This window comes from Cannabis sativa, chromosome 5, assembly GCF_029168945.1.
Source record: "Cannabis sativa cultivar Pink pepper isolate KNU-18-1 chromosome 5, ASM2916894v1, whole genome shotgun sequence".
Taxonomy (NCBI): Eukaryota; Viridiplantae; Streptophyta; class Magnoliopsida; order Rosales; family Cannabaceae; genus Cannabis; species Cannabis sativa.
Genome location: NC_083605.1, coordinates 73483728 through 73551634, shown reverse-complemented (window position 1 = coordinate 73551634; position 67907 = coordinate 73483728). Strand labels below are relative to the sequence as shown.

Genomic DNA, 67907 nt, shown 5'->3' with positions numbered 1-67907 from the left:
ATATTTTTTAAGTTAATATCTTTTCGAATATTAACTTAAAATGGAATATTTTCAAATTAAGTGGTTACAACTTAATTTTTGATATTTAATTAAATTTAAATTTAAAAAAATATTTAAGTTCTAGATTTTTTCTAATACAACTTAAATTAGATATTTTTTCAAATTTTGTGGAAAAGATACTTAGTCAAATAAGATATTTTCTAGATAGTTATTTCTAGACTACTTATTATTTCTAATATTAAATAGGAAAATATTATAAATTGTGAAATTAATTATTTAATTAATTTTGGTACAATTTATTTTAAGTATATTTTTCCTAGTATTAAACTAGAGATTAATAATTAAGCCTTCTCTAAACTTAATTATTTATTTCTTGAATTTAATACATTTAATTAATTTGAAAATTAAATATCTAAGTTGATTTTTATCATCATACTTAAATATTTCTTTTTCATGACATTTAATTAAATAGAAAATTATTTTTAGTTGAAATTTATTTTTTTCAACTAAATTTAAATAATTTTCAAAATATTTTTTTTATTTTATTAATCAAATTTCGAAATTGCATTTCTTAAATGCTGGAATTTCGAATTTTATTTAAAAAATAGATTAAGTTGTAAATTAATTATTTTAATTAATTCTTGGATCAACTTAAATCAATGATTTTTTCATTTATTGATTAATTTAAAATAAATTGAATTAAAGTATATTATTAGAAATTGAATTAATTAGTCAAAGAAAAATCTAGATAGATGATATTTTTGCTTGAAGTATTTTTCTAGTGTATTTAATTAAATAGAAAATTAATATTTAAGTTGATTTTCATCATCATACTTAAATATTTGAAATTTTTCTTATATATTTAATTAAATAGGAAAATTATATTTTTTGTTGTAAATTAATTTTATTAATTAATTTTGGGCCAACATTAAATTAGAATAATTTTTCCAGGATTTATTTTTTATTTTAATATGCATTTTTCGAAAATTGTATTCTTAAATACTTTAATTTTTCGAAATGCAATATATATTTATAGAAAATTAAATTTGAGTTGTAAATTAATTTAAATTAATTTTGTAACAACTTAAATTGAATATTTTTCTAAATATTTATTGGAAATTATTACTAAGATGGAAATAATTCATATTATTTTCATATCCATCTAAGTAAAATTTATAAATATTAAATTAAAATTTGTATTTAGAATTTTTCATTCTAAATTAGAAATTTTAAATAAATATATATTTAAAATAAATAGATTAAATAAAGAGAATCAAAGAAAATACAACTCACTTTAAATAATGAGCTTGATTATTATTAACATATTCGATCTCCATTGTTGGTCTTACAAAAGTTAAATGTTTTCAATATAACCTCGAGACGCTAGACTTCGTCCCCCTATGGATGGTTATTCGTTGAACGCATTTAACACCGTAAGATTTCATTTGATAAGTGTTTTGTAAGTTTTCGTCTCTATTAGACTCTCCCCTACGGTGACTACTTAGAGATAAACTTATGAAACATGAAACAATGGTGGAAGCTCATAAAATGAGAATAACCTTGACTCTCGCCTACCGGGACAACGTTGGATTCTTATTTTGATCGAATAAAAGGTTGCTAGAATGGTTTCTATTTTAGAAGAGCTGACAACTCTATTCAATAAATGATGCTTTGACTCTCGCCTACTGGGACACTGTATCAGTTTGTTGAAAACCTTGGAAATTATTTAGGATTGTATGTTTTAGTATTTTCACTAGTCATTCCTACTTGCTATATGCTTATAATTTCTGAATTGTGTATGAATTTATATTGAACCTTGTTATTTTCTGTTATTAAGTTGTAGTTTAATTTCGAATCTTCATTGTTGGTCTAACTTGGCTTGTTTATCTAATGAGATAAATCCCTAGTGGATTTTCACCATTAGACATACATAATAGTGTTAGATTTCGAAAGATAAATATTGTACATGCGACATCTAGCTGTTCATCAATTGATGACACCTTAGACTAGTATTTTTACGATATGAAACAAGAAGATTATATAAATAAGATTACTTTGACTTTCGCTAATCGAAGCATCGTTGGATTCTTATTTATAAACGAAATTATCCTAATTCCTCTTAGCTTATTCATTTTGAATTAGCTTCAAAACATATCATTGGATGAATGGTCTATAAATCATTTCATGTCATTCTATATTTTCTCTTAAGAAATTAAATGACGCTTATGATTATAATCCCGAAATTCTATTCCCAATTGATATAAATCCTCAATCTTAGAAATCTCCTACTTGTATGGGCAAATCAGACTTAGAGTTATATTAGTAGTGCTGGTCCAAGATAGAATTACTCATTATATTTGGTATAAATTTAAGTCTTTGACTTTAATTTTAGATTCCAAATAGAAATTTTCTTATATTTCTAATTCCAGAATACAATACAGTTACACTTTCTCAAGTGTTTATATCCATCTTCTATTAATGGATTAAAACTGTATGGAATATGAGTTAGGTATTCTGTGACCAGGATCCACTTGCAGTATTCTAAGAACTCTTTGATGTAACTAAACCTATGTCATCAATAGACACTACCACATTTTTTTTAATCTATGGCATTTGTATCTTGTTCATAATGGATTTGACAAGATCAATCTCTACAAAGAGTTAATATGCCTATATCCACTGAAAGTAGTTCATCTCATTCGCAGATGGATGTACATTCAGGGGTGGATATGAGTTTTTCGTTGTATTCTTCAAACGATAACTCTAGATTATACCTTTTAGCAAGAAATTTGAAATGTTTGAAATTAATTTCTAGCAATGGTTAAAACCATTAAGGTATGTGGTTAAAGATCTTGCGAACTGATAGGGGTGGAGAAATAGTTAGTAGATATGCAGTTCAAAGATCATTAAATTGATTTTTGAATTATATCCAAACTTACCTCCCCAGAAATTTCGAGTTGCATGTTGATGATTAGTTACTAGTCGTTGCCTAATTCCTTCTATGGTAATACAATTTCAGAATGATGTAATGATTGTATACTTAATGTAAATCATTACTAGATTCATGGATGACCTAATCAAAATCTTAAGAAATGCTAGAACTGTTAACCATGGTTTGTTAGCTATTCTAAGTGATTAGGGGTGGACCATCCCATAGTCAATAGATAAGAAAGTGTTTGTTCAAACAAATACTACTTTTCTAAGATAATGACTAAGTCTGAAAACAAGTAGCAAATAAAAGAGATATTTAATTCTTGATTACGTAAGTGTTCTATCATCTTATTTAACATACGATGATCCCACTGCCTCTGTTGTCTTGTCACAACCAAAGAGGTCAATACCATTTAGTTTTCTTCGACATAATTCACGGTACCTCGTCGTAGTGGGAGAGTTTCTAGGAACTCACCTTCTTATGACTTGGGAGACACTAGTGATTAAAATCCATTGTGAGTTTAAACAAGTAATGGATTGTCAAGATAAGAAACTAAGAAGAAAGCCAATAGAACTATGGTTTAATCCATTCACATGGAATAACCTAAAGTTTTCTACTACAAGGACATAAAAGGAAATTTTCGTTTATAAGTCTATTCAATAGACTTAACAAAACTTCCTGTTCCTAGCATTATAGGTTTGAGTTTATCTAAACCTATGGCTTATGGTATACCTAGTAATTACTTACTGTTGCTATAATTTATAAACACTACGCAAGTATACGCAATCAAGTAGTAAATCTCACACAGGTGAGGTCGATCCCACAGGGAATTGGATTAAGTACCACTAAATTATACTTATGATTCTATTCGGTAAATCAAAAGCAATTATGATTTAAAAACAGTAAAATATGAAAGAAATTCAGAAAACTTAATAACACAATTTAAAGTTGAGCAAGATGAGACAATAGGGAGGAGAATCCTGTTGTTGTTTACCCAAATTGTTAATGATTAATTACTATCCTATTCTTGGAGTGAATGACAGATTATGAAACAACCTAGCTCCTTTCAGATCTTCTAGATTCTAAATCACATGTTATCTAATTAATTCCTTAATTAAACTAACATGAAATCAGCATTAAGCAATAATCTACTCGTCACATAAGTCATGTGAATACTTTCGTTTCACATAGAACATCGATTATCTTAATTTTAGCATTCTCAATTCTCACTTTTCAGATTTTGAATTGAGATCATAGAGCATGCACAAGGTGATCAATCTTAAACATGAAATTAAACACAAATTAAGATAATTTCACACACAAGAATTGAGGAATGGTAATTAAACATTAACTAGGAAAACATTAAACAACAATCATCATCCTCCCTAAATGGGAAATTTAGTTCAGAAACAAATCCATAACCATTCCTATGACAATATTCAACATAAATAAATTAAAGAGGAATAAAGAAAAGAACTGTTGGTGGATGAATTCTGGATCTTCACTTGAATCTCTATGCTCTTCCTACCGCTCTCTGCTGTGTTTTAGGGTTCCAAATCGCTTCCCTTGACTTCCAATCGCAGTTTTCTATTTATATCTAACTTTTAGGGTTCGTCGGACAAAATTACCCCTGACCGTACGGACCCTCGCCGCGGCCAAAAATGGTCTCGCCGCGGCCAAAAGTGCATCAAAAAACTACGTTTCTGCCCAGACTTTCTAGCCGCGGCCATGGAATTCTCGCCGCGGCGAGATGGAATTTTCAGCTTCGACATCTTTTAGTAAAATGGGCATAACTTTCTCATACAAACTTCAAATGGGCTGATTCAAGATGCGTTGGAAAGATAAGAAAGAGATCTAAAACTTTTATGTTTTGACTTTTTCCAAAATATGATCAGAACATAGTCGAATTTAGGCTTGAAGTTTCAGCTTTATTCTCTTTCAAAATTTTCTCTATTTTATAGATCACTGTTTTCCGAAATTTGTCCAATTTATACATTCCAAGTGTTGAAACCTGAAACCAAAGAAAACAAGCGTAATTCTATTCCAAAAACAATAATTAAGAAGAAAAATAACTATAAAATGTGACCCAAAACTTAGGCTAAAAATAGCTTAACAAATTCCCCCAAACTGAATCTTTACTCGCCCTCGAGTAAATCTAAAACTCAAACTGAAATTAAACAATGCAATCGATAACTAAACCTTCAATTGATTGAACTCCCACTACCACCTGCACAACTTCAAGCAAATCAATAACCAGAATTTCAACTCAATAACTCTACGAACTAACTTGGATGCATAATTCAGAAGTAAGCAATTCATACAGGCACAAAACATCGCTTTTGACATTCATATCACAACCATTCTACACTTTCCGACATTCCGCTAACCCATGTTCAATAAGTTTGGATGACATACCTCTCTCCACTAATGTTGACAATTTTTGCTCGGAATCAAAAGGTCTTTTTCGGTTATAATAGCATGGCTTAGGCAAAACGGGTAGATGAGAAGTCATTTAGGTTACATTATACCATAAGCACAATTATACCAAACAAGCACCCACACTTATCCATTTTTTTCTTTTTCATATATCCCAAAGAAGATAGTAAGAGATTGCATATTTTTTTCCTATGTGCCTACCTCTTATTTTTTCTCAAGAAGACATTATCACATATTTTCTTTTTTTTTCTTCTTCTATTTTTTTCACTAAAGGCACAACACACAATACTTTCTTTTTTTCTATTTCTTACTAATACACTTTATTTCCCCACTTACAACAATTTATCCCCCCAAACTTGCTTAAAGGCTCGTGGCATAATAAGGTATGTTTAGAGTGAAAAGAGTTTAGGATAATGAGTTTAGCTTAGGTAAGTGGTGAGAATTTTTTTTTTTTTTTTTAGAATAGGTTAAGGCTCAACTTTGGGTATACTATGGTAAAATGTTCGGGTAGGCTCAAAAGGCTCAATCGATCCAAAGAAAACTTGCCTAAATCATTTTCCAAACAAAAATCATCAAGGATTTCGCTTCAAGAAAGTATGTCAAACAAATTCTATTTCATGTACAGTCAATCATTCCACAATCCAAGTAGAACAAAAGTGATATGCGTCAAAAATAAATATTTTACATCTACATGAACAACTTTCTAACACACATCCAATTTAATTCAAAAAGTAATGACTCAAGCACACGGTTAAGATTTCAATCCATTACACAAGTGAATAACAGTAAGTCAACCAATATTCCAGCTCAGTTATCAACACATGACACTAACAAAAACAAAAAATAAACTAAAAAAAACGAAAACATAAACTGAAAAACTGGAAAAAATTAAATCTCTCCCCCCAAACTAAAGATGCACATTGTCCCCAATGTGACATTAAAGAAAAAGGAAATGAAACTTACCTGAGTGTCACATCAATAAGCGGTTGACGCCCGTAATAAGCGTCATGCAAGACAACTTGAAAATTGTTGTTGTACTTGCCTTCAAGCTTGGCAAGTGATGAGTTTGAACCAAAATCAGCACCAACAACATAAGACTTTGAATGATGAGCTTGGGGAGATGCCTTTTGTAGCTTGTAGAGGATATAATATGGTGTTGATGAAATATATGAATTCATTGGTGGTTTATTAGTCAATATCATTGATGAAGTCGAATCAATGATGCCATGTTCTTCTTCATCCTCCAATGTCACAGTTTCTACACTTTCATCTAACAACACTTCTTCTTGTTGCTCACTCTCCACTTGGCTATCCATACCCTTGCTTGTGATTTCATATTCAATGAGTTCCTCTTCACAAGGATCTTGATCTTCAATTGTAGGCTCATTATCTTCTTTGTATTCAAATAATGACCCTTCTTCATTGTACCAACAACTCTCATAACTTTCATCATTGGAGTTATTACATTCTGAATCATGAGTCATTGAATTATCACATAAGGATCTCACCATGTCAGTTAAGCGGTTAATCTCTCCTGGAAGTGATTGTAGAAGTGATAGTAGTTGCTCCTCTTTTTCAGTTTGTTGGGATGAATTTGGGCAATAAGGTGGGTATTGGTGACTCCAACCCTGAAGTGATGGATCCCAATGCCAGTCGTAATCAAAATCTGCCATATCATTCAACAGATTTATTACGTCATAACCTCTCATTAATAGAGGCGCTCCAGTGACCTCTGCTCCATAATCAACCCAGTTTCTTGTTTCATCATTAAGTCCGTTATAAAAGAGCCATGTAAAACATCCACTTGAGAAAGTGGGATATAATCTCTCTCCAAGCTCTTTAAATCTCCTCCAAGCAGAATAGAATGGTTCATTGTGTTGTTGGGCAAAATCCTCAAGATATAACATCTGGATTTATCTTGCAGGTCAAACTCATAAGTAACACATTAGTAAAATTAAAAGAAAAATAAAACTAAATTAGTACTAAAAAGAATAAACATTTAAAACAACAAAATTAATACTAAAATCAAAAAGAAAAACTAAATTAGAACAAAATTCAATTTTTAATAATATTACAAAAATTAATCTAAAAGAAACAAATTAGAAATAAGCAAAAAGAACCAAAGTAGAAGTTAGTATAATTTTATGTAATATCAATCTTTATACAATTCCCCGGCAACGGCGCCAAAAACTTGTTGCTATAATTTATAAACACTACGCAAGTATACGCAATCAAGTAGTAAATCTCACACAGGTGAGGTCGATCCCACAGGGAATTGGATTAAGTACCACTAAATTATACTTATGATTCTATTCGGTAAATCAAAAGCAATTATGATTTAAAAACAGTAAAATATGAAAGAAATTCAGAAAACTTAATAACACAATTTAAAGTTGAGCAAGATGAGACAATAGGGAGGAGAATCCTGTTGTTGTTTACCCAAATTGTTAATGATTAATTACTATCCTATTCTTGGAGTGAATGACAGATTATGAAACAACCTAGCTCCTTTCAGATCTTCTAGATTCTAAATCACATGTTATCTAATTAATTCCTTAATTAAACTAACATGAAATCAGCATTAAGCAATAATCTACTCGTCACATAAGTCATGTGAATACTTTCGTTTCACATAGAACATCGATTATCTTAATTTTAGCATTCTCAATTCTCACTTTTCAGATTTTGAATTGAGATCATAGAGCATGCACAAGGTGATCAATCTTAAACATGAAATTAAACACAAATTAAGATAATTTCACACACAAGAATGGAGGAATGGTAATTAAACATTAACTAGGAAAACATTAAACAACAATCATCATCCTCCCTAAATGGGAAATTTAGTTCAGAAACAAATCCATAACCATTCCTATGACAATATTCAACATAAATAAATTAAAGAGGAATAAAGAAAAGAACTGTTGGTGGATGAATTCTGGATCTTCACTTGAATCTCTATGCTCTTCCTACCGCTCTCTGCTGTGTTTTAGGGTTCCAAATCGCTTCCCTTGACTTCCAATCGCAGTTTTCTATTTATATCTAACTTTTAGGGTTCGTCGGACAAAATTACCCCTGACCGTACGGACCCTCGCCGCGGCCAAAAATGGTCTCGCCGCGGCCAAAAGTGCATCAAAAAACTACGTTTCTGCCCAGACTTTCTAGCCGCGGCCATGGAATTCTCGCCGCGGCGAGATGGAATTTTCAGCTTCGACATCTTTTAGTAAAATGGGCATAACTTTCTCATACAAACTTCAAATGGGCTGATTCAAGATGCGTTGGAAAGATAAGAAAGAGATCTAAAACTTTTATGTTTTGACTTTTTCCAAAATATGATCAGAACATAGTCGAATTTAGGCTTGAAGTTTCAGCTTTATTCTCTTTCAAAATTTTCTCTATTTTATAGATCACTGTTTTCCGAAATTTGTCCAATTTATACATTCCAAGTGTTGAAACCTGAAACCAAAGAAAACAAGCGTAATTCTATTCCAAAAACAATAATTAAGAAGAAAAATAACTATAAAATGTGACCCAAAACTTAGGCTAAAAATAGCTTAACACTTACTCTAATGCAAGCAACTTACTTTAGTAAGATGCTGAAGCATTTTCTTTCTAATGGCAATCTATAGAAGCTTCACAACTTCTTAGGTATAGATTTTATTTATCTAAGGAAAAGTCTTGACTATTCCAGAAAAGATAAAGCCATGAAAGAATTTCTTACATCAACAGTGAGAGGTCTTAGATATGCTTTTGTATGCCTTAGACCAGACACCTGCTGTTGAGTGGGAGTAATGAGTAGGTATCAGATTAATCCAGGAGAAGAACATTGGAAGACAATCAAGTAAATCCTAAGATTAAGAAGAGGAACTATATGTTAGTCTATAAGGGTGTGTTTAAAACTCTTAGACTACACCATATCAGATTTCGAAATTTGCCTTTGTGCTAGTAAATCTTTCTGATAAGATGGTGATTACTCTGGGGGTGGAATAGTGATTTTGGAGAAGTGTAAAAACCTATCTGAAGTCTCTAGGTCTACCAGAGAGGGACTGAATGTTAAGGTTGCAGGAAAGGTACTTATTCAGTCTAAGGAAAGTTCTATACATCTTTGGCACCATTCCAAATTGCCTTAAACTACTAGTGTTAATTTCCTGATTAACCAAAAGTAGTTGCCAAAGATATAGAATCCAGTATCCCAAGAGAGTAAACATATAGAGAGGAATTTCACATTATCAATGATTTTGTGATTAAGGAAGAGTAATAGTGGAGAAAAGGTTGTGGTTAATTCAACCTTTCAGATCCTATTATGAGGAGTTTACTACTACTACACTTGATTTGTATATCAAGGTGTTGAGATTATTTGAAACGCACTTTTTGTTTTATATTAGTGCAAGTGGGAGTTTGTTGGGTTTTATGCCCTAAATAAAACTCATTTCAATATAATCAGATTTACTTATTAATATAGATCAGAAATAACATTTAATGTTGCATGGTTCACATGATTTATTTCATGATTATATGTACATAATGTATAAATTCATCTGAAACCCTTTTCACATACTTGATCTTGTTTATTGTGCCGTCAACACATTGGAAAGTAAACATGACTATGTGAATAAAGTTTCCTAGATTTATCGGACACGGGGGTTTTATCGATATGATAATCTACAACAAGAGTTTACTTGTATTTGGAGAAATACTATGTTCTTTCCAGAACATTGGTTAAAGTAAAGCTCAGGTTGGATGCATGGAGTATGCATCGGAAGGGACCGATATTGAACTTTGACTTAGATTTATTAAACTTACCGTAATATCTATTCAAGTCAATATCGCCTAGTTGATCCTAGATCAAATGATCTTAATCTGTTATGATTAAAGCTCAATCTTGAAAGGCTATTCGTGTTCTTTGATTTGTTAGTTAAGCCTACTTTTAGGTCAGGGTGATACGTACATTTTGGGAACACGGTAGTTCAATTGAGTGGGAGCGCTATCATAAACATGGAATCTATAGCTTCTATCTGGCGAATAGTAAGCAAAGGATGATCTCCTTCGAGCTTGACCAAACGAACATAAATGGTGGAGTACTCATTTCACATAAGCTGAAATATCATTTATACGGGGTCAAGTGTTTTAAGGAATAAATACATTGTAGGGTGTAACGGTAATTTAATCCCTTTACAGTGTAGATCATTCATATAGAGGATCATTGATCAAATTAGGATTATAACAATGGATAACTAATGATGTGTCTATATGGTGGAACATATAGAGCATTCTATATACTGAGAGTGCAATTCTAAGTTCTATGCGTGGATTCAACGAAGAATTAATAAGTTAGTAAATTTTAGTGTTAAATTCTTGATCTACTTATTGGAAGCTCGGTTATATAGACCCATGGTCCCCCCACTAGTTGAGATAATATTGCTTGTAAGACTCATGTAATTGGTTTTGATTAATCAATTATAATTCTCAAATTAGACTATGTCTATTTGTGAATTTTTCACTAAGTAAGGGCGAAATTGTAAAGAAAGAGTTTATAGGGGCATATTTGTTAATTATGATACTTTGTATGGTTCAATTAATAAATATGATAAATGACAATATTATTTAATAATTATTTATAGTTATTAAATAGTTAGAATTGGCATTTAAATGGTTGAATTAGGAAATTGGCATTTTTGAGAAAATCAGATACAAAAGGTGTTAAAATTGCAAAATTGCAAAAAGCAAGGCCCAATCCACTAAGTTTAGGGCCAGCCACTTTTGTAGGAAATTTAAACTGATTTTTTCATTATTTTAATGCCATATAATTCAAATCTAACTCTAGTAGGAATGCTATAAATAGATAGTGAAGGCTTCAGGAAAATTACACTTTTCTTCTGACTTTTTCTATTCAGAAAAATTGAGCCTTCTCTCTCCCTATCTTTAGCTGACCACTCTCTCTCTTCTTCCTTGATAATTTCGAAATCCTTAGTGTATGAGTAGTGCCCACACACATCAAGTGATACCTCAATCATAGTGAGGAAGATCGTGAAGAAAGATCATCAGCAAAGGAGTTTCAGCATCAAAGATTCAGAGAAAGAGATCCAGGTTCAGATATTGATAATGCTCTGCTACAGAAAGGAATCAAGGGCTAGATATCTGAACGGAAGGAGTCATTATATTCCGCTGCACCCAATGTAAGGTTTCTTAAACTTTATATGTGTTTATTTCATCGTTTTAGAAAGTTCATATTTAGGATGTTAATAAACATACTTGTGAGTAGATCTAAGATCCTGGTAAAATAATTTCCAACAGATCTTGCTCATAGAAGAGTTGGTTAAGTTAGTTATTGTCTAACTAGCTTAACAACTTTGATTCTTCCAGCCACCAAATTTAGGATCTCAATCCTAAGCTTATAAATACCACATTGACTTTTCATTTTACGGAAGGCGATTCAGATTGAGCTTAAGAGTAAGAGAGAGAAGAGATTGAGAGGTAGACAGAGAGATACTGAGAAAAGAGAGAAAGATTGGATTTGGGTTTTGTATGAAGAATTTTCTATAGATGAAGAAGATTCTTGAGTAAGAGTGTGAGAGTTAAAATACTTTGGGAGAACTCAATAGAGAATTTGTCTCAACTGTAATGTACATGTTCTTGCTCATTCAATAAAGGAGATTTCAGTGGTGTTCCAGAACTGAAGTAGAGTCATAGATCATATCGATCTATCAGACTTGAACTAGTATATATCTTGGTGTTGATTTCTTTATTTTTTGTATTTATTGTTTTTTTATTTTATTTTTCAATACTCTGTTTGCTCCTATTTTTTATTCGATTATTGTTCTTAATTTTTTTTCGCTAATTGTTTGAATGTTAAAGTTTCATTGATTTAATTCTGCACTGTTAGTCGTAATTTTCTCACAAATCAGAGCTTGATAATCAATTAAGAACACAGATACAAGATTCTTTCTGGTGTAATTCTTGAAGAAACTTTAAATGTCATCAATGGCGAGATTCGATGAAACTGGGGACTTTGCACTATGAAGAGAAAGTCTAAAAGGAAATCCTAATGCACTAGAAAGTCTCTAAGGTTCTTAGAGATGATAAGTTATTGACAGAAAAGAAACTAGAGGAAAAAGTTTAAATGGAGGAGATGGCGTACTACACGATCCTCGTGTGTCTGTCAAATAATGTTCGAAGGAAACTCATCGCAAAAAAGACGGTGAAAGGAGTTTGGAACAAATTGGAAGAATTATACTTAAAACCATCAATAGCTAGCAAGATCAATTTTCTAGAAAGGTTATACGATTTCAGAATAGTTTCTTCCCTTTCTTTAGATGATAATATTGATAAATTTAATGAAATTATTTTAGGTTTGACTAACATAAATCATGAGGTTGATGAAGAAACTCAGACCATCATTCTGTTGAGATCACTTCTTATCGCATATCAAGAAGTCAAGGCAGCCATGAAGTATGGCAGAGATGTGATTGATTTGGAAGATGTTCTTGCTACACTTAAGTCGAAAAGATTTTGAACTACAACTGGAAAAGAAATCCAAGAAGGAAGAAGTGTACTTGGCAAGAGGTAGATCGCCCGAGAAAGTAAGTTCGAAGAGTAAACACCATCAGTCTCAATCAAGATTGAAGTTCAAAGAGAAGAAGTGTTACTTCTGTAGTTAGTCTGGAGACTTGTAAATATTTTGCAAGAAGTATAAAGAGAACAAGACTTCAACAAATCTCACAATGGAGATAGAAAAGATAAGTTGCGTCACCACAGGAAGGATTCAGTTACAGTCGCAGAAGATAGTGATGATTGCTCTATGGATGGAGAGCTGTTCTCCATCTTAAAGTCTTCTATGAACAGGGAGTGGATTCTTGAGTCCAGATGCACTTATCACATGTGTCAGAGTCGAGAATTATTTTTTTATTATAAATCAGCTGATGGAGGTAAAATTCTAATGGGTAATGATCATTCATGTATGGTCATTGGAATCGGAAAGGTTTTTGTCAAATAGTATGATGGCAGAATCAAGGTGCTGACGAATGTAAGGCACATCCCAGAGCTTAGACGAAACCTCATATCCTTGGGTGCACTTGAAGATGAATGATACAGATACAAGTTTATGCACGAAAGCTTGAGGATCACAAAAGATTCTTTGAATTGGTCTTTTCTACATGGTGAGACTAAAATTGTCAATATACATTTTGTTATTTTATTTTATTTTTTTTGCTTATTTTTCTCCAATGTTCATCATGCAGATCCCTCGATTTGCATTTGAAAAGTTTCCTGGTTCACAACCAATACTGACGACACAAATGAAGCTTATTGGTGAATCAATGGCACTAGGCCAAACATTCCAAGAATCCTTCTAGAAAGCAGTGAGGTCTTTGGAATGTGGTCACTCTGGTGAAGTATAGCTTACATGTTCCTAACCCAGATCGAATTCATGATGTATGTTCTAAGGGAATGAAGATAGATGGCATTCATGAACTAAGTTACATTGACATATGGTTCCTCACCCAACTTAAGGAGTTGGTAGATGTAGAGCAGTTCCTTTTGGCTCGAATTAAGCTTGTCAGATGATTTCTATGAAGTGAAAACAAGAGGTTTTAGTGATAAACAAATTGCTTTTACCACCAAGTCGATTGTGACAGAAGTACGATAAACTAGGCTATCTTTGGGTGTTGCTCCAGCATATAAGTGTGTGGATACTTGTGCTGTTGAATTTGAGGTTGATACTCCTTACATGTATTCTTCATATGCTTTTGAGTGTGAATCATCTCCCACCCAAAGCAAGAAGGTTTTGATTCTTGGTGGCGGACCGAATCGAATGGTCAGGGGATTGAAGTTGATGACTAGCTACTACTGTTTTCACATATAGAAAGAGTATGATTAATCCTATATGTTATTAGTAAAATAAAGACAAAGAAATAGAGATGGTTTTCATCAAAAAAAAAAAAAAATAGAGATGGTGATGATACTGAAAAAAAATATAAATTAATATCACTTTTATTAATTTTTAGAGATAGGGAGAACATGACTAAACTTATATATCATTTAACAAAAAATAAATAAGATGAACATAAAAGATAGAAATGAGCAATAATACCATTACTATCATCACGAAATAAAAATATATAGAAAAAGTATGAGGAAGTCTATACATACATTTAGTATAGATTGATGAAGAAAATATAAATAAAAGTGGAGAATGAACTTGCATTACTCAAATAAGTATTCAAACAAAAAATGAATCAAAGATACAAAATAACCTCACTTTGCATATGGAATTATCCCTAACCTTTAAAGGAAGATTATGCCATTATATTAATCATTCTCACAAAAATTATAGAAAGAAATATGAGAAGAAGAGTGAGAAGAAATTTTGCTATATATTCTTTACTTTCCAAAAATTACACACTTAACTACTAAAATAAACTCCTATTTTTTTTGAAAGAAAAATGAACTCCTACTTATAGAGCCATAAAGTGACTAACAATAAATTAAAGAAAGTTTGAGTTTATATAAATATTAATATTAAATTTGACATTTGAAATAAAAAATAAAATTAATATTATTTTTGTTATCATTGTTATTTTGCCTTCTAATATTTGGATGAAGATTGAGTGTGGAAGAGAGAAATATGGTTGATGATGACCTAAACTTATCATTATTGCATCACATGCTTTGTAAGAGAGAAAATTGATGGTGGACTTCATGGGCTAGGCTTGGCATTTTTGGGTTGAATTACTTTGGACTTCAATAAAAATACAATTTTTTTCTTCTTTTCTTTTCAACTTTGCTTCTTTTTCTTTCTTTCAACAAAAATACACTTCAATTCTTACAATAAAATCATAAATTGAATCAAAATTAAATATTTTTTATTTATAAAATATATTACAATAATTTCATAAAAATATCATCTAAAACTCAATTTATTTTATCATTTAAAATAAATAAAAATGTATTTTTAACAACTAATTAATCACTTTTTAAACATCCATGCACCCTCATACCATCTGGAAGAAAGACTGCAAGCCTTTGCAACTCTAAAGTTTCCAAAACTTGGGGGGTAAATATTGTTCATATTTCTAGAGGAGGGACACATGTACTTTTGAGACCCCAAATACAATTAATAAAGGCCTAGTTTACAGGTCCAATTAGAATAATGGACCAATCTTACTAAGTCGGGCCATCAAGGTTTCAGAAAGATATCTCGACCAAACAAAAGAAGAGTTCAGCAAAGAGATCATCCAACTTCCTTCAAGCGTTGCTTCCAAAAAATAATTAATAGGCCTTCAAATGTTAAGATTGATTTGACGCTCATTTAATATCAAATCCCACCACAATACTTGGTTTCCAAAGTTAGGTCCAAAAATCATGCATTCCATAAAAAGAAAGAGAAAGATAGTGATTGTCAATTAGTCACTAAATTGTTAATATTACATGCGGGGATGACACACATTTTCTACCTGGCATCATTAAGAAAATTCTACATGTATAGATAACTATTGCCTCACGGATTTGGCCTCACCAAATCGATCCAATATTAATATATTACTTATATTTACTCTATCAATGGATCATGTTTATATATGCAAACTCTTGCTTATAAATATAACAAAATCTTTTCATGCAAAGGGTTGGAGATTCATTTCTTATAAGCTAAGATTGAAAATAGGGTTCATATAAATTACAAAAATATTTGTGTAATACTCGAATGCTTTTTTAACTAATAGTATTGATTCGTGGACTAAAGTTTGTTAATACTCGAAGCACGTAAAGATCGTCATTTTTATTTCGATATTTGTTTATTTTTCTTTAATTTTATTATATATATTATATTGGTTTCTAAAAAATTCAATAAATGGTGAAAGAATCAAAAGGTCCATGGCATATTAGCATGCATGGTCACCCATTCTCAATTCTTATTCTCTTTTGGCTGGTACATACCAGTGGCACCTTTTCCTTACATGATTAAATTTAATTATTTAAGCAAAGATATTATTATTAGAATTTATACTGTACTGTGTTAACTCACCCCATTAGAAAATCAATATAATGTTAAATAACATTTGTTCAAAAAAAAAAAAAAGTATGAGTAAATAACTATAACAATTTGTACATGCAACACTACAGATTTCATGGATTAAATAAAGGTAATAATAATTCATATACTATAAATTAATTCTCTTAGCACATATAAGAATAATCTGAAAAGATTGTAATCACTTTTTTGGATACGAAATATTAAAAAAAATGCACTTTAAATAATGGTTAATTTGGATATTAATTATCACACACTTGAATTTAATTATAATAAATAAGAGCACATAATAATTTAATCCATGACCATGCTCCATATGGGAATCAAACAATTTAAAACCAAAAGTTTAGAGATCTAGTACTTATTTGATGGCTGAGAAATTAAGGCCCAAAAGAATAATTGCCCCTTATCTGATGATCCATAAAGCCAAAATACAAAAGCAGCATATTCAAATAATGTCATTTCACAATAATGGGAATTGAAAAATGAAAAAAAAAAAAATAAATGAATAAATAATGACCCATTATTGTACAGCACCACCAATGCCCTATAAAAGGATCAAGCAAAACATTTCCATATCACCAAGAAAAGCAAGACCAAAAAAACTATCTCACTAATTATTAAGTCTTTATATCTCTTGCCTTTGAGTTGAAATGGCCTCACTCCAATGCAGCAGGCCCACCCACGAGACCTGCCAGCAGAAATGCCACAATGGAAGTTCCTCTTTGGGCCAAAAAATGTCAGGAATGGCTAGCTGGGTCAAGGGAGGCAATACCAACACACACCACCAATCCCCCAAGCCCATGCCCACCACCTACCAGAACTATCAGGCCCACCATGTTGCAACATGCAAGACCAAGACTCAGTGCCACTGTAGCCAGGCCCAGGCCCATACCCAAACTGACTATGGGTATGGCTCAGCCAAGCCACAAAAGGCCCACTATGGTCATGGTCACGACCATAGTAACCACGGTAGTAGTGGTCATAGCACCACCAAGCACCATGCTACTAATGCTGTTACATCATGTCACTGTGTCACCAAAACTAACTGTCGCCACAGTCAGAGTGTGATGAGCCATAGTCAGGGTCATAACCACAACTACAGCCAGTACGGTACCGGCGGCACCATACATCAAAAGAAGGAGGGAAACTTGTTTAGGAGGATCAAGAACCGAATATCCGGGAATAGTAGCAGCAGTGATAGTAGCAGTGATAGTGACAACGATAACAATGAGTGTTGCCGTCAAAGGAAGGTAAGATCAATTTTATTACTTAGAACTTGTCTATCATATTTTTCAAAATACATCACTAAGATGTTACACTATACTAAATTAATATGAATAAAGATGGTTACACAATTAAATTAAACGTATATATATGTAATTAATCTAAAAATACTTAAAAAAAAATCTAAAATTGAAAACATATCAATGTCTAACATTATTAAATTAATATTTAATTGCATGTGTGCTGTAAATTTGTGGTGTTTGCAGAAGTAAATGAAGAAGGATTTAAGGGAGATTATTAAGAATATATGATGGATATCAGAAAGAAGAAGAATCATTATCTCACATATGGGATGGGATAGTATTAATAAAGTGAATAATAAATATGTAATCGCGTGTTAAATAAAAAAATGCTAATAATATAATAAATTAAATAAGCAAAGCCAATATTTCTGATCATTACTAAATTTGGCTTGCAATTGTAATTTGTAAGAAATGCAATTTTTATGGTTTTTGAGTGTGGTATGCTATATTTTGACACTCTTCGAATTTGATATGATATAAGAAGCATTACTATATATGTCATATGATATGGAATTATGAAGAAATATACATTATATTATTTACTTATATCATCTGTGATTGGTGGTTGGGTTGGTTAATTTGCCTTTTCTTGGTTATTATCTTTTTATAAGATTTGTGCTGCTCAATGTGTGTTGTATTGTCTGCCCTTAGGGTTTTTTTTACATAGCATTGAATTTTGTATTGGGAGTGTAATAAAAATGTGGTGTACTGTTATATTTTAGCAGACTTAAAAATAATATTGCTTCAATTGTATTTTAAAAAGTATCTCAAATTTGTAACTTGTTAAATGTTGTGCTAAATTTAACTGTAAATATAACATTGTGTGAAATTTAGCAGACAATAAATGTCACGTTTTTATTTATTATTATGTCACTAATTATTATAATTTATTGACTTTTACGAAATTTGGCTTACTTTATTTACCATATTATTATTATTTAAACAATTAAAAAATAAAAAAAATTATGTATTTTATTTTTTTTTAAGAAATTTTTATATATTTTTAATAAATATTTAATAATAATTAATATTGTTTTTACTTATTTTACGAATTGAAGCATAATTATAACACAAACTTATTTTTTTATAGTAAATTTAATACAAATTTTAAATCTTCCACTGGAGATAGTGTAATATAACATTAAAAAACTGTAACATTTAGGAAAATGTGTGTTGTATTCAACTTAATTTTTGCGTTTGAAATCACATGTCAGAATATTTTGTTAATAGCCGTATTCGTTATAATTACAATACCATCCTTGTAAATTGTTAAAAAAAAATTTTAAATATAGTTTACAGTACCAAAAATAAAATTTATGATATTCTAATTTACTACACATATTCAAAAAAATTTCAATTCTATTTTCGAAACTATAAATTATTCAAAAATTTATAAAAAAAATTGATAATCCATTTTCCTTTTTTATTTTTATGTTTTCGAAATAAATGAATTGTAAACCATTAAGTGGTGGTGGGGCTAACTATGTGAATGTGTGAATATGTTGGAAGTTATATTATTTGGAGTACATATTCCAAGGTGTAGTGAGCCGCGTAGTGTAAACCACCATATCGCATTTAGTACACTACAGCTAATTAAATATATATTGGCAAAATTGATTTTGGTCCACGAACACAATACGAATTTTACGTCATGACATATGACACTCAGTTTCTATTTCCGTACGTTAAAGATTTATCAGACAGATCAGCTTAATTTGTCCAATCTAACGTTCGCTAAAGATTGTTAGCAAATTCCCATAACTAATCCAAATAACCTCAATCTCTGTTTTATCCCATCCAAGCAGAAAATGCGATAAATAATCCTAAGCTGATATTCAACTTTTTTTTATAAGTTGTACTCTATGATTAGTTAACGATATTTTTAAAAATTATTTTCTTAAGAGTATCTTCACGACAAAAATATTTATAGTTATCAAAATACATATATCATCCTAAAATATTAGTTGAAAACTTTGAAAGTTGTCTACCATGATCTAACATCACATTAAATTAATAATTCTTTAAGTAAAAAATAATTTTTTTTCTAATAAATAAAATTAAAAAAAGAAAAAAAATGTCATGCGACCATTATTAATATTGAGCCACACTTCACGTAAAATTAATTTTGAAAATTGAATCATATTGAATATGTGGCAAGACCACTCCAATAGACAACTCCTATTAGAGATGTTCTAAATTATATAGGATCTGATAGCTAATTACATCAACAATGGTATGGCATCGAAAAGTGTGTTAGACACGAATAATAACTTTTAGTAATTCTCTTAATTTAATAAGAGCATTTTTATTAGGCACCAGTGATATTTAACACTTTCTAAACCTGATACTTAGTTGGATGAATAATGATATTGAATTTTAAGTTAACCTTTCTCATTTAATAACTATTGTAAAAATTACAAATTTGAGAATAATATATAGCATCATTAGTTGAGGAATAGCAACAGATTTGTTTTGAAACAAAACATTAAATTTAAAAGTAAATTAGGGCGCTTTGATCCTTTTGGTGTGATGTATATGTTTACTCTTTTTTTGAAAAGCAGTGCCTTGTACAGGATATGAGGAAGAAAAGAGAAAAGAGAAAAGAGAAAAGAGGAAAGAGGAAAGAGAAGGTAAAAGGAATATATTGTTATGTATGTGACATTATTTAGATGATGAAGAAACACCTCATGTGATTTGATGCAGTAGTAGTCCTATATATAAATATAATTTTAGGGGTAAAGCGTTTTAAGGTTTCGTGTTCGTGTTATAGTTTATGAAATTTATTTTTATTTTTTGTCAGATGTATTGACCTATTATTTCACTCGTGTTTAATTTTTTCAATCTTAACTGACCCATAATAAATTATATTGTGTTCATATTAATCTACTTTGATCTATTTTGCTATTAATAAAAAAGTTAAAAGTATTAAAGAAAAATAATAAATTTAATAAATTCTATTAAAAACCTTATATACAAGTATATATATAGTTTCTTTATAAATATAATAAAATTATTAATTTTAAAATATTCTCAATTATATTTAAAAAAAATAAATTTAAAATATTTTCACTTAAAATTAAATCACTAAATATATAATTTCTTACATAATTATATTATTAATAATAATTTTTTATTTTATTTTATTTAAAAAAAATCGTGCCAAATGTGTTAATTCATGTTAAAACGGTCATGTCGTGTTTGATCTGTTTTCATTTTGTGTCAATCCATTTTCGACCTGTATTTAATTTTTCTGATCCTAACCTGTAAAATGAGAAATGCTAATACTCATATTACTATTGGTATAATTAAATTGTTTTTAAAAAATATCACTAACTAATTATAAAAATCCACTTATACTGGTACTCAGTGACGGACCCAGAAATTTTACTTTGTGGGGGTTTATTTATCATTCAAAAATATTTATACCTATATTATAATTGTTCTTACTAAATTTATTTAATTTTGTGGGAACTTTTTTTACGATTTTGATCTATAATTATCAAATTTAAAAAATTACATTTAATTTTTTAAAATGCTACATTTTTGCTAGTGGGGCTATAGCCCCCAAACTAATACACTTGGGTCCGTCCCTGCTCGTACTAAATAACAATGCTAATATTACTAATACCTATTACCTAATATCAATGCTCAAGAATCTTTACTAGTGTTAGCTTTCATGGATCCAAGGGTAAGGTAAGGAACAAAAAAAGGCTGGTTTTCACAACACAAAAGAGCTATATAACTACTTCCAACCGCATACCCCATCTTTTCTTTTCTTTTCTTTTCTTTTCTTTTCTCACACTTGTCTCTTACTCTATTATATAAAGTATAAACTCAAACACTTCTCCATGTAATTAAAACCACCAAAACATCTCAAAAACAACAACAAAAAAACACTATCAATAATGGCATTGAGCAACAACGTGATAGGAGCCATAAACTTCGTGGCGGTGCTCCTATCGATCCCGGTCATAGGAGCCGGGATCTGGCTGGCCTCAGAGCCGGACAACTCTTGTATCAAGATCCTCCAATGGCCCGTGATTATACTCGGAATCTTGATATTAGTGGTCGCTTTAGCCGGGTTTGTGGGAGCATTTTGGAGAATTCCATGGTTGCTTATTGGGTACCTTGTGGCCATGCTTGGACTCATAATATTGTTGGCTTGTTTGGTTGTGTTTGTTTACATGGTTACTGCGCGTGGCTCGGGCCACATTGAGCCGAGCCGAGCTTACTTGGAGTATCGGCTTGACGATTTTTCGGGTTGGCTTCGGCGTAGGGTTCATAGCTCTTACAAGTGGGATCGTATTAGGAATTGTCTTAGCTCAACTAATATGTGTGCTGAGTTGAACCAGAGTTATCGTATGGCTCAGGATTTCTTTAATGCAAGGCTTAATCCTATACAGGTAAATATTAATTATATTATAATGTTTTTCTTATTCTTTTTCTGGCTAATTATATTCTTGCAATTTAGTGTTGTAATTAAGTAATTTTCTAGGATAATAATCATTTTTATTTAGTTATATATATTTTTTTCTTTTTAGGGTTTTTAGTAAATATATTTATTAAGTATTTGATATGTTGAGATAATACTGAAGTAGTAGATAAATATTATTATTATTATATACATTTATTGAAAAAGAAGATATAGTAAAGGTAGGTCTATGTGACATGCATCATTAATTAGTACATATAAATAGCCAACATCAATCAAGGTTTTTCAAAAAGAAGAAAAAAAAAGATTTTTTTTTCTTCGTTTTTTATTTATTTTATATATAAAAAATTATTAAAGTATTAACCCAAATTTCACATATTCAAAAATAAGTAAGAGTTATCTTAAATATATTTTCTATGCTTACAAGACATTTTGAAAAAGATGTTCAAAAATAAAATCGTGTGGGTTTAAGTTTAAATCGATCGAACAATATCATACTAATGTAATGTGGGAGTTAAAAGTGAAATTGGGAAGAACGAGCTTGCTAAGCTATCTTATTATACATAACTTTAGTATTTTACTATTTTTCAAAGAATAAGTAAGTCATTAGCTAATCAATAACCTACATCTAAAGCCATGCATGATTATATATTATAATTAATGTAAAAGCAACGAATAACAACAACATATAAGATTCTTATAGCTAGATTATTTTCTTCTTTAATTTCTCTAATTATTATATTTTTTAATTAATTATGATTATTATTATTATAGTCGGGATGTTGTAAGCCACCAACCCAATGTGGATACACATTTGTGAACCCAACATATTGGATAAGCCCAATAAACAACGCAGCAGATATGGATTGCCTTGCTTGGAACAATGACCAAACACAGCTTTGTTACAATTGTGATTCTTGCAAAGCTGGCTTACTTGCCAATATTAGGAAAGAGTGGAGAAGAGCTGATATTATTCTTCTCATTACTTTGATTGCTTTGATTTCTGTTTATCTTATTGGCTGTTGTGCTTTTAGGAATGCCAAGACTGAAGATCTCTTTAGAAAATACAAGCAAGGTTATACCTAGCTAATTACTTATTTGTATTTGCTGTAAATTAAATTTGGGAACTACTATTCTTAATTAATTAGTTATCCTAGCTAGTTTTTAACTATGTTTATTTGGTGACAATGGGGATTATTTATGTTTTGATGTTATTACTCCACTACTCTTGAATCTTGATTGTTATTGGGTATATGGAAAAGGAAAAATTTGTTTGTTTCTAATTTTCCTTGTTATTAACATCTATAATCTTTGACCAAGGAAAAGTAAAAGTTTGCTATTTGAATATTGTTGTGTTTTTTATCTTAAATACACTACAAAAAAACAGCTACTTTTAGTGACAAATTTTTAGTCACAATATAAATTTTTTGTGATTAAATGTGACTTTTGGTCACAACAAAAGACTACTTATGACTAAAACATAGTATTTAGACACAAGTCGTCACTAATTTACTTTTAGTCACAACAAGTATTGTGACTAAATCATATTTTAGTCACAACAAATTATAATTTTTGTGACTAATACATTTAGCCACAAACAGTCACAGCAAATTGTAATTTTTGTGACTAATACATTTAGCCACAAACCTTTTAGTCACAATATAGGAATAATAATTAATAATTAGTCACAATTTTTTTACTTTTAGTCACAAGTTTTGTTGTGACTAAAAGTAAGATTTTTTGTAATAATATACAGTAGGGGTCTTTACTATAATATATAGGGCACTATTAGTAGAAGTATTTTCTGTTTTCGGTAACTACAGTACAAAATGTTAAAAGTACTATTTATTAGTGTAATTAAATATTGAAGTTTATTACTAATTATTTATAAGACGACACTTGTAAACTTATGATAATGCTTTTATTTTACCATTAGTATAATTAAGTATCAAATTTTATCACTAATTATATATAACGGGAAACCATATTGAATCTAGATCTTATGAGAATAGTTTCAAGATATAGTGTATTGGTATTGAAAATTATTTGAATATTTTAAAAACTTAGTTTAGTATGAAAGGACTAGAAATAGTGTTGAAAAAAGGGGTAGTGTAGTAGTGTAAGAGAGGAGTGTGAGCGTGGGTTGATGATAGCGTTGAAATGTGAGGAGTGAGTGAGTGAGTCCAAAAGTGTACGTGATTTGCGGAGAGCACCGAAAGCTGCACCCTTTACCTTTTGTTTTCCAATTAATTAATTTTTTGGACCCACAAATTACATGTCCACTCCACACTACTCTCCTACACTCTCATCACTTACTACTCACTGTACATTTTTGTTTTCATACAAATTTTGGTCTCAAAACACAGCCAACCAATGTACACTCTCACAAAACAGGTCACAAAATACAAAAATAATATTAGATGTTGAACTTACCACGTGCTGTCTAGTGTAGCATTAGTTTTTGGTTTGGGTTAAGGGTTCGAATTTCACTCATAATTTCTTATGGGAAAGATGATGTTTGGCCTTTTGGGAGATTAGCTTGTTGTGAGTGTATCATTCTTAATAGAATAAGAACTCTGAGGTGTATACTGATGACCTAAATAAGAGAGAATGAGATTAATGCCTTATAACTTACACGTGGTTCTTGAAATTGTTTGCAAAAAAGTAAAGAAAGAATCCGCATGTTGGATTTAGAAGAAATATAACCAAAATATGAACAACAGTTCTAGTCTTTTATAACAATAGATAAAATAAAATATGTCAATAGAGTCATGATTACACGACAATGACATCCCTAATAATATGTAATATCCAGTTTAAAATAGTATTTAATTTTGTGTTTGGGTATTAATTGTGCGAGGATAATTATCTCATTTATTTGTGTTGTTAGTGAGTTGATATTATTGCTTAGAGTAGTTGTACCAATTTTTTTTAAAGAACGTTAAAGTTGTATTAACTACGAAAGTAAAATATTATGATATTTTCATAAGTATGTAATCGTTTAATTAAAGCCCGATATGAAAGTCCATTAGGTTTTTATAATATATTTATTAGATTTAATTAATTGTATAAGTAGTATTAAATAATAATATTATTATTTGATTAATGTTAGAAAAATCGTAAGTTTAGAGAAATTCGCAGGTTTAGAAACTGTTTTACTAAAATGACCATATCTGGAGTTTTATAACTTCGATTGAGATGATTCCAGTGGCGTTGGAAAGATAATTCAAAGATCTATAAATTTTGTAGAAATAGCTATATCATAATTTGTAATTTTTCTAGGTCAAAACTAATCCCTAAAGTTACGAGATTGAGAGCTTACAATTTAAATTTAAAAGTAAGATATTTGTTTATTTAATAATTTATCATATTATTATTGCTATTATGTTAATATTATTATTATTCATAAAACTAAACCAAATTAGAGTCAGAATAGTATAGGTTTCATTAACCCTAAAATTATATCGTTCTATTCTTCCCTAAAAGTTTTCAAGTCATCGCCAAATCTATAGCACTCTTCACTCTCATCTTTGATCACCATCATCTCATGTCTATTAATCCAAGCAGCTTGAAGTATTTGAGGTAAGAAACTCTACATTTACTCATTTATTGATCACAATAGGAGAATATTCGTAGGTCTCATTTTCTTATTTTTTCAAAATGAAATATGTCTCAGTAAAACTGTCATATCTCTTAAAATACTCATCCGATTCTCACAATCTTGGTGCCCATAGAAAGCTTATTGAATTTTCCATAATTCTTATGAAGAAAGGTTTTACTGAATCGAAATTTATCTATGTCAAAAATTAGTATTTCTACGCTGTTTATTGTAAATCGTTTTTTCATGTTTCCTATATAAGTTGTCTCAGTAAAATCTAAATATCTCTCTGAATAATGATCCGATTCTAGCGATCTTAGTACCGTTGAAAAGATAATTCGATTTTCCAAATGTTTTATGAAGAAACTATTCACCAATTATTGATTATTCTAAGTCGAAATTATTATTTTATTTCTATAGTCCGAAATCCATTTGTTTCAGGATTTCTAAAAAACTGTTTCGGTAAAATATTTATATCTCTTACATTATAACTCCGATTTTAAAGATTTTAGTGTCATTAGAAAGGGAATTCGATTTTCTAAAACTTTTATGAAGAGAGTATTCTCTGATTTGGAATATTTCAGTATCAAAACTTTTGTATTTCCGATGTCTACTGTGATTCATTACTCCATATTCCTTCTCATAAATAGTTTCAGTAAAATTATCATAACTCCCTCAGTTTTAATCTATTTTTAGTGATCTTTATAACATTGGAAAGATAATTTAATTTCCTATAATTTTTATGAAGGAAACTTTCACTGAATTTGCGTAGTTATTAGTCAAAAATAGTATTCTTTCTGCTGTACTGTAAGAGTGCGAATTTTAATGTTAGGGCCTTGACCCATGTGTTATTATAGGTAGTAGTGACGAGATAACAAGTTTAAGCAGCGAGATTTGAGGTAAGGAAATTAGATAGTTTTGTATGTGTTTATCTGCATAAATTTGGATTCTTTGTGTACTGAAATATGAGTTATGATTTGTTATTATAAGTCTGTATATGGTACTGAGAATGTGTGGTATGGACAGAATATTCGTAAATTGATATATAAATTATGGTTGTTATGACTTGTATATGTTGTACGTTGTATGTTGTGTATTGTATGTTGTATGGTGTATGGTGTATGGTGTATGGTGTATGTTATATGTTGTATGCTAACGTCTCAGGTGAAGTGAGGGACCATGGTGGGGTATGATACGGGATAAGGCCGTTGAATGTAGAGATACCCTACTCTGCATTTTACTGAGTCGTGTATGGGATTGTTATGGTGGGGTATGATACGGGATAAGGCCGTTGAATGTAGAGATACCCTACCCTGCATTTTACTGAGTCGTGTATGAGATTGTTATGGTGGGTATGATACAGTGATGTTACTGTTGAATATAGAGATACCCTATCCTATAACAATGGTAGGGTTGTATAGGCCCATGTTATTATATGGGCAGATTAGGCCCAGGATATTGTAGGGCCAGGCTAGGCCTGGGTTATGTATGTAATGGCTATGATATGCTAATGTTATGGTAATGACATTATTATTTATACTATTGATATGATTATGTTATGAGTATGATATTGGAGTTATAATCTCTGGATATGTGTATGGTGTGAACAATTAGTTTGGACCTATATGATAAAGGTTTTCATGTGTACAGTTATTTGGCTATAGTTATAAAATAAGGTGTATGATATTGCTAAAACTTAATAAATATATTAATGATATGTGTGATATTATATGGTATTGTATGATAAGCATTTCCTTACTGGGCTTTTAGCTCACCCCCTTACTTTCCCCCTACAGGCAATAGACAGGGAACATTGAATGTAAGTTTGATGAGTTGGGTCAGTTCTGGTATGTATACTGCGAGGGGCTATGGACGAGCAAACGGTCTAGAACGCTGGTGGAGCCTTGGTTTTGTTTTTTTATAGTAAAGTAATCTGAGCTCAGTGGGATGTTACAATTTTTTTTTTTTTTTTGCACTCAACTACTTATTTTGTTTTTAATATGAATGATCATTCACATTTTTGCATATTTATTGTAAAACCTACTGTGTATTTCCAAACAGCTTTGAATCTTTTTAATTCATGCATCAAAATTAGTATTTTGTAAAATAAGGCAAAATATTGGGGCGTTACATAATAATTTCAAATAATAAGAATCAAAAGAAACCTTTCCAATAAGACACTTATATGAGAGAATCTAAGACCAATTAAGTTAGAGAAACTAAGAGCCTTGTATTGCCTCATCCGCACAATTCAAGAGATAGATTGAAAGAACAAGAAAGTCTAGGCTTGGCTTGAGCAAGGGGAGTAGTATGTACAATACGGCCAACGGTGTAACCAATTCTTGGACCAGCCAAAGTAGCAACGTTAGTGACTCTGGCACGCGACTCTTCCTTTGGAGGTGAGCCTTCAAAGGTCATGAAAATGACTCCATCCTGAGGAGGATGGGTTCGAGAGTGCGGGAATCTTCATGTTCCTCGGTGTTCTTCTTGCCCTTGGTCAAAGGAAGTTTTTCGACATATTGTAAATTATTTAGAATTTTTTAAATATTTTGATATATTTAACATATATTTTGATCTTGAATAGTGACATATATGATTATGAAAAAAAATAAATTACTGAAATAAATGAAATAAATTTAGGGATGTAATATATATATATATATATATATATTTTTTTATGTAGTATAGATCTAAATGAAAAATCCAAATTTATTAATGGTACTGAGGCCATGTGTTGGCCAATCACATAGGCTTTTAAAATTTTTGAATTTGGGCTTTCCTTCCTTATTTTTGAAACAATATCAAAATGAAAAATTTAGTAATATTTTTTAATCAATATTTTGTTTTTTAAATTAAAAAGATGAAAATATTTTCCAAACTTATGTTCTCTAAAGCGGTTTTTACTTTTTCAATTTTTTTAATTGAGAATTAAAATTTTAAAATAAAAAAAAAATAACTTTTAAAATTTTTTTAAATAATTTTTTTTTAATTAATATTTTAGACTCCAAACTCCAACCTAGACTTTGGAATTTGGACCTCGACCCCAATCCAGACAAACCCAAACCCAGATCGAAACCCGAACCAGACCCCGGCCTTGGACCAAGACCTGAACTCGAACCCAGACCCGAGATGTTGGTGCCAGTATCAGACCTGGACTAGGCGTCGGTCTCAGATTGGACCCTGAACCTATATTAAATAAAATCAACAAATAAAAATGAAATTTACACAACACACTTTTATTTTTAAAATTGAAAAATAAAAGTGATTGTAGTACACATTTTTTCAAAAATAAAATTTTAAAAACAAAAAATTTTATTTTTATTTTTATGATTAAAAAATTTAAAAATAAAAATATTACCATATGTCACATTTATAAATATATATGGACAAAAAAAAACAAAATATGATTTTTTTTTCTCTCTCTCTTATGTTTTTTAATATTTTAATGGACTTTTCTTTTTCATATTGCAAATCATTTTTCTTTACAATAACTACTTACTAGTTACAAATTAATTATTTTAAAAATTGATGTAGTAATTATAAATGATACGATAGTAACTAATTACTACTAAATCATATTTTTTTAAATATTATTATAATATTTTGGTAACTAGTTATATTATAACAAGGGAGTATGAGAACAAAAAATCTCATAAAAATGTAAAAAAAACAAAAAAAAAAAATTGTAATATTGCTCCTTCAAAATTCAGTGGGAAATTTTGTAGATTTCCCAAACTGGTTGAAATTGGTTTTTTCTCTTTAATTTTTCATAAAAGAACAATAAGATATCCAGTGGGATTTTTTGTTGTCATTTGGCGAAAATTGAGATGTAAAATGGTATTTAGGCCTAAAATGTATAAAACACTTCATCCAAACCCAAAGGAAAGAATTGGGAAGAATGGACAAAATGACACCGTACACTAATATGGCCAAAACCATGGATTGGAATGGGCCATAAATTGATTTGGAGTTTTTATACCACATATTAAAATTTCTTATTTTTTTTGTTGTATTGGGGCAGAATTTTTTCCAAAAATACTGTACACTATGTTAAGTTTCTACTGTTATTTTTAATTATTCTGTTTTGTTGTTTTATGGTTGTTTTATAAAAAATAGTATTTTTTGTAAAAATTTCTGTATGATAGTAAAATTATAATCTTTTACCAAAAATTCAATATTTTTGTATAATATGCAAAGGGGGATTTCATTAGGATCTGAGAAAAAATTGACACACCAATTTTTTAAAATAAAGTGAGGCGAGCAAGGCGTGCTCTTTGAGTCTCCAAACGCTCAAGGTCCCAAACTTGTGAAAAAATATTATTAGTATATACATTAAATATTAAATAATAAGATAGTTAATTAAATGGGCCCAAGAAAACATTTAATAGTTGAAAAGAATGGGCCTTTGCATCACATAGAGCTATTTATATGGGAGAAGTTGAAGAGTATAACTTTTTTTATATATATATATATATTAACTAAATTTAACTTCAAATAAAATTTAATTCAAATATACTTATTTTTACAAGTATTATATCTATATTATTCTCACACTGTCACGTAACTAAGACATAATTTCAAACATAATAAATTTGTGTTCTTTAGAGATGGATGTGTAGATTTGTAGGATAATTGGGACAAAATTTTAATTACAGAAGAATGGAGACTATCATGAAGTGATAGGAGTAAAATTAGTAGAATGATTGAAAAAAAAAAGGTAAGCATAATAAATTTTGAAAGAGGGGGTAAAAGTTAAAGGCATCAATTTAAAAGAATTATGTAGTGTAATTTTTTTTTTATAGGGGCTTATATATGTATCCATAAATATTTTGGACCGTGAGTTTAGGTGGGTTCTAAATTCGGGCCTATTCTGCCTTAGTTCAAGGCTATATGGTGGTGGTGTAATTTTTTCTTAGAAATATATAATGTGACTATGTAGTATTTTTTTTAGTACAACCAATGGAGTATTGAAGTTTGGAATTTTTAAGAACTTAAGAAGATTATACCACTACACTAGAGTGTTAAAATTATAATTTTGATAATGGTTAAACTAGGACTTCTAAAATTTAATTTGTTTTACGTTTCATATACTTTAGGATCGTAAATATATAATGAAAATTCAGGGGGAAATTAGTGTATAAATAATAACTTCTCTTACTTAAATTCAGATTGATGAAGTAATTATTATAAGAGAGATAATACTATATGATTCTTCACTCAAGAAAAATACTATATGATTCTATTTTTTTAATGAAAAATGTTAATTTTACCAACCAACAAATTCAGTCACCAAACACGGTAACAAATCAGTAAGAATAGACTTCAAATTGAAGGTACGATCTAGATACAAATTAGAGACTCTAGTAAAGTTATGAGTCACTACATTAGCAGATCGGTTAATAAAAATAACTTTAACGTTACATAATTCAGCAAGCAAAGTTTTACAGCTTTGAATGACTTGACCAAACAAAGATATCATGGGAATTTGCACAACCCCAAGACAGTTACTCTCCACAGTTACATGTTGCCACTGGTTGCACTTGATCCAAGTTAAAACTTCCTTGACACTTATTGCTTCAGCCAAAACTGGTTCAACCGTACTCGAAGTATAAGTGATTCGACCCTCAATGAGCCAACCCTTCTCATCTCGTGCAACCACACCCGTACGAAAAGAACGTCCTCCATCGAACAAAGCAACGTCTACATTAACTTTAATGTTGTTATCAAGTGGTGGGGACTAATGCTCTGCACCATCATTTGTCTCAGAACATGATGAGCCAAGGACAGTTTTTTGAGCATTATTCCATTGACTAAGGTAGTTTTTAGCAAACACAACAATGTTATCTGCTTGGGCCGTCTTACCTTTCCAAACAACTTTATTTCTTGCACTCCAAATGGCCCAATACACGACTGCAATAAGATATTTTTTATCTGCAATAACCTGACTAAAAGTCGAAGTGCACCAGTCCATGAAGGAGGAAACCGGTGCACTAATAGTCAATGAAGAAGGAGGTATGTAATACTTTTTCTGATTAAAAAAAATGTTTATTTCTTATGATATGAGAGGAAGAACATCATTCGGCTTGATGAGTTAGCTATATATACTATTTTATACTAAACAAAATTATTTTTAGTGACAATATAATTTTTTTGTGGCTAAATATATAGTTTTTAGTCACAACAAAAATTTATTTATGACTAAAATGTAACATTTAGATACAAGTTGTCATTAATTTAGTTTTAGTCACAATATTTGTGACTAAAAACACATTTAGTCACAACAAATTGTAATTTTTGTGACTAATACTTTTAGCCACAAATTTTTTAGTCACAACGTAGGAATGATAATTTATGATTAGTCACAACTTTTTTGCTTTTAGTCACAAATTTTGTTGTGACTAAAAGTAAAATTTTCTCTACTGTTAATTATACTAAAAATTGTTTAGGATTAAAAATATCAATTTTAATCACATAACATATATATGAATTTGATCACCTTTGTTCATAAGTAATGTTCTTGATCTCCTATTTAATTTTAGTAGTTTTACAAAAACAATTGCATTCACTATGCATATTTGAGGGAATATATAATTAATATCAATATGTAATAATAAGTATATATATAGACAATCACAAGTTGGGATTAATGTTCTATGACAATCACTAGCTATACTATACATAGTAGTAGTCTAGGGAGGTCCCCATTAAAAGAGACTTCAAATAATGCACTTCTTTCTTTCATTTCTTATTTAACAAGAAAACAAAACAATATACATACTAATTATTAGTATATTGATTTCAGAATGGAAGATGATAAATTACCACAGTGGCAAACTTTGTGGTAAAAAAATTGTATATCTTTTCAACAATTAGACATGTTTTTGTACAATTTTGGCTCTGAATTATTATTATTGCTCCAAAAATATCTCCCTACATATGATACAAATATCAAGTTTATTATGTAGCACTAAATATAATAGAAATATCACCTTCATGAATCCATAATGTCCACAAAATTTATCCTTATGCTAATTTGCGTTAGTTACTAAACACTACAATAGAAAAAAAAATTAATTAGTTTTGTACGTGGAAATTATAAATTTTATGGGATTTTATATTATTCGTACAAAAATATGGTTTTTTTTTTCAGAAAAAATTATTGTATGAAAAAAATTATAAAAATATGAAGAAAAAAAAACCCGTAATTTTATTTTTTTTTTCTAAAATTTTATCATAAAATAACTTTTTTGAAAAAGTTATGTTTTTTCAAACTTATACCATTCTACATTTTACATTGATATTAGGAATAATTACAAGACATTATTTTTTGTAAAATATTTACATTTTTAAGTTCAAAGAATTTTTTTTACATTTTTATAGTTTTCCAAAAAATAACACGAAAATAACATAATATCAACAAGAAAACAACATTAAAGTAACATGAAAATAACATCAAAATAACAACAAAAAATAACATACATATAACAAAAAATTAACAAAATTTCAACATAAAAAGACCGTATTTTATGTAAATAAAATCAAAAAAATTGTAAAAATGTTTAAAATTATGTGAAACCGTATTTTTGTTATTTTTTTGTTATTTTTGTGCATTTGTGAAATTATATTAATGAGCTTATTTAAGAAAAAGCCCAAAACATATAGCCCACTTAAAGAAAGGGCCTAATCTTCATTCTCACACATTAAAAGTCATTTCACTCTCTTTCCCTCTTGGGGAGCAAAAGGCTATCTTGATGAATATATATTATGATAAAACTAAGCTAGATTTACAATTTCAATATATACATTATCTAATTTCCCAATATCTAATCCAAACATATCATTCTTATTATGTGCAATTAATGAATTGAGAGAGTCCATTTTTATTTTTCCCTTCTAAAAATTCATGACAAAACACTTCAATCTTCCCTTTTCAAATTCATGACAAGAAACTTCACTTGACAAATTATTATATTTGACAATTAGTCCCAATTCGACAATATATTTTGTCGATTAAGAAATTAATTAACATGTGCATATATATGCATGATATACAAAAGAAGCATCCTCTTTTAATGTAATAAAAAAGTATTAAACACTACTGATAACTAATAATAACACTGTATACAAATGGCTCTGCTTACACTCACTAATAATATTGTGAAAGGTGCAAAGTCTCCATACTTAGTCAACAATGAAAGTATTGGAGGAAGAAAAAGATAAGAAAAAAAGAATGAATAAAGAAGGAAAAGCAATAAAAGTTTCGTACTAAAATGAATGGTTTTTAGAAGACTTGAAGTCATAATGTCCAATATCTTTATTATACTTAGTACAGTACTGTTGGACCAAAGGCTTCTTTTGAAATATTAACCACATATTATACAAACTCATAATGAAAATGTTGAACTTATTTGTACTGTGTTGTTTGTTTGTATTGCAAATGTGGGTATGTATGTATGTATGTATTACACATTGATACAATTAATGGAATAATGGAATTTGGCCCAAAATAATTGATTTTGGTTTATTGTATTGTCGATACATTTATCATTATTATTATTATGACATTTGAAAGAGGTTATGTTTTGGAGTTACTTTAATGAACCTTTTTGCCGAGGCCATGACTTCTGTTGGCTTCAATTTTTGAAGACATTACATCGAAATGTGTCTTTTGCGTCGGTAAATACTGAATAGTGTTAACCAACACAATTGACTTTGGTTCGAGTTAGGTAGTTAACAACCGTGTTACTTATAATTTAAGAACACAATAGTGTTGTTGAAATAATGTGTTTCATTACTCTCATATATGTCACTTATAAACCGATCCTATATATAATGTCAAATGTGTTGGTTAAGCAATGTTGATCGATTAGTGGCCATTTCTCCAAACTTAATCCCTAGAGAAGGCTCTTTTAAAATGAATGTGGATGCTGCTTCGATTCCAATCAATGTAAAATGGGATTTAGAACAGTAGTTTGAAATTATCAGCATGGTAAATTTTTAGAAACTTCGACTAATTTGTATACGTATAAGAAGATTCAAAATTTATAGTTCATAGACTTAAGAATTGCAAAACATTACTCAATTCTGTGTGATTTAATTAAGAATTACAAAACTCTTTATTTCATTTCCATAGGTTTATTCTTTCCTTTTTTACCGAGACATGCGGAAAAACATGGCAATAATTTAACAAAGAGGAGCCTAGGGCAAGATAAAGAGTTAATTAGTGTGCTTGTAATCTCACTTGTTCTATTAATGAAATTATAAATTTGAAAAATTAAATATATATACATACAAGTTTTTATAAATATTTAATAAATTTCAAGATAAATTTTTCTTTGAAATTTTTTAATATGACTTATGTTTGGTATGGAAGAAATGTGGAAGGAGGGAAAATGTAGAAGAGAAAAGTGGAATGAAAGAAAGAAAATAAAAATGAAGAAAAAAAAGAGAGTTAACAAATATTTTGAATGTTTCTTTCAAAAAAAAAAAAAATATATTTTGAATGGGTCCACCAATTTCGTTCCCATCCTAATTGGGAAGAAAAGTAAAGAAAAAAAGTCTTCTATAATTAAAAGAGAAGTTTTATAATTTGCACCAAACAATTAATAAAAGCACTTCAATTTTAATAATTTTTATTTTATATAAAATATACATATTTTTTATTAATTATAAACTTTATTTTAATTATTAAGACAAAAGATTTAAAATAAAAAATATATATATACAACTTTACTCGAAAGAAAAATTGAAAATAATGTAAAAAAAATTTAAAATATATATATTAAAAGTAATTTTTAAAATTAATTTAAGTTTATTTTTTCTTTTATTGGGATGTATATGTGCAAATAAAACTCTCCTAATTATAATGAGTATAAAATTACTAAATTATTTTTTCCTACAAAAAAATTATATTAATTATATAAAAAGAAAATATAATAATTTCATATTAATTCATTTTTTCACTCTTCTTACACCTACCAAACAATTATGAAGAAAATATATTTTCCTTTCTATCTTTATGCAAATGACAATAATAATAATAATAATAATAATAATAATAATAATAATAATAATAATAATAATAATAATAATAATAATAATAATAATAATAATAATAATAATAATAATAATAATAATAATAATAATAAATTCAGATATACCAAAGTTGTCCCATAAACATTTATGATCAGTATCCATGCATGCCCATCTAATCAGAATTGGAGAAGTGAAGTTATTACTTAATAGTAGTATAGTACTGTTGAGGCATACATGTTATTTAGGGATAATCATCAAATAATATATATTAAAAAATGCTATTTAATAATATATATTTATATAATTTGTAACTATATGAAAATCTATATATACACAATAAATAACGGTACCAACTAATCTAACACCCAAAGTAGGGTCCCCTCATTACCCATCTCAATTAATAATACCAATATTGGAAGCTTAATTTATGAACTAACTTTTGGACCCTTCTACCTCTTTCAATTTTATTTTTCTTTTATTATATTTTGTTTATAATTAAATGTCCAAAAGATTCAATACATATGAATAGAAGACCTGTCCAATGAGTTTTTTTTTTTTTTAAATAATAATAATAATAATAATAATAATAATGGAAAATATCTCTAAAACTAAAATCAAAATAGGAAGGTAATAAATGAGTGTAGTGTGGGAGCCCCCAGTTCCTGCTTATCCTCTTTTGTCAAAGATAACAAGTATTTATGTTTTTATTTGGCTCATTGTGTGTGTCAATGGTCACTTATTAATATAGAGTTTCTAGTTTCTAGTAACTATACCTATATATTAATATATATTTATTTATCCATATTTCTGTAGTTTCCTATATCAAATAATTTGTAATTATATAATTTTATTTTATTTTTTTTTAATGAAAATACCAGTTATTTATTAAATTGAAAAATCTGTTATAAGTGTGGCAACTAATTCAGGAGAAAGACAGTGCTCTTGAAAAAGTATGACCTGGGGAATAATAAGAAGCACACACAAGAATATAAGCGGTTTTGTTAGCAGATCACTTAATAAAACATAAAGAAACATGGTTAGAAAATTTTAAAAAAGACTTTTACAATCTCATGAAACAACCAAGTCAAATTGAGACATCATAGAAATAAAACTAGAAATAATTTGAAAACAAACTAAACTATCTGTCTCCAAGATCACATCAAACCACGTATGACGAACACTCCAAGAAATTGCTAGCACTATCATGGGCAACACAACTCATACCGAACCAACTTTCATGCTCAAAGAGTGCACCATCAACATTAACCTTGATCTAATTATTCGCTGGTGGAATCCAATGCTCACTTCTTTTATTAGTAGTCGAAACTAATGAACAAAGAATCATTTTGCTTTGACTGAGCATTCAAATACTGATCAAGAACACCTTTTGCTGACTGAACAACTGCTCAAGAAGAAGTCGACTTCTTATCCCAAACTACCTTGTTCTGAGCTGCCCAAATTCTCCATGTTACCATTGCAGCCTCCTAGAGCATGTTCACTCCAACCTTGCCTGATAAATCTCTCCACCATGACTTAAAATCAGTCTCACCCCAGCTTCCTATATCCACTGATGATCGAAACCAGCGAGACCGAGCAAAAGAGCAACCCACCAATACATGGAAAGTAGTTTCAACACTATTATTACACATAGGGCAGGTAGTACTTACGACAACATGTTTAATCGCAAGTTGATCACAAGACGGCAACACGTTGGTCTCCCAAAGGAATACAGCACCTTCTGGGGAACTTTCAAACTCCATAGCTGCTTCCAAAAACTAGAAACATCATCCGTTGCAGGACCATTATTCAACTCATCTAAGTACCTATAGGCACTTTTTACCGTGTATATAGCCGACCCCTCAAAGGACCAAAACCAAGGATCATCTCAAATAGAAGAACTCAATTGATTAGAAAAAATAAGCTCCTGATCACAACAAGTTGCGAGCCACCTCTATATCCCATGCCCGAGAGTCCATCCTGAAAAGAGAAGCCAATTTTTTATCACCTAATAGGGCTGAGTATCGGTCGGTTTTTTTCTATATAAAAATCCAAAATTCAGTTTTCGGTCTGGATTGGTGCAATCTGAAAACCGACAGACCAATCTAGAACTTATCTTAAAACCGACCGTTTTGAACCTTGGTTTGGTCGGTTTAAACTTTAAACCGCCCAAACCGAACTTTTTTTTTTAAAAAAAAAATTCAATTTATTCTATAAATATATTATTCTACATTTTACAACTACAAACATACAAATTAATTGTTCAAAAACTAATTATCTTATTATTTTAATTTTAATATTAATAAAAAATAATATATTATTTTTATATATTATTAGTAACTATAATACATGCAAAAAAAAAAAAAACTTAATAAATTAATATATATATGTATAACGGTCGGTTTCGATTTTTTCGGTTAGTTTATTACCAAAAAAAAAACCGACCGTTCAATGGCGATTTTAACCGTTAGTGGTTTTTTCGGTTTTCAATTTTGTCGGTTTTGATTCTTACGGTGTTCGATAGGTCGGTTTGAACGATTTTTTCAATTTTTTGGATTTTATGCTCACCTCTATCACCCAACCCCAGATGAGAAGAAATAACATAAGGATTAACTATATTCGGAAGCCAAGGATCATGAAGCACATCAATTTGCAAACCAGCCCCCACACTTCGTCTTGCTCCCGCAATCACAAGCGCTTCAGCTTCCATAATACTTCTCCCACAAAGTTTGGATTTTCACCCAACACAGCATTAAGAGAAGTGGCATTAGGATAATAACGGCCTTAAACACTGATCATAATTTACACATCTAACACATTTGTGTCGAAATTTTATATATATATGTATGTGACAGGAATTCATAACTTACCAACGATAGTTTTACAAGAATAAAATTAAGAAAATATATAACTGAATAAATTGAAAAAATTAATTATTTTAAATATTAATTATACTTGGCGTGCTAATTTTATTAATGTTATTAATTATATGCTCTTCTACACGGAGCCAAATCGTCTGTCTCTTTACTCTGTCCCAATTCCTGTCCCTCCACTCAAATTTTGACACCTCATCTAAAATGACAGCAATGCATTTAACAGTGTTAGTTTCTCTTTCTAAATTACACTACCTCCTTTTGTTCACAATTTTGTCCATTCTTTATTTTTGTTTTTTTCTCTTTAAAAAAATTCTTTTCAAATTCTATAACATCTTTTCGATAAGTTCTAGCAGAAAAGTTCTGGGAAAAATAAATCTATACAAATACATGTACAGCCTATTTTGTTTTTGTTAAATTAGATCTCACTGTAATTTTTATTATTACAGTTTTACAAGATGAAGAGAAAATACAAATAAATCACAACAGAATACAAAGACAAAAACAGATCCTATGTGGCTTCGCCTCTAGTGGATCAAGATCTGGTTGTTAGTTACAACCGAAATTGTAACTAACTTCCAGATCTATGATCAACCCTAAATCTACATGTATTTAAAGGGTACTAGAGCCATACCAGATCTCTCAGTTGAGAGATACCAGAAAACTCGAACCCAGATTTCCAGATCTGGAAGCTTCAGCTCCAAACCTCAGTGTTCCAAGTTCATGCAAAGAAAGAAAAAGTGTTAGTGAGTGAGAAATAAGAAAATACAGAGAGATAAACACATAGAAAGAAAAAGAGAGACAATCTGAAATACCAGTCAAAGTTCTGTGACTTGGATTTCTCACCTTTTGTATCAATCTTCATCAAATAGTGCAGATCTGTAGATCGTCTTCAAGGCGAGCTCAAAGAGGACGTACCCCTGATTTAGGGCGAACCTCTATAATCTCTGGTGTTAATTTTCTAACCCTAACCTAATGATCTATGTTCGATATTTGTATGTATGTGTGTGTGTGTTGTTTCTGGGGTGATTTTCTGGGTTAGATCGATCAAGAGATCGAGGGAGATCTCTGGTTCTAGGGTTTGAGAACCAGAGAGAAGGCAGAGAGAGAGAGAGAGTTTGAAACTCTCGAAGGTTCGAAGATAGAAATGAGCTAGGGTTTGCTCTGAACTCTCTTGGTTTTATTCGAGTAAGAACGACAGATCGTTTTTGATCAAACGATCTGTCGTGCGGGTAAGGAACGACAAGTTCCTTTGTCGTGCAAGTGGAAACGACCAAATCTTGGTTGTCGTGTGAATTGATATATTAATTGATTTAAAGGACAATTCTGTCCTTGTCGGTTTTTTAACTGTGAGCTTGAGTTGGTGTAGGTTAAACTTGGGATTTCACCAAGCAATTTTTCCTACAGTGGTATCAGAGCTTTGGTTCAAGCTTAAATCAACTCAAGAAAGGTTCAAGAAAGTGATCAAGACTGGGAGAAGAAGAATAAACACAACAAGAAGTTGTGGACATTGGAAAATCTGTGGAAATTCCACAAACTGATAATAAACAAATCTTTCTAAACTCAACTCAATTTAATTTTGATTTTTTTTTTTTTTCTAACATGAGCAATATCAAAGTTGACATTGATCGTTTTGATGGATCTGGTGACTACAGGATCTGGAGGAGAAAGATCAGATCCCTGCTGGCTCAACAGAAACTACTTAGGGTTCTTGAAGACCCTATTGAATGGCCAGAAAACACTACAAAGATTCAACAAGAAGAACTGTTGGAAACAGCCACTGGAATCATAATTTTCAACCTTTCTGATGCCATTATCAGATTGGTTGATAAAGAAGAAACACCAGCTAAAATTTGGAAGAAACTTGAAGAGCAGTTTCAACAAAAATCCCTAACTAACAAGATCTACCTAAAAGAAAGGATCTTTGGGTTTAAGATGAGTCACACTAAAACCCTAGATCAGAATCTTGATGAGTTTCTCAGAATGCACATTGAATTGGCAAATTCAGGAGAGAATGAAGCTCTAAGTGATGAAAATCAGGCAATAATCATTTTGAATTCATTGCCTGATTCATACAGAGAGGTAAAGACAGCAATCAAGTATGGAAGGACTTCAATCACACTTGATGAAGTCATCTCTGCCCTAAAATCTAAAGACTTAGAGATGAAGAGTGAAAAATCCAATTCTGGACATGGTGAAATGAACCTAAGTAGGGGAAGGCCATCTCACAAGAAACCCTACCATAACAGGGGTAGAAGTAATAGTGCACATCATCATAGAAACTCAAACAAAGGGAAGAATAGATCACCATCAAGAGATTCTGGTGATTCTACAGGGTGTTTCTATTGTGGAAAACCTGGACACTACAAGAAAGACTGCTATTTCTACAACAACAAATACAAGAACAAGAAAGGTGGAAGGTTTCCAGAGAGATCAGATCAAAACAGGCAACAAAATGACAAGCAACAAGAAGCAAACTACTCAGATGGCTATGATAGTGGTGAAGTCTATGTTGCATCTACATCTTTCAAAGATGACTGGATTTTGGATTCTGGGTGTACCTTTCACATGACAAATTCTAGGGAAATCCTAACTGATTACAGAAATTCTAATGGTGGCAAAGTAATTCTGGGAAATAACAATACATGCAATATAGAAGGTTCAGGTAATGTCAGTTTTAAAATGTTTGATGGAATTGTCAGAACTCTAACTGGTGTAAGGTATGTTCCTAATCTTGCTAGAAATTTGATTTCTATAAGTGTTCTAGATGACATGGGTATTGTTAGCAAAATTGAAGCAGGTTCAATGAAGCTAAGTAAGGGTGCTATGACAATAATCAAAGGCCACAAACATGAAGGATTATACTACTTAGATGGAGAACCAGTGACTCACTGCAACAATGCAGTCACTAGCAATCCAGAGGACCTAAACAAAATTTGTTCTATGGCACAGAAGGCTGGGGCATATCAGTGAGAAAGGCCTACAGATCATGAGTGATCAAAGGCTACTGGGTAAGGACAGAGTAAGTAAAGTGGATTTCTGTGAATCCTGTGTCCTAGGTAAACACCATAGGTTAAAATTTAAAACTGGTATTCACAAAACTAAGCACATATTGGAGTATGTTCACTCTGATCTTTGGGGACCAGAGAAAACTCCAACACATGGTGGAAATGTGTATTTTATGTCTATTGTTGATGACCATTCTAGAAAAGTTTGGGTATTTTTACTTAAACATAAAAATGAGGCTTTATCTAAATTCATACAATGGAAAACCCTAATGGAAAATTTAACTAATCAAAGGGTTAAAACCCTAAGAACTGACAATGGCTTAGAGTTTTGCAGTGATGAATTTAACAGGTATTGTGGCTCTGTTGGAATTCAAAGGCACAGAACTGTGAGAATTACTCCTCAACAGAATGGGGTAGCTGAGAGAATGAATAGGACCTTGATGAACAAGGTCAGATGCCTATTATTGCAATCTGGACTCACTAAAGGATTTTGGGGAGAAGCTGTGTTAACAGCAGCCTACCTGGTGAACAGAAGTCCATCCAGTGCCATTGAATTCAAGACACCAGAGGAGATCTGGTCAGGTAAGCCTCCTGATCTCTCAAACTTAAGAGTATTTGGATGTGCAGCCTATGCACATCAGAGTGTAGGTAAGTTAGAGCCTAGAGCTCTGAAATGTGTGTTCTTAGGCGATCCTGAAGGCACTAAAGGCTACAGACTATGGGTAAGAGAGAAACAAGGGTTTAAAGCTATAAACAGTAGGGATGTTGTTTTTAAGGAAGATTTATTTCCTTGTATTACTAATAATAATGCAATATCTAGTCCTATTCTAGACACTAACCCTGCAGGCACATCTGTGGACATGCAAACAAGGAACACTCAACCTAATACTGTTCAGGTGGAACCAGAACAGGTGGAAAATACTCAGGGAGATGAAAACTTGGTAGGAAATGACCAAGTTCAGGATGACAACATTCAGGTGGAACCTATTACTGAAGAAGGACAAGAAAATGAGGAAATCCAAGACTACCAACTGACCAGAGATAGAACTAGAAGGGTTCCTAGACCTACACAGAGATTCAGCTTCACAGCTTGGGAAGAAGTGCTAGCCTATGCATTTTTCTGTGCTATGGGAGTGGAAATGACAGAACCTAAGACCTATGAAGAAGCTATGACTGATAAAGATGCCAAGAAATGGTCCAAGGCAATGGATACAGAGATGGAATCTCTGAGAAAGAACAGAACCTGGATACTAGTAAAGAAACCTAAAGGAAAGAGCATAGTATCATGCAAATGGCTTTTCAAACACAAAGAAGGACTCACTGAGACAGATCCTAAGAAGTTTAAGGCAAGACTAGTGGCTAAGGGATTTACACAGAAAGAAGGGATAGATTTTAATGAGATATTCTCACCTGTGGCTAAGTATAAAACCATCAGAATTATACTTACCATAGCTACTCAATTTGACCTAGAAGTTGATCAAATGGATGTAACTACTGCATTTCTACATGGGGAACTTGAGGAAGAAATCTACATGCAACAACCTAAAGGATATGAGGAAAAAGGCAAGGAAGACTTGGTTTGCAAACTGATTAAGTCCCTGTATGGACTTAAACAGTCACCAAGACAATGGAATAAAAGGTTTGATGAGTTTATGATCAAGAAAGGGTTCTCTAGAAGCTATTATGATACATGTCTATACTACAAGGGCACTAAGATTGATGAAGTCATCTACTTACTGCTGTATGTAGATGACATGCTCATTGTGAGCAAGGAAAGGACCAGGATTGACCTAATGAAAGGTTGGCTAAGGGAAGAATTTGAGATGAAGGACTTAGGCAAGGCTGCTAAGATCCTAGGCATTAACATCTCTAGAGACAGGGAGCATGGAACACTAAGGCTACATCAGAAAAACTACATTAAGAAAGTCTTAGAGAATTTCTCTATGACTAATGCAAAGCAAACTAAGCAACCTATGACCAATCAGTACTATCTAAGCAAAGACCAATGCCCTAAAACTACAGCTGAGAAAGAATCTATGAGTGAAGTGCCTTATTCTAGTGCAGTGGGATCAGTGATGTACCTAATGGTTAGCACCAGACCTGATTTAGCCTATGCCATTAGTGTACTAAGTAAGTACATGGCTAACCCAGGTAAACAACACTGGGAGGCTATGAAATGGTTACTAAGATACTTATTGGGATCTACTGAAGTAGGATTAAACTACAAAAGGAGGGACAACAGCAGAATGATCACTGGGTACAGTGATGCAGACTATGCAGGTGACAGAGATAGTAGAAAATCTACCTCTGCCTATTTCTTTACTCTATGGGGGAATTGTATCAGCTGGAAAGTACAACTACAGCCTGTTGTAGCATTATCTACAACAGAATCTGAGTATGTAGCTGTTACAGAGGCTATTAAAGAAGCTATTTGGCTTAAAGGACTACTAGAAGAACTTAAACTACTAGATGAAGAACCTATAATCTACTCAGACAGCCAGAGTTGTATCCACTTGTGTAAGAATCCTGTCTTTCACGACAGAACCAAACATGTGGAAATTAAGTATCACTTTATACGAGATAAAGTGACACAGAAGGTTGTACAGATAGAGAAAGTTCCCACTGAAGAGAATCCTTCTGATATCGGTACTAAGGTGCTACCCTTAACCAAGTTCAAGCACTGCTTGGACTTGTTAGGGGTTGGTAGTGGTGGATGACCACTACCACTATGAGCTAAGACCCTTGAGGACGAAGAACTATGATAATAAACATTACAGAAGAGATCTAAGGTGGAAATTGTTAAATTAGATCTCACTGTAATTTTTATTATTACAGTTTTACAAGATGAAGAGAAAATACAAATAAATCACAACAGAATACAAAGACAAAAACAGATCCTATGTGGCTTCGCCTCTAGTGGATCAAGATCTGGTTGTTAGTTACAACCGAAATTGTAACTAACTTCCAGATCTATGATCAACCCTAAATCTACATGTATTTAAAGGGTACTAGAGCCATACCAGATCTCTCAGTTGAGAGATACCAGAAAACTCGAACCCAGATTTCCAGATCTGGAAGCTTCAGCTCCAAACCTCAGTGTTCCAAGTTCATGCAAAGAAAGAAAAAGTGTTAGTGAGTGAGAAATAAGAAAATACAGAGAGATAAACACATAGAAAGAAAAAGAGAGACAATCTGAAATACCAGTCAAAGTTCTGTGACTTGGATTTCTCACCTTTTGTATCAATCTTCATCAAATAGTGCAGATCTGTAGATCGTCTTCAAGGCGAGCTCAAAGAGGACGTACCCCTGATTTAGGGCGAACCTCTATAATCTCTGGTGTTAATTTTCTAACCCTAACCTAATGATCTATGTTCGATATTTGTATGTATGTGTGTGTGTGTTGTTTCTGGGGTGATTTTCTGGGTTAGATCGATCAAGAGATCGAGGGAGATCTCTGGTTCTAGGGTTTGAGAACCAGAGAGAAGGCAGAGAGAGAGAGAGAGAGTTTGAAACTCTCGAAGGTTCGAAGATAGAAATGAGCTAGGGTTTGCTCTGAACTCTCTTGGTTTTATTCGAGTAAGAACGACAGATCGTTTTTGATCAAACGATCTGTCGTGCGGGTAAGGAACGACAAGTTCCTTTGTCGTGCAAGTGGAAACGACCAAATCTTGGTTGTCGTGTGAATTGATATATTAATTGATTTAAAGGACAATTCTGTCCTTGTCGGTTTTTTAACTGTGAGCTTGAGTTGGTGTAGGTTAAACTTGGGATTTCACCAAGCAATTTTTCCTACAGTTTTCATTTTCCTATCGTTGTTGTATTTTAGTTTTTCCTTCTCTTTGCAAATGGTGTTGGACAAAAAATATTGCAAGAATATTCTCGTAGTTAATGAATTAATTTGTACTAAATTTGTGGATTTATTAATTTTCAGGTTTCCTAATTCCCTAAAATCCATTTCTAGTTCATAGAAAGACAAATCTCAAAATTAACACTAATCCCAATCTGACCAACAATTACTGTACAACTTATGATAACAGTCAATAACAGCCACCATTGCATTAATTGTTAAATCAAACTATATATATCATTTTCCTTTTGATTATAGATATAAAAATTGAAGGCATATATTTCAACTAAATCTGGTCTATTGGAAATGTGAACTAATTTTCGATTGAAGCTAGTTTCCTTTCTTAAAAAATATTGACAGAAAGAGTTGTAGAGAGAGTACCCAGTTAATGACAGAAATGTTAATTGTTACTGTTAAGGGAGATTTTTTTTTTAAAAAAAAAAAATAAATACATAAACGAAGTGAAGTAAGTGTAAAGTCCGTTAATTATATATATAACAATGTAAATGATGTGCTAAAAGATGATTGGCTGGGACAGAGTAAGGGACAGAAAAAAGGAACAGAAGATTTGGCTCCCTTCTACACATGTCATTTGCTCATTCAAAATTAATATATAAATATGTATATGTTCCATAGATAGGATCTACAAAGTTATAATTATTTATATTAATTACATTTATTTGCTCATTGATAAACCACTACTACAAAATTCACTATTCACGTCTGTTTTTAAGTGTCACTTAAAGAATTTACGTCGGTTTATAAAACCGACGTATATACCGTAGTCGCAAATAGTTTTTATTAGCGTCATTTTTAAAACGACGAAATTTTTTTTTCGACATTTATAAAGCGACGCTAAATACTTACTTTACTATTTTATTTTAAGCGTCGGTTAAAAAATGACGCTAAATGTTTCATGGCATTTTAAAACTGTCACAAAAAACTTATTCCGTCAGTTTAAAAATGTCCTATCTTTTACGAAAATACTTTTTTTTTTACCTATTGTGTCACTTATAAAATGAAGCGCAAATATAAGTAAGGGAAAATTGCAAATTTTTCATGCAATTTTCCCCACCTGCATTATCAAATTTTAGAATAACTCTATATAATAGTAAATACATAATACAAAAAAAATTAAAATAATATTTTTAAAACTTATATAAAATTAGTAATCGATTCTATTAATAAAATACCAAAATTGTTAATAAAATCGATTCTAAAACTTAAATTCCATGTATATCGTAAACTAAATATAAACTAATAACATATGCAAAAGATAACAATAATCCTAAAACTTGTTACTCATGTATTATAACAAAAGTGTAGTAACCTTAAGTACTTAATCTATAATCAAAGGCTTCACAAATTCGGCCCACTCATCTCGTACGGCATTGATCTCCTCGTTACTATAGGAAGCCTCTAGCGTCTAACTCGTTACTATATAGCAACCTCAATAAAGCCATTATACACCACTGACCTGTAAGAGTTTCACTAGGGTGGACCTAGCTTGACTAATCCGTCCACTTTGCCGACATAGTGAAGCAAACTTAAGCCAGTTATCCGTATATTCAGTAGGTGGAAGCACAAGTGCTCTAACAGCTAAAAGTACTTGCCAAACCTGAAGTAAATAATGAGAAAGAATAAGTACTAGAAAGAGGAGATCAAGAATTTAATGCATAAAAGAGATTTCAGATCAAATTCACTAAGCCCACCATGAAAATACAAATTTGAATAAATATATTCTTGTATCAGTTTAACAAAAAGAAGCCACCTACTAAACAATGAAACAAAGAACTCTCCAATCACTTAATAGCTTCTGCTAACAAGAAGAAAATTGCCAAGAATAAAGGGCTGCTTACATACCCAATTTCAGGTCTAGCTACATATATTATATGTAGTACTCTTGACTTATTTGTTTATTTGTGGGGAGTGGAATATAATAAAGATAGCTGAATTTACCTCAACATTGCATTTTTCTCCTTGTATTCGCTCAGTCCACATGTTGCGAATAAGGGCTCGACGACCTTCAGCAACAGAATTTCCCAAAGGAAGCGTGCAGTATTCAATGACCTATAACTTTATATGTTATACTTACAATAAATAAAACTGAAAAAGAATGAAAACATAAATATATTTAGCATTTAAAGAAGAACACATATATGGCAGTGTTCATTTTTCCCTAAGCTGGTTGTGAAGAAAAAAACGAGAGAGAACAGAAAAGAACTCCTACAGAAACGAACAGAAGAAGAACTCTGCTATAGTATCGATGATGGTTGTGAAGTGAGAAACACTAAATCAAGTCTCTCTTCCAATAAAATCAATAATTCAAACAAAAATGAGAGAGAGAGAGAGAGAGAGAGAGAGAGAGAGAGAGAGAGAGAGAGAGAGAGAGAACGCAAGAGAGAAAGAGAGGGAAAGAGAGAGACTTACGGAGGTGGGAGACCTACGCCGGTTCGAAATCGCAGTTGGGAGACCTTCAGACCTTTAGAGAAAGAGAGGGAAAGAGAGGCGCTGTTCGAAAATGAAAATGAAAGAGAGGGAAAAGTTGGAGACCTGTTCGTCGATTTGGGGGTAAGTACTGAACAATGGAGGATTCGCGTCGTTTTCTCACACTCGCAAAATCTTTATCGTCAATTTTAAAACGCCACACAAAGCATTCGTGAGGCTTTTAAAACGACGTTAATAATGAACGAATTTTTTAAATTTTTTGACTTTTACCGTCGGTTAGGTAATTAGTGAGGGATATATAACCGACGCAATTTATTTATTTTTTGTGACATTTTACAAATGACGAATATATTGAATATGGTACTATTCACGTCAGTCAACGCGATGAATAGTCGCGTTGACCGACGTGAATAGTGAATTTTGTAGTAGTGAACATTCATAATAATTAATGGTGCCTTTACTAAATTATAACTGGAATTAAAATAATTAGTGAGAGAAATGAATCGGTTTAAAATAGAAAATAATCAGAAATAATATTTTATTATGGTGTTTACTAAACTGTTTGAAAAGAAAATCATAATCATATTATTTTATTTACATAAACTAGAAAAGGTAATCGAAATACTTTAATTTAACAAAATTACCATTATAAGAAAATGTAATTATTTTTAATTAATAAAATTAAATTAAATAAACTAAGTAAGAATTGAGAAAAGTATTTCCTATAAAAATAAAACATTTTCCTTTATTTTTTTTTTTCTAATTTGTGTGCCCCCATTATTTTTCCTTTTGCAAAATTTAGTAAGAAATTGTATGAGAATCAACACCATACCATTAATTCTCATATTCTCTTTAAGTAAACATGCCAAATAGAATAACATCTAATGATGTCTATTACTATAGCTCAAAATATAAATAATTATACATGTATATATCTATAGTAATTGAATAATGAATTAATTTGTGTGATGTTATGTTATTATATTACAGAGTAATTTACGGTATAAATAAATAAGTTTAACTTTGTTGTAAATAAATACATAAGTTTAATTTTTTGCGGTAATAATATCTAAATTATAATTCTAAAACTTCTATAGGTACCTAACTGTTAATTGTTAAGTAAATTACCACGTGGCAATCCTGAATGGTACAGATCATTATTTATTTATTTTTTAAAAGAATAATTTAAATATACTAATAAAAAAATAACACATGAATAATGACTTGATATTTAATGGCAAGATACTTACAAAAATTTCAAAAATAAAATTTAAGTATTATTACTGCTAAAAATTAAATTTAAATATTTATTTATAATCAAAAATTAAATTTAAATATTTATACCTTAAATTAATCCTATATTACGTGTGAGTTTTGGTAATGTTTATGAATTGATTTGACACTAAAAATAGCCTTATCAAAAAGGAGAAGATATAGAAAGGGCCCACAATTGAAGGGCAAACAAAAGAATCATGATCAGCATGGTGTACTGGGCATGATGATAAAAGGACTTATTATTTAATTAATTTGCTTCATACCTATATATATCACTAAAAAGAAGAAAAAGAAGTTTAATCATTTATAATAACAACAAAAAAACAGTTAATAATAAACCATGTGACATCATGGTTTAGGCAACTTGATTAAGGTTGGACCTACATTATTTCACTTGGACAACTACAATTATCTATATAAATATAATAATATTCTTATATATAGTCTTCTTTTTTATATATATATATATTGTATATAGATTGATATAAAGAAAGCAATAAGAGAAGGATCAAGCATGACCATTGATGATGAAACTCATTTCTTATAATAATAATAATTATTAATTATTAACAATAATAATACAAAAGTTGAAAGAAAAAGTTATATTATATGGAGAGAAAAAGAAGGCTTTGATTTTTATTTTATTTTTTCTTTAAAGAATTAAAAGGTATCTCTAATGAAGTGATCAAGCTAACCAAAGTAGTAGATGGTGGAGTAGTAAGATATCCACACACCTAAGCCACTCTTTTCTTTCTTTTTTTCATACTAATCTTATTAATTTATATATGTTTGTGTGTGTTTTCCTACATGGCTACCACCAACCCCAAAAAAGTTCTATCTTTATATATACATATTTCATGCTCAATATTCTATAAATATGTAATATTCCAAAGCCTACTTTTTATAATAACAAATTGATTTATATTCCAAGTTTCCATCATTTAATTAAATTATGGAATTAGATTATTGATTGGATCATATGTTCTCTTCTATAAAAAGTAGTGGCAATGCTTATGCCCTTCTTAATTAAAAATATTTTCCACTCAAGTTGTTATTGCAAATAATATACATGACTATATCGTGATGGTTAAAATATTTTTGAAATGGGTAAGATAGTAACGAACAAATCAAAGAACTCGTGTAATATAATTAAGTTAGAGTTTAACCATCTAAAAGTTAAAGAAAATTTGCTAAGAAAATGACTCGATTTGTTTCTCTTGGTGTTACTGATGAACATGCTGCTGCATCTGCCTCTACTTTTGTTCTTAGAAATGACTGAATTCAACTTGCGTTCGGAAAGAATGGAGACAAGTCAAGCCCTACTTCTCAGGAGGATGGACAACATCATAAAATTCTTCTGATCAAATGATCATGCTTAAGTAGTCCATTTTTTATCTTTACTTTTTTTCTATGTTTTTTGTTGAACTATGATGACTTTGTCTATTTTGTTTAGTTTCTTTGGCTCCTTCATAGACAAAAGGGAGAGTAGTATTTATTTTTTGGATTGTTAATTACAACTCTGGACCCTTGTTTTAGGGGGAGTTGTTTTGTTTGTGGTTTGTGAACTTTTCAGTTTAAAAAGTTATTTATTTTATGTGTTCGTATACTTTCATGCAGGGGGAGTATTTTCTATACTCTATTATTTTTGTTTCTAACACTTGATGTAGGTTTTCTTCTTATAAAATATTTTTTCAATCAAAGTGCCAAAATTAATTCTATTTTGGCATCTTTAATTTGACAAAAATATTTTAAAATTTATTACTTAATTTCGACTATAGTATTTATTTGGTTTTCATATTTTGTGTATTTGACTTTTATATTTTGTATTAATTAATTTATATATATTTGGAAATAAAGACGTTGTCTAGCTTTTCTATTTATAGAAAATAAGGTATAAAGAGTAGGTTTGGTGACTTATTCTTTCTCTATCTATCCAGCTGTGTTAATATGATATTGTGTGAGTTTTCTAAAATATTTGATCAGATTTCTTGTGGACTGATTAAAGATCTATTTTAGGGAATTGTCTAGTGAGTTGTGGTCTTGTTCAAGCCATGTGTGAGCTGTCAATAAGATATATATTGGTTATAAATACACCTTACAGCAGTGAGGTCTTGTATATCTTTCATACGCCTTAAATTGTATTCATATCTTAAGAAAATAGTGTCTTTGTTTTGTAGAGAAGAGAGTGTTCGTCTCTTACTTTGTTTATATGTATTTTGTATTGTCTTGAGTCTGTATTGAAGTCTGCAAAAGAAGAAGAACAACAATGCTACCTTCGGGAGAAGGTTTTACAAGCTTTCGGGAGATTTCCTTTTAAGTCTTGCCTCAAGAGGAAGCAAGCACTCTTCAAGGAGATCGAAAGGAGTTTGAGCACATGAAGTTTCAGTAAGATTTGATTAGAAAGTGAAATACATCAAGGTTGCGGCATACAATCAGAGGGAGTCTATTTATGCATAAGTCAATTACTTTGTATTTTTGAGATCTATCTAATGAATCTTATCTCTGGGTGTGACCCCGTGGACTAGTAACAATCTGAAAGGATTGTTGAAACCACGTAGAAAAACCTTGTGTGTTTTATTACTTTTCTGCACTATTTATTTTTTTAGTTTATTCTGGAGTTACAGAGTTGTCTTCTGCAGCTACAGAAAAATTATTTCAGTACCAGTTTCATTATTTCACATTTAATTAAGAATTTAATTAAACAATAAACTGGTAATATTAAAATACAAAATTTCAAATTTAAATGTGTTATATATATATTAGCCTTCGAAACTCAAATAATTGTTATATATAATAAAAACCTTCACAAAGTCATTACCTACAATTTGCTTATCTTGTAGGTAATGAACAAGTCTAGATTTTTCTCTTAATTTGCTTATCTTGTAGGTAATGACTTTGTGAAGGTTTTTATTATATATAACAATTATTTGACTTTGTCAACCCAAGCTTTATTTGGCGAAGTATTTGGGCGGCTCAAGATCTTGTAAAGCAAGGAGCTCGACGAGCTATTGCTAATGGAAATACGGTTAGCATTTTACATGATCCTTGGTTACCCAATGATTCTAATCCCTTTATTTTGTCCTCTAATCCGGGCCTAGTGGATCAATCTGTGTCTAGTTTGATGATAACTGGGGAGCGATCTTGGGATGTTGAGCTTCTTAACGATATGTTTGAAGAGCGTGATGTCAACTTAATAAGAAGTATTCAACTTAGTCAATCTCGGGCTGTTGATGGTTGGTATTGGAGTATGGAATCTTCGGGTTTCTATTCAGTTAAAATTGCTTACAAGTTTCTCCAAGCATTGAGAGGAAATTGGTTGTTCATGCAAGACGACAATTTTTGGAAGAAACTTTGGAAGCTGCCCGTGCCCTCAAAAGTTCACCACTTCCTTTGGAAGGCTTGCTCTGGTTGCCTCCCAACAAAGGTACAACTTCATTCAAAACATGTTAATGTTGATCTTTTATGTCCTTTGTGTAATATGCATGTGGAGACAATTGTTCATGTCTTGGTGGACTGCTCTTTCTCACGATCCTGCTGGGCTTTATCCTCTATAAACCAGTCGGCTGCTGGTACAAATGCTGAATTTTGTGACTGGTTTTTTGACATTCTTGCTGCCGGCAGTGAGGCTGTAGCATGTGAAGCTGCCATGTTGTGTTGGAGTATTTGGAATATTCGGAACGAAGTGCAATGGCAAAGCAAAAACCGAACTGTTTTGGAAGTGGTTAGATCGGCTAAACATGTCCTTGGCCAATGGAAAATTACAAAATTTGAGTCCCCTATTGCTATGTTTGCTACGGGGGTACTACAGATAGTAATTGTTGGCGTAAACCTGATGTTTTTACGGTCAAGGTGAATGTCGATGGTGCGACTTTTGAAGCTCATCATAAGTTTGGTTTTGGTTGTGTTGCTTGTGATAGTCATGGTAAGCTTATTGAAGCTATTTCTAGGAGTAGATGGGGCTGTGTGTCTGCAGAGATAGCCGAGGTGATTGGTATTAAGGAGGCGCTTAGTTGGATAAAGCACAAAGGGTGGGATGAGGTGGTTCTTGACTCTGATGCTTTGGTTGTGGTTCAAGCGATTAATAGCTCAGTTCATATGCCATCCCAATTTGGTTTGTTAGTTGAGGACTGTCGTACTATTTTATCTAGTTTAAATAATGTCCTTGTCTCTTTTGTCAATCGATTTGCAAATAAGGCTGCCCATTGTGTTGCTAGGGCCTCTTATTTATCGTCAGATTGTATGTTTAATGAGCTGAATGCTCCTTCTTTCTTGTGTGACATTGTTCAGGCTGAGGTCTGATTTTAATGAAACCTTTGATTCAAAAAAAAAAAGAAAGAAAGAGAAAAATCTAGACTCGTATTAGTTATTAGCTACATTTTAATGTTGTTGTTAAAACTTATGCAAAGAGTATTACTAATACTATTGGATATTATGGTATCCAATGCTACTACTCCTCCTAAATTACATCAATAATAATATAACACCACTATACTAATCTCCTTTAACTTTTCTTTATGTATTCCTAAATTTAGACACTAGTGACTCCCTTCTTAATATTCAAGAAACTCTTTTTGAAATTTATTATTATAGAGACCTAAACAAATCATTGCTATATTATATATCTATGTTATATTACATAAAATTATATAAGAGAAAGTGTTATTCCTTTTTAAAATATTACAATTCAAATATAAATTTATTACACATATATCGCTTATCTTTTACACTGTATTTCAAATTTAAACTCATCGCACATATTTAAAATATATCTTTATAATATAATTTTTTTTACCCAATCTACATATATATCTTAAAAAAAATTATCTTTCCATTATTATTTTTAATTTAAACAATAAAATAGAAAAAAAGTGTTTATGTTTCTTAAAGAATTAATCATTGTTGTAACACTATTACCTTTTGTTGTTATAATTTTTTTTTTTATTATTTATAAAAAAAAATAAAAAAGGTATATGATATTTTTATAAAAATAAAAAGTATTACAATCAAACTAAAATTATAATTAACAATAAATTTTAAATATTATTATAATTTTTTATATATAAATATTACTTAAATTATACATTTTTAATAACAAATAATATTATTTATTAAATAACATCTAAAAAAAGTTAATTATACAACTAAAAATATACACTAAAATAAAAATTAAAAATATAATTAATTATACGTGTATTACACGTAATATTAACCTAAAAAATAGAAAAGTTAATTAAACTTAATTAGTCAAAATATTAAGTGGGGGAAGTCATTGTATTGGTGAGGGATCATGATCATGTGGTTATAATTTTGCATATTAATTTTTGTGGTCTTAGCTCTACAACATTTTACTATAAGAATATTTTATTTAAGGAAATATATTTCTATTTAAAGAAATTAATTTCTATTTAAGGAAATAAATAAATAATTAATTTTCTGATAAATGAATATTTTATATTCATTGAATCTGGACAAAATCAATTATGTAATATTTTATATATGGTCAGATTTCTATATTTATTATCTGATTTGATTTCCTGAATTAATTGTCAAAATATTCTGACAATTAATGTAGCGCAGATACTGATGGAGTATCTCACCTATAAATATAGGGTCTCGGTCCCCGAGCTCCTCACTCATTCTGTTCATAACAGCAAATTCCATCTAAAGAGAGTTGAGAGAGCGAGGAAGCCCGATTACCCATGGTAGTCAATTTCCTTTGCAGATCAAAGCTTATGTGGGTTTGAAGCTCAAGATTCAATGGCTGGAGGTATTTCGATCCTTATTTATAGTGTATATATGTTTGATTAATTCCGCACTTTATACTTAAACATACATATTTCAATTTATACATATAAATGTCTAACATTTACATGCTCTAATTTGGATATTGTATATATATTTCATCTTTTGGGGTTAGGAAATAGGCATTATATAACAAAATACTGTGTATATTATATATAAAGATATAAATATATATTAAAATTAATTTGGTGTCTATCTGTGTATAAATATTATTATATAGTAAAGATTCGAAATATATCATTATATGTCGACACAAAACATATAATGAATTGAGATATAATATTATCTCTTCCTTATCCTTTCTGTCATTTTATGGGTGAACATTAAGTATCAAAAAAGAAAGAAATTTTGTCAAATAACCAACTATATATATACATATCACAAAAACTTGAATAATGGAACTACAGTGTTTCAAAGAAAAAAAAAAATCTAGTATGGTTACTTTTCAGTCAGAATAAAAAAGTGTAATATTTAATCATCAATACACTTTTTGTATCATCACAAAAATATTGTTATATAATATAGTTTTATTTCCACATCTTGAATTTATAATGTACCAATAATTTTTGGAGGGGAAAGAAGAGAAAACATTAATGGGAAAAAAAATTCTAAAATTTTGTAAGAGATTTAATTTTTTTTTTTTTTTTACTATTGTTATATGATGATTGTCACAATTTTGTAAAATTATACTAGGTTTAAATATTGAAAAATAAAATCTCAACTTTTTATTTGAATAATCTAGACATAAAAATACCATTCAAATTCAAATAAAGGGTAACATTGTATGGAGTTACATAAATTTTAATCATAATTTACTGTGGTGAGAGATAAATGCAGCTATAGTTCCACCTTAATTTTTTGTTCACAAATAAAAAGTTTTGGCTTTGTTTGGATCTTAGATTTTTAATAAATTTTTCTAATAAAATAGAAAGAAAAATTAGAAAAGAAAAATAAAGAAAATGCATCAAAATCGATTATTGGATTTAGATTTGTAATTTGATTATAGGGCAACATTCAAATTATTAAGCATTGCTATAAAATATTACAGTGTCTAATGTCACTTTACAACATAATATATTATTATCGATACAATTTACTACGTAGTGAATCCTACATGAGTAACAATATGTATATATATGTAAATTACGTACCAACTTATGTGATAAAAAAAATTCAACTTAGTGTATTAATTAATGATATTTAAACTAACCAAATTCAAGTTTATTTTTTTGAAAAAAGAATTAAATTAACCAACCAAAATAAGTCAAAAATAAAGTATATGTGGAAGTAGCCAAACCATTAAATCTATAGCCAAAATTAAATTACATTTTTGCTAATTTTTAATTAATGAAAAATGGTAAAAAGATATGGTGATTAGTATTTTTTTCGATGTCATTATATCCCAAGTATTAAATCTCATATAACTTAAGATAATGACTTTTAGAGAATATTGCTAATAAATTATAGAATGTCACTTTTAGGTGGAGCTATACACCACTAGTGTCTAACAATATAATGTTTTTTTTTAATATAATATAATATAAACACTTATAAAAAAATTATATAATATAAACTGGCCAACTCCTAACTAATTACGATAAACTTAATATTAAAGTTTGAGTAATGTACTCTATAAATATTCAAGTTTAATTAAATCTAGTTGCAAATAAATATTTAAATTTAATTTTTAACGGTAAAAATACTTAAATTTATATTTCTAGAACTTCTATAGGTACCTAATCATTAAATGTTAAGTTTATGGCCACGTGACAATCCCTAATTGATTCAGGCCATTAAATTTTTATTTTTTAATTTAAAAATTCATTCAAATATGCGTAAATGACATGTGAATAATAACTTGACACTTAACAAACAATTACTTAAAAAGTTCTAGAAATATAACTTAAGTGCATAAAAAATTAAACTTAAGTATTAATCTGCAACCGAAAGTTAAACTTAAGTATTTATAACGTAAATTACTCTTAAAATTTTTATTATTTATCGGCCCTTTTTGGCGCCAATCTATATATACTAAAGTTAAATATATATCTATTTTCAGAAGTAAATTTTTTCCTTAATACGTTATATAATTAATAGATACAATCAAGCTTTGGAATATGTTAATGGTTTATGCTATTATTTAGATTCCTCAACTTGATATGGTCCTCAAAATATATTCATTGGAGTGGCAAACCTAGAAATTTTTGCTCCCTTTCAAAAAGAAAAAAAAAAACCCTAAAATTTTTTTGTTAGCAAAGTAAAATTTTAAATACAATTATTTAACTTGTGCTTCTTAACGTATAAAATCTTTAGCACAGTACAGAATTTCTCTACATCTATTTTTAAGGACAATGTTTAAATTTTTGACACTACAAATTTTTTTCTTAAAAAAAATTAAAATACATATGTAAACGGTAATAGTCAAAACTTTATTCACATCTTAAAAACATGATTAAGGTGGCGTTTGGTAACACTTTTTTTAATTAGTTTTTTGTTTTTAAAAGTAGAAAAGTGAATTTTTTTTTTCAAAAAGATGTTCTATAAAACTGTTTTTACTTTTTAATTTTATAATTAGAAATCAAAATTTTAAAAACAAAAAAAAATCACTTTCAATATTTTTTTAAACAGTTTTTTTTTTTTTCTTAATCAATCTTTTAGATTACGACCAGACCCGGACCCAAATACCCTCCCCACGGCCCTGGCGCTGAACCCGGCTTTTGACTTGAGCCCGAATGTGACCCCGGACCTAGACCCGACTTAAATAAAATCAAAAAATAAAAATAAAAATGAACTTTATAGAACACACTTTTGTTTTCTGTTTTTAAAATTGAAAAACAAAAGTGGTTGTCTATGGTTGAAATGGATCAATAGTGTTTACCTCAAGGAGCATGAATGGTGGAGTTACAAGGCTCCCCCTCAGAGTAGTTGGTACTGGAGGAGTCTTGTGAGCCTCAAGGACCAATTTCGTGACATTGCAGGCCCCCAGATTTGTTCTCAGCAGCAGAAATACCAAGTAAAAATTGGTTATGCTCTTCTCTGTCCAGTTCAGGGGAAAGTTCTGTAGTCCCAACAGGTTTGGGGGAGGTTAAATACCCCAAAACACTCCTTTATTTCATGGTTAGCTATTCAGGGAAGGCTTCGAACCAAGGATAGATTAAGGAAAATGGGAATGAATGTTGATGAGCATTGTGAATTATGTTCTACACAGAAGGAGAGTGCAGAGCACTTATTTTTCCACTGCAATACTGCTGCTGTTTGCTTACAGAGGGTTAAAAATTAGCTTGATTGGCATGTCAAAGCTGATACAATGTCCACTCTCACCAGGTGGATTGGGAGATCAAAGCTCAGTCGGTTCAGGAAAAATGTTCTAGCTGCTGCTCTTGCTGGTTTGGTTTATAATCTTTGGAAAGCTCGCAATCTCAGCGTGTGGGAAAAGACTAAACCGAATGCAGCAGAGTTGTTTGAAAGGACCAGAAGTGATGTACTTCAAAGAGTTAATGCAATTTGGCCGAAAAATGTATCAACTGAAGATACCAACTGGTTTCAAAGATTGTAATTGGTAGTAGAAGCTTAGTGTTTGTACAGATTGTATAGATTCTAAAAAAGAAGAGAAGAGTTTTATATCTGTATAGCAGTGTTTGTTGTTTTTTAGGCCTTTTTGGGTGCTATTTGATTGTACAAAAATAGTTTTTGAGCAATACAACTTTTCCTGATTCATCAAAAAAAAAAATAAATAAAAAGTGGTGACAGAACGCATTTTTGTTTTTCAAAAATAAATTTTTTAAAAACAAAAATTTTACTATCATTTTGTGATTAAAAAATTAAAAAAAACAAAAGTGTTACCAAATGGTACCTAATTTAATTTAAATTTTTATGTATACAATTGGCATAATTTAGTTTAAGTATTTTAATCATAATTTTTTAGAAAATTATTCTGTATAGTATTTTTTAATTTTTTTTAAAAAAAATTTATAGTTTGGGTTTTTCTCATAGTTTTTCCGGTAGTTTAATCTGAGTTACTATACGGATTTTTATTGCAATTTAAGTTACTCCGTTAGTTACTATATGAATGTCTAGGTAAAATTCCGTAAAAATATATATAAAAAAAAACCTATTTTAAAGTTTTTAAAAATATATATATATATATATATTAACAGTGTTTATTAAAAATTTTATGCCAAAATTAAAGTTCAAACCATTTATTACATATTTTTTTTATTAACAACGATATAGTTGTGGCTTGTGTCCAAAATTTCTCAAATTTGGATATATTTCTTGTGTGGGACCCAACATGTCGACATGTCTCACCATTAGGTAGTAAACGAAGTGTATAGGAATGTCATAGCTACTACGGTTCGTACACGTGGACAGTGATGGTGGACGTATTCAACGGCTCACAATGCTTACTCAGCACAAATACTAATACACGGAATCTTTTGTACACGTGGCCCTCTCTCACACTGACAACAAATTATTATTTATTTATTAATTATTTAATTAACTCCCCAATAATTAAATAGTTCATATATATATATTCTAAAAAGACGTAAAAAGACCGCCACACACATCAGCCACGGCAACGTGTCCTTGTTAAGAATCGAATATTAAATTTTTTAATTATTGTACCCAAAAATTCTATTAAATTAAAATTAAATTCAACCATTTCATATAATAAATAATAATAATTAAATTAACACCTCGCCGTAACAGTAACAGATATGCATATTCGAGACTCTTCTTTATTATTTTTTTAATTAATAAAAAAAGCTTCAATTTGAAGCTTTTAAAATAGTTTCCTTTTATATATTAGGGTTACTTTTAGTTTCAGTTTTGGTACGTATATAGGTATTATTTACGTATAATCATATATTTTAATATTTTTTATGGCATGTATCTATACACTACAAGAAATATCACTTTTGCTAGCACAGTTCGCTACTGTGCTGGTAAAAGTAACTTTTACCAACACATTTCGCAAACTGAACTGACAAAGAGGTCAAAGTTTTACCAGCGTACATTTGTAGTGGCTAAAATCTAACTTTTACCAACGCATTTACGGGCTAGGAAAAGTCATCTTTGCCAACGCTTTTCATTTTATGCTGGCAAAAGTTCTAATACCAACATTGATTTGCCAACCCCCTTTTGCCAACTCAGGACAAGTAAATTTTATTTTACCAGCGCAATACTAACTTTTGCCAACACAAAAATGTGCTGGCAAAAGTGTCATTTCTAGTAGTGATATATGTTTCCATTGAAAAAAATAAAATTAATATATGTACATATATACACTTTCCCTGTTAATTTTACATACATAAACATATACTCTTTTTTTTTAAAAAAAAATAAATATTATATAAATACAATACAATGTTTTATAGCTTATTTGCTGTGACAATTGCAACATTTTATGACACATTTATTATTTTGTGCCAAAACATTAAAAACACTTATTTGGTGATTAATAATCCATTTAACTTATAGCCAAACCTATCTTATAATTAATGTGATTGATTGAAAATTAGCACATAAATGTGTATAATGTTTCGATATAAAATATGTACGCACGTATATTCATTAAACTCTAATATTTGATAGGAAAATGTATTTTTTTCTTTTCTTTTATTCAATTACATGAGGATAATATATTATAATTTAAAATCACATATAAATATTATAATAAGAGTAATCCTTTAAAACAGAGAAATTTTTTTGTCTATGCCCATATTAATTATAGGCTAATTAGTATTTTTTTCCCTGAATTTTGACATGTACCAAATTATGTCCCTAGACTTTTTGGCCGTTAAAAATTTCCCATGAACTATTGAGATTGTTAAATTTAAAGACTTTAGTCTAATTTCATTCAATTTTACTGTTTCAGTAATTGTTTATGTACTAAACCATGCTCCCTAGATTTTGATATCTACCAAATCATGCCCCTCAAACTTTGATATATACTAAATCATGCCTCTTCAACTTTAATCCATGTTAGAATTTTTTTACTAAAATTAGACAAAAGTTCTTAAATGTAACAAAAAGTTCTTAAATCTAACAATTTCAATAATTCAAGGGGAGTTTTTAACGGCCAAGAAAATTCAGGGGGTATGATTTTGTACATGTTAAAATTCGAGAGGAAAAAAATCCTAATTACCCTTATTATATGTTATATTTAGTTTAGTAATATAATATTGACTCTTAAATTATGGCTAATAGTTATAAGCTTGAATCACTTTAAATCTTAGATTCATTTTACTTTAACCTTCTTCCTCTCTAATTATTTTTTAATGTCTGATGTATTTTTTTTTTTTTTAAAAAAAAATCATTGATCATAATTATATATCACATGATTAATGTGTGATGTTTTTAGTATACAAATCGAAATAGTACTAAGTGAAGTACTAAAGGATAGAATGGTAATAAGTAAAACTATAAAATAAAACTTTGACTGGTTGATGTTTTGTCAATAATTATGAATCTCTTCACATTGCCACCAACACACAAAATGAATCTATATATTCACATGAATCGTAACTTTGATGTTTACATTTTAACTGATATATATAATTTGTAATAAATAAGTGGCTATTTTTAACCCAAAACGCTTGGCAATATAATTGAGGGTATAACACATGTAGTACACTCGAAAACATAAAAAACAAATGAAAAGGTAAAATCTTAGTCAAAAGTTATTAGATTCGGTAAATATGTAAACCGTGAACAGATATGAAAGCAACACAGTTGAGAAATTCAATATATATATATATATATATTATATATATATATATATATATAATATATGGCAATGGCATGGACATAATATGTTAAGGCACGTGTAAAACAAGAGGTTCCATACCTTATGACAGATATATGTATATATATATATAATATAATTATTTTGTGTACCTAATAAACCTAAACCTAAAAGGTAGGTCATCAAAGAATAAAAAGGCTAGATTCTAGTCCATGCACCGTAAAAATTTTGAATAGGAAAGTAAAATTAAAGGCACTTATTATATGTTACACATCAATTTTGGGAAAGAAAAATAAAGAATCAATATGTACTTAATCAACTTTAGTTTGCCCAAATTGGTATAAAGAAAAATTAAAATCAAAAGTTAGGTGTCAATATAGCATTTTCTAAATGCAGGTGTCAATTTCAATTGCCAGCATTTTGTTTGAAATAATTAAAAAAAGAAAAAATGTAGGTCCTTAGAGTGCTCAACATACAAGCCCAAAATTTAATGTTTAAGTTCACCACTAATTATAATAACCCAATAATTATGAGGTTTTAATTGAGTTTCACGTGTGTTTTTTGTACACTCAGAATGTGTTAGGTTATTTTCCAACTTCCATTTGATTAAATTTTCATGTTTAGAAGTACATTTGGTAATTATATAGTTTACTCTATTTATCAAAATATGAGTACTTTGTAGAACTTGATCGGTTTCGATATAACAAGTACTTGTTCAACTTGGTCTTGAATTAGTTAGATTATGGTTCGATTTGGTTCGGATTTCGCTTCTAATTTTAAGTTTTTTAACATCTCTCAAGAAGTTTTTTTATGAGAAAACTAGTAAAATTGACTTTTACCGATTGAATTTTTTAGAACTGAAATCCAAACAAGTGTTTTTGGAACTTCGAAAATCTAAAAATAACTTTTAAAACCCGAGCCAGAACCAACTAAACCTAATGGCACATGATTATAGTATACTTTACTATTTATAAAGATTTACCCGTGTATTTAAAGATATTATCTTTAATTATATAATAAAGTATATTAAGTTAAATATATATTTCTCAACATAGGGGACAAGTCATGTAGCACGCTTGGTTCACAATTTTTTATCATTTCATATTTAGGTATTCGGCCATTTTTGGCTTTTCCACAACTTCAAATATATTACATTATATTATTATCACATTATATATTTTATTGAAATAAATTTTAACAATCACAATATTTGCCTTTAGTCTAATGTTATCATTTATATAAAAACAAAAAAACACACTCAAAATAAAATGCTAAATATAACTTTGGTAAGACAATTCTATAAAATGCTACAAATATATTTATATTTATCCTCAATAAATAATGTGACAATGACAATTAAATTATTAAGTCTTTATCCATATAAGCTTCAAATGTTTTCACACTATTTGAAAATTCTAATTTGTTTAAGAAGACACTTGTAGTGAAATTTTATGGTGCATTCGTAGGTTTTGCATTTTTATAAATATCTAATAAATGATTTTTATATAATAAAGAAAAATTTTACAATGTATCGATATATTTTTATCTTTATACACTTAATTATCTTATGGTGTACTTGTATAAAATAGAATAATTATTTTTATATTATTGTAAAATTATTAATGTACAACATTTATGTATATGTATTTGTGAAACGAAGTTTGATACAAATTTGTTCTCTCCTTTATTATGTTCCATTTTTATATTTCAAAGAATTTAATTGGTATTTTCTTTGCCATTAAGAAAAAAAAAAAAAGATGAACGAATTTGGACAAAGGAAAACACCATCATCATCGTCGTCGTCATCGGTTGATCCAAGGGCTGTAAATGTGTGGAAAACAATGTAGTTGGGACCCACATTGGTATGAAATTAAAACCCACTTGCAAAGAAACCGACTTTCTTATTTTCTGACACGCTAATTTTATTAAGGCAAAGAAAAAATAAAAATAATCGTGTAAGGAGGGCGGCTGACCTACTTTTTTTGATTCCGCGACCCGAGAAAAACCCCAACCTTTTCAACAACCAATCACAATGCGCCACGTGCACACCCATTACACACGAGTCGGCCGCCGCGGGACCCGCCGCAAAACGGAGCCCCACCGCCACTAAAGCTTCTATAATTGGAAATTTATAAAAAAAATATAACTATACGTATATACATACAACAAAATATACAAACTATAAAAATCTTTTTATTACATTTTTTTCCATATATAGACATTCCCCTATTTCCAAGGAGTACATTAATTATTTTTTTTTCATCCTAATCCCTCTAAAATATTAAGGCCCCAAAAGAAAAGAGAGAGATAAAGAGAATAAACAAAAATATTTACATTTTTTTTTTCTTATATTAAAAACTCAAAACTTATGTATAATCACTCTATTTCTCCAAAACTAGGACACTAAACTCTAAAGGAGTTTTTTCAATACTTGCTATATTTTTTTTTTCTTTTTAGTCCTTGGTATTTTGTCTTTATTTCCTACCTTTCCCAACTTTACTTTTCTATTGCACTTTCCCAAACGGCGTCGTCTTATATACATTACTAGTAATAATAGTAGTAGTAGTGGGTAGAGTCTCCAATCCAATACCGGCCTTCGTAGAGAAAAGCTCTGGGCATTGGGGAGAAGGGGTATTATGGCAAAACTAAGTTCGTATATGGGGCAATAGTGCAATTAACTAAAAATTACGGACACTTCTAGTATTCAATAATTAGTCCTCCCATTGGGGCACGGTGGGGAATACCCTTTCTTCGCTTGGCCGTTCTGTAATTAACGGAAGTTGGAGGCGGTGTTGACGGCGTGAAGCTCTGAACAACCTTGTTATGATGATTATGATTGTGATTATGAACCTTTGACCGTTGACCATGGCTGCTACTGCTGTATGAATCCTCAGAATCAGACGCCATTAGTGTCATTTGCTGCTTCTTTTTCTTCTGGAAATTCTTTGAGGTCCCAACGATCTGGTCAAAAAAAGACAAAAGAACCAAAATTTGTTAGAACACAAAGCTCTAAAATTATTAAATTTAGGCTGACCCAGAATAAAAGTTTTGATTTTTATTGAAAAGACTCGGACTTGTTTGGTTCCCGGGAAAATGCAGGAAAATGGGTATTGAAAAAGTGTAGTGATTCAGATAAAAGTCCCACATTTTGGTAACCAGCAATTAGTGGCCGCAATACGACGGAAAAGTCAACTAATTTGGTTAAACCAAACAGATTGACGACATTTAGTCTGAGCTGATTGGTTTGATTTTGATAGAAAGAAATCTGAGAATATTTTATTTTTCTCGGAAACCAAACAGAAAGAAAGGAGAAATAAGGCATTATTATTACCTTACAACCGAGGGAGCAGAATCTGAAAGAGTCGAGGAGACTTCTTTCACAGACTTCACAGGTATTAGTTACTCCTTTTCCAGGCCTAGGCTGAGGTCTCTCATTCAAGAACACTACTCTAGCACTGTTGATAATGTAGGTCTGAACACCACTGATATCCAACACTTTCTGAATCTCTGAAACCCTTATCACATCATGATAAGATGACCTCCTTATCTGTTCAATCATAACACAGCAAACACAATTGCAATTTAATCAGAGCCCGATCAATTCATCTGGGCATTGTTCAATCAAACTTTTGAAAAGATGAATAATAACAAAGACATTTTTATATTCTGAGGCAAAACAACAGATTTCAAAATTGATCAAAAAAATTAGTATTGGGATTGAATTTGAAACCAAACCTGAATAGCACGGTGGTCTTTGTGGTAAGCTAAACAGAGAGAACAGAGAGCTCCGTTCATACAATCCAAACAGTACATATTACATTCACTCTTGTGTGAATCAGCATGTGACTTGCATTGAACAAAGAAACTCTCTCTTAACAGAGGTTTCAACCATGGTGGCCATCTGTTGTCCTCATCATCAGGACCTCCAGCACCCTAAAAAAAAACAAAACCCCACATACCAAAATCATCACAACAATCAAACAAAAAGATCAAACTTTTAACAAAACCCCAGAACTAAAAATGTATATATACCATGATTCTTCTGCTTTTGGGCTTGATTTCACGAACAGTGGAGTCTTGGTTTTCGATCGCCAGCTTGACTAAACCAGAGAAAGACAGCTTCTTTGAATTGGGAATGAGAAAGATTGAAGCTTTTTGAATGAAGAAAGAGAGTGGGGTGTGTTTAAGTGGTTTAGGTTTGAGAAGAAGAATGGAGGCGGTGAGGGAAATTATGGGTTCTTGTAGGGAGTGGTAGATGATGGCGTTAAGAGAGAGAGAGAGAGAGAGAGAGGTCGTTCTTATCCTTAGAAAGTCCACAACCGAACCAAGTTCCGAACCAAAAACCTAAGGTAGATGCGTTGGGTGCAAGGAACCCACCTCCTTCTTTCCTTTTTATTTCCTTTCATTTTCATGCTCTCTTTGGTCTTATCAATTTTTATTTATTTATTTATTTATTATTATGGGGTGGGATTTAGGAAGACATGGAAAATTGCAATTGGGATTCATAATTTTTTTTTTATTATTGTTACTATTATTTAAAGCCCTAAACTTGTCTTTCATTATTAGTGATTTTTATATATATAAAATTAATTAATTATTAATAATAATATGTGATCAAAATATGGATGGAATTAAATAGAGTATACTATATTTTTAGGTTGGATAATGAGTTAATACTAGTTTAAAGAGTTTTTTTTTCGTCTATTGCTGATGTCATTATGAAGATATTTGAAAAAAAAAAAAAATAAATAATATTAATGTATAAGAACCGATATCAAATTATATGAGTAGTAATAAAACGTACTAAGTACTATAAAAAAAAATGTAGTAACTAATTATATTTATTTGAATTAGAATTTAATGTTATCTAAATCGAGACACATTAATTTGTTACTCAATTAAATATTTGGTGTATTTATCTTTATTAAAACATTTATATATGTGTGTGATTTGGGTATTTACACATTGCATTCCTTTGTTATTTAATCAATTATTAGACATTTTTCCTTGTTATGTGCTCCTATTGTTGTTCTACTATATAGGGGGTGATGACATATACTTCATATATTTATTTATTTAATTTATTAGTTATTAATCTCTTGTCTCTATCAAAACTTGTCTCAATGGTTAAATCTATTAGGTTCCTCATTACAATTTTTCTTCTTTGAAATTCATGCTGCTTATTTTGGAAAAAATTTCTCACGTTTTACCTCAATTAAATAATTGCTTTTACTCTGTAGAAAAATGAACTTTAAAATGACTTTTATTACAATAAAATCAAAAGAAATAAACCAACGTGTCTTGATTCAATTTGTGGATGCTTCTTTATCGGAAAGGGTGGTATAGTCAAAAACTCAAAAATCATATTCCTCTTTTAAATTGGTTTCTCTTTTCATAACTACATAAATGTACTCTTAAAAGGATTTTTTTTTGAGATAAAAAAAAATCTTTTAAAAGTTCACTTATAAGTTATATACTTAGCATTTAAAATAATATTATAGTTTAATTTTTTTAAATTCATGTAAATATAAATTGTAATTATTTAAGATATTTTGTAAAATTTTAAAAAAATTTAAAAAAATTTAACACTTTAAAAATATGATTAAAATAATTGTTGTACATGAACTTTTTTATTATTTTATACATATGTAAAATAAATAATTTTAATACTACTTTTTATATTATAAATTATTTTTAATTTTACAAATTTTATAGGATATCTTAAATAACTATAACGCACACGATTATAAAATTTATTGACTAATTTTTTTTTTTCTAAATACTAAAACAATAAGAGATGCATCGATGCACTTTTTTTTAGAATATATATAGAAGCATCCTAGTTATATTATTTTAATATCTTGTATTCTAGGCAAAAATTAATTATTTTTCTTTTGAATTTCAATGTTAGCCTTTTATTTTGAAATAATATATCAAAATAAAATATGCATACAATTTTAATTTGTTTTAGTAATAATAGAGACACATTTGATTAGTAGCTAATCTTGAATTTTAGAATATTTTCGTATTATTTGTACACTTAGTTGAAAATATATTAACTATGCAAATAATATGTATTGTATATATTTTTTAAATAAAAATCCAACTCTCTTTCTACAATATACAAGGATCTAGGGTTT

At 30.1% G+C, this 67907-nt stretch overlaps 4 protein-coding genes across 5 annotated transcripts; 2 read left to right on the top strand and 2 right to left on the bottom strand.

Annotated features, from left to right (window-relative positions):
• The first annotated feature begins 16970 nt into the window (after nt 1-16970).
• LOC115718155 (uncharacterized) lies at nt 16971-18196 on the top strand. The gene is made up of 2 exons (XM_030647115.2): nt 16971-17647; nt 17888-18196. Exons 1-2 carry the CDS (start codon nt 17048-17050, stop codon nt 17891-17893), a joined length of 606 nt encoding a protein of 201 aa, XP_030502975.2. The 5' UTR covers nt 16971-17047; the 3' UTR covers nt 17894-18196.
• A 3162-nt stretch (nt 18197-21358) lies between these two features.
• LOC115717452 (protein TORNADO 2) lies at nt 21359-23419 on the top strand. The gene is made up of 2 exons (XM_030646439.2): nt 21359-22107; nt 22911-23419. The coding sequence occupies exons 1-2, from the start codon at nt 21610-21612 to the stop codon at nt 23220-23222; spliced, it is 810 nt and encodes a 269-aa protein (XP_030502299.1). The 5' UTR covers nt 21359-21609; the 3' UTR covers nt 23223-23419.
• A 7581-nt stretch (nt 23420-31000) lies between these two features.
• Nucleotides 31001-38476, bottom strand: LOC133038503 (uncharacterized). Its single transcript, XM_061116674.1, has 4 exons — nt 38335-38476; nt 37275-37531; nt 31486-31762; nt 31001-31434 (listed from the first exon to the last, which is right to left on the bottom strand). Exons 1-4 carry the CDS (start codon nt 38474-38476, stop codon nt 31001-31003), a joined length of 1110 nt encoding a protein of 369 aa, XP_060972657.1.
• Nucleotides 38477-63940: 25464 nt separating this feature from the next.
• Nucleotides 63941-66307, bottom strand: LOC115716060 (protein RGF1 INDUCIBLE TRANSCRIPTION FACTOR 1). Of its 2 annotated transcripts, XM_030644764.2 has the most exons (4): nt 65800-66307; nt 65503-65700; nt 65099-65314; nt 63941-64728 (listed from the first exon to the last, which is right to left on the bottom strand). In XM_030644764.2, the coding sequence occupies exons 1-4, from the start codon at nt 65800-65802 to the stop codon at nt 64465-64467; spliced, it is 681 nt and encodes a 226-aa protein (XP_030500624.1). In that variant the 5' UTR covers nt 65803-66307; the 3' UTR covers nt 63941-64464. The 2 variants fall into 2 exon arrangements, with proteins under 2 accessions (XP_030500624.1, XP_060971950.1); XM_061115967.1 differs by having other exon boundaries at nt 63941-65314; nt 65800-66299.
• Between the last annotated feature and the right edge of the window lie 1600 nt (nt 66308-67907).

Coding starts and splice junctions, on each gene's coding strand:
- LOC115716060 (XM_061115967.1), bottom strand. Junction 65,315..65,502: donor AAGACCACCGTGCTATTCAG/GTTTGGTTTCAA, acceptor ATGATTGAACAG/ATAAGGAGGTCATCTTATCA.
- LOC115717452 (XM_030646439.2), top strand. CDS start 21,610: ATGGCATTGAGCAACAACGTGATAGGAGCCATAAACTTCGTGGCGGTG. Junction 22,108..22,910: donor CAAGGCTTAATCCTATACAG/GTAAATATTAAT, acceptor TTATTATTATAG/TCGGGATGTTGTAAGCCACC.
- LOC133038503 (XM_061116674.1), bottom strand. CDS start 38,476: ATGGAAGCTGAAGCGCTTGTGATTGCGGGAGCAAGACGAAGTGTGGGG. Junction 37,532..38,334: donor TCTGGGGTTGGGTGATAGAG/GTGAGCATAAAA, acceptor TTTTGGAAGCAG/CTATGGAGTTTGAAAGTTCC. Junction 31,435..31,485: donor ATGTTCTGAGACAAATGATG/GTGCAGAGCATT, acceptor AAGTTAATGTAG/ACGTTGCTTTGTTCGATGGA.
- LOC115718155 (XM_030647115.2), top strand. CDS start 17,048: ATGGCCTCACTCCAATGCAGCAGGCCCACCCACGAGACCTGCCAGCAG.